Source organism: Centroberyx gerrardi, chromosome 8, assembly GCF_048128805.1.
Source record: "Centroberyx gerrardi isolate f3 chromosome 8, fCenGer3.hap1.cur.20231027, whole genome shotgun sequence".
Taxonomy (NCBI): domain Eukaryota; kingdom Metazoa; phylum Chordata; class Actinopteri; order Beryciformes; family Berycidae; genus Centroberyx; species Centroberyx gerrardi.
In genome coordinates this window covers 9,481,397-9,551,882 of record NC_136004.1, presented here as the reverse complement: position 1 = coordinate 9,551,882, position 70,486 = coordinate 9,481,397, and the positions used below count along the sequence as shown (strand labels likewise).

Below are 70,486 nucleotides of genomic sequence, written 5' to 3'. Positions count from 1 at the left end.
GAGGATCTTGGTGGACTATGACGACAACGGCTATTTACTCCAGATCTTCACCAAGCCGGTCCAGGATCGCCCCACTGTGTTCTTGGAAGTCATTCAGAGACATAACCACCAGGTGAGGGAGCCACAGGATATTAAACATGTTTTACAGGAGAAAAGATCTAGTCTACTGGTGTCTTAATGTGGCAAAAAATCTGTTTTATGTAAAGGTTTCAATTAGCTATCTATAGCATAACTGGATGTATTATGCTTGTGTTTTTGTACGCAGGGCTTTGGTGCAGGAAATTTCAAGTCTCTTTTCGAAGCCATTGAGGCAGACCAGAACGCTAGAGGAAATTTGACTATCCTGACACCAAATGGAGTGTCGAAGAGCATGTGAATCCAGCATCATAACACATGTGCTTTTCCCCTCTAAGATGCCTCAGCAACTATCACTCTGAGCTCTATTATTTTATTCTGAAAGGACATTGTCTCTGGAGGGTCATGTTTACTTGTTACAGTATACGCAGCATACTAAGTCAATACTCTGATGATGTGAGACGCACAATAAAAATGCACAAAACATCAGTTTATTGATGCTAAAAAAACAAAATCCATGGTTATATTGTATTATTTGTTATTCCCTACTCCATTTTTTGTGACTTATATTGTTTACTTCAATTTAGCATTTATTCTAAGTGCATGTGTTAAAAAGTGCTGCATTGTACCTGTGTGTCTGTATGAAAGAGCAACTGTAATTTGTAATTTGTATCAGTTATCAAGAGGGGGACATATTCAACATTTATCAATAAAATCAACCATTTCTTTTCTCAATGTAAACAAGAAAAAAAAATGTAAAAAGCTTGACACAAGCAAAACATTATTTTAGCTCTCATAAACGAAAACATTTTACTATACATGTATGTATTCATTTGGACAATGAATTACTTGTTGAGGTCAATAGAAACTTACTATACATCATATTATCATTATCAAAATGCAGTTCCAGGTGCTTAGTCCCATCCCTGGTGTAAGTGATGTGTGGGTCAGTTTATTAAAGGTGTAATCCGTATTCACAGAGCAGCACCAGTCTCCATCCCTCCTCTGAAACTGGACTCCATGATATCATGAAGCAGTGCGTCTGTGAGCTCCTGTATGACCTGCAGACTGTTATTGACTGCTCTTGGAACAGTATTAAAATTGCTCTTCTTGCCACATCTCAAGTTTCTGCGTTTTTGTAGTAGAGTACTTCAAGCAAATGTCAGACTTACAGTGTCTCTTGACTGGGTATGAAAAACACAATCCGTAACAAAGGCATAAGCGGGGCTGGAGATGACGCACCGCATTAGCGGTTAGTTCAGGGAGCCTCGGCAGCTATCTGCTCCACACAAACAAGGGATCTTCTCATCTTCAATGGGAAACTTGTAGTCGTATGTGATCTCCTCATTGATGTGGATTGGCTGCCGGGAGTAGATGACAATCTTCTTCTGAGATTCCACAGTGATGATCTTTGCATAGCAGTTAGGCTGAAAGACAAAAAAAAGAGCCAAGTATGGAAAGTCTGTAACAAAACTGTAACTACAACAACATTCTTACAAAGGCTCATAATACATATTGACACATATGGTAGAAAAACAACGGGAAAGCAAGCACAGGGCAAGTGGACAGTGAAAGACATGTTATGAACAGTAGACTAGACAGCAGCCAGTACATCTTCAGGTCTTCAGGTTAATATTTTTAATGTTCTGTATTGCCTACCAGCTCTTACTCACATTGCAGCTGTGGTTGATGAACCTGGCTAAGTTCCCATATTTAGTGGCATCAATGATGGTATCCTGATCAACCCGGAACAAATAGCTACTCCCAATGCCCTTGTCCTCATAACGCTTCTCCCGCATGTCGGCAATGACCTGAGGAGGAAGAGAACAGATAAGCCCATTCATGGGAGATGTATATATCCAGTCTAGCAGTGACCATTTTTATAAAAAAAAAAAAACTTTATTTATCCAGGGAAGGTTTGCTTAGCACTTACACTCTTCATCAGCACCACCCTGCTCGCATTCATACAATTAAACACTTGGAAACTACCCAGTACAACCACAGGGTCCCACTGGGCCACAGGAGCAATTGGGGGACAAGCACCTTGCTCAAGAGCATCTCAGTGGTGATTGTTGGGGGTTTTTCACTCATTTTCCCCGCCCCATGTAAGATCTGCCATTCAGCATAAGTTTGTGTTTGTCTCACCTGTCTGATGGTCTGGCCCACATACTCAATCACCATCTCATCTGCTGCTATGGGCTCCATGGCAAACAGGCCCCAGTCATGGATGTGGCTTCGGCAGAAACGGATCCTCTTCTTGCGGAACTGAGGCATAAAGATATGAAGAGTTTAATTCCAAAATGAGACATGGGTCCAGGTGAAGAATTGCTCTTGGAGCACATCGCTATTTCAAACAAGCTTTACAGGTGCTCATGGGCCGGGAGGAACTGAATAGAAAACAAACAATGGGGAAAAAATACATCCTAATACAAAAACATAGTACACCTTGAGGAAGGCGTAGGTAGTACTTTCTATATCTATTTTTCCTCCAAATAAAGGCAATTTATATTGAACTGATAGCTGTGCCTGGACCTGGATTTATATACTTTGTTGACCAAAGGAAGATATTTTTTTCCATTGTTTTGTTTTCTATTCAAAACCATATGTGGTTTTGAAATATTGACCAGTGAACGTAAGGTAAAATTTATTTGATCTCATTATTTTGGAATGAAAGCTAATTTATTATTATCAGTGAATATCTTCACTCATAACTTGCCTTGAGCTGGTTGAACTTGACCAGGTCACTATCACAGCTGAAAGAGGACAGCAGGCGGCGCTGTTCAGACCTGAAGTCAGATCCAGCACGCAAAGAGGTCGGAGGCTGGGCTGGGATGCACTTTCCCTGCTGAAAAAACACAACCTTCATCCAGTCTGTTCATATCAAGCATTGCATATAATTAACTGGTCAGAGAGATCACCACATTTTGCCCCCTTAATACCTGAGGGCTGGTAGATGGAAGCTCTGTGGCCGGCCTTGTGTTGAGGTATTTCATTTTATCCTCCCTGCTGATTTTGTAGAAACCCTCGCTGCGGGCAGATCCAGTCATGTGGCTGTGCTGCCAGGAGTTGTGTTCCTCTTTCTTCTCTGTCAGGACTCCCGTCAGTGAGGAGGGGTTAAGGAGGTCATACACAGATTCATGACTGGCCCAATCTGGTAATACAACTGAATGTTGTGTATCTATCAAATTATGATTTATTCACTTCAAGCAGTAACCTTTTCCAGAGGTTTCTCAATGGCTGCACATTATTAACAAAGTCATGAAAATCATGACGGCTACATGAATTGCGTTTGCCCACATTTGAAGAGTTTCATTTCAAAATGAGATATCCACAATCTGAAAAATGTGACGTGACCACACTGTGACAAAATGACTGCTGGCATGAAACTAAAACTCGTTATTAAATATTACTGAAGCCCTCTCTTGAACCCTTTACTTACAACACCCCAGTTATGCAATGAACATCAGGTTGTTTTTTTGCCAAAATAAGTTAGGAAATGAAACTTCATTTGGGCATGACAGAACTGATTTATTCTAATTTAGATTTTTTTCTAAATTTATTGTGCAGACCTTTAATTATTGTCAAAAATATGACCTGAACCAAGAAACAACCTATAAGATAGTCATGCCCTCTGACCTTGTCATGCTCTCTTCATACATCATCACTGACTTAGCTGTGACTGTAAGTCTTCCTTGCTCTGATTTTAATTCATCACCTGTGTGTTTAAAAGGATATGAGGATGAGCTATCCACACGGTGTCACTGATCCAACCAAAACCATTATCCTGTTGTTGCAGCCTCTCATATGTAACCTGCAGCAGCCTTGTATCTTCTTCATCAAGGCCCTCCCTCCAAACACTGTGGAGGATTCTCATCTCCTCCCAGAGTGAGCGGCACCTGTGAGGCCGACTGGGGGAGGAGAGTGAAGCCGTGACTCTTTTTAGTGATCTCTGTCGTTGCCATTGTCGCATTTTCCTCCTCCTCATCTTCTGCCACCTCCATTGTTTTCTCCTCAATAAGCACTTCTCTGTCTCTCTCCTATTCTCCTCGTCCAGAAGGCCCGGCATATTCTCCAGCCCCTGCAGCGGCTTCATCCTCGCACCAGAACCGATCCGCACACTCTTCCCATCAGGAGTCTCTGCTGACGAGTCGGAGAGGCTGCAGGGAGAGGACAGTACGATGGGAGAGGCTCTGACGGACTCATCACACAAAAGGGGCGAGAAGGCATTTCTTCCCTGTGAGGCGGTCACCGTTCTTGTCTTCCTCCTGTGGACTACGGCTCTTCGGGGGAGGATAATGTCTCTTCCAGGCGTCTGTGGCGTCCTGATGTAGAGACTGTTGGACAGGGAAGGAACAGGGAGTGGGCTGCTGAGAGGTGGACTCCTCGCTGTGCTTCCCTCTGACAGAGTTATCTCTCTGCCTGGCGTGGCTGGAACTCTCCCAGACCTGTATGGAGTCCATCCACTCCTCTCCTCTGTGCCGGGGGTTTGGGGCATGTCCTGGTATGCTGCGTATGAAGCCTGGGGCTCAGAGGGAGACAGATCAGGCTCACTGCTTGTTGGAGACAGAGAGAGGAGTTCGTCCGTAGAGTCCTCACTCTCCAGTTGAGCCGCTACTCCCTTGCCAGGTGTGTGTGGTGGTTCCACCTCCTCCACAGCGGGGGGCGATGGTTTGGTCCTTATCAGCAGGTCAGGGTCACAGTCTACCAGGCAGCCAGTAGGAGTGAGGGGCCTCAGGTTTTCTATGCTCTCCAGAGACTCCACCCTCCATTCAGGACTCTGCATCTCCACATCAAAGTTGGGCTCCATTGTTACTAAATAAATCACATGAAAATATTATAAATCATCTGTTGCATTTTCATCATATCCTCAATCATTTTGCATCTAATACATCTTTTTCTAAATTATGAAGATAATTAAGGATGATCAAGTTATTAGAGAAATCTTTGAACATGATAATCTGACACTTACCCCCCAGAGTTAATATGTATGAAGCAGACCTAGGTCAAATAATATTTGGAAATACTTTCCATGGTTTATTTTATAGAAGAAAGTTGAAACAATCACAGGAAAGTACTTGAAAGTAAATTTAGCATATTTTTCTTTGATTGACACCTTAGCTGACACTATCTGACCTGTCCTGATGCTGTGAATTATTTCCAACTCCTGGGATACAGCACACCTGGAAGTCCTATAGTTGATGAGGGCTGGAGGTCCTGGTCCTGGTGTTCGCTGGTTCGGAACTCCATCATAGCATCCAGATCACGGGGGTCATGTTGACAAGATGTGTACCAGTCCTCCTCTGGTTCTTCACTATGAGCCCCCTCTGACCAGTCCTGCAGGCCGAGCTCCAGCTCCAGCTGAGCTCCGGGGGTGAGGGGGGCTGAGGGGGTGACGGGGGACTCGATCTCCATCGACTCCTCGTCTGACGATATCACTACACACTCCACACTTCTGGCCTCCTTGCCATCGTCCGTGTCTTCCTCCTCTTCAGAACTGAGGTCAGAGTAGGACGAGTCGGTAGTGTCTGAGGAGTAGGAGTCAGACGAGTCGAAGTCTGAAGAGCATTCGCTTTCTTCTAAGGAGCTGGTCTCTGAAAGACTCACTTCAATTGAAAACAAAAGAACATGTCAAATTTACTCATAGCTAAGTGTTTATTACATTATTTACATAGCTCACAGTTACAACACTAGAATTGTCTGATCTTTTAACATACCGTTATCTGAGAACTGCACTCCATCAGTAGGTCTGCAGATGATGCCACCGTCACCCTTGGTGTGTTTTTGTACTGCCTCCTCTTCCTCCTCATGATCATCATCATCATCATTATCACCATCATCATGATCACCTATGTCACACTAATCAAAGTAATAGAGTGACCAGTTACACTATGCAATATGTTATACTTTATTTAATCCAGAATTTATTTGGCCATATAAATATTATTATATATTTACATAGATTGTGAAAGAACTTGACTTGTATGTGGGAAATCAACTTTTTAGTTTTTTTTGTAACCCATCATAACCCATCATGAGTTACATACTGTACATCTGAAAGTAAACATTTTTTAATTTTCATTAGATTAGATTTTTAGTTTTCACATATTATTAGTTCTTGGATCAAGACCACAGTTAATGAAGTTTTCGGTAACACTTTACTTTAAAAATAAAATCAACCTGCTTATTAACCGATGGAAAAGTATTAAAGTAGTAAACAATATTACCGTGTAGGTGCTTGATGAAAATCTCCCTAATCCATAATGTTCTTACAACGGTGTAACACACCATTCAAATGACTTCACTTAAATGGTGTTGTTACACTGATTTAATTCTGAATTGGGGCATTATTAGTAATTCTACTATTAGCCAACTTTTCATGCAAAATCCCTATTTACCTGGACTTTAGGAGCATCATCAACTGGCACAGTATTCTCCTCTTTGCCTAATATAATTTCTTCGTCTCTCAGTGTGTTGTCCTCTTCTTCCTCTTCACCAGCATCACTGTCAAGCTCAAGCGGTCTTGCATGCCTGCGTTTCAGAGATGGACAGCCAGCTCCAACTGGTTTAGCTCTTTCAGATGTAGGTCTCGCAAATTCATCCCCCGGTTTCACTTCTAAAGCCACATGGAAAGACAGTAACACATTTGAGTAAGCTAGTCTACAGCAGATGATCAGTGAGGGTCATATAAATACAGGCTAACTGAATAAAAAGCACTTACCAGAATTTTTAAGATGACTCTCATTGTCATGAGCAGAAGACGACACATTATCTAACTCTTCTGATGTAGTAGGATCATGGACTCTTTTCCTTTTTACCTGCATAACAAGGTTAGCGAACATTATGTGAAGTTATGGCATAATTCAAAAGCCAAATTCTGCTATGAAGCCGAATGGTTTTAGTGCTACCTTGAAGGAAGGCAGTTGAATTTTTTTGCGCTGGCCAATGATGTGACTGAGGGGATTTATTGGTTTGGTCCTCTCTTCCACTGTTTCCGCCCCAGATTTCAAAGGAGCCACAGCAAACTTAGGAATGAAACAACACCACAATAGCAATAATACTGAACCTACTGGTTTCAAAAGTGCATTGTCATTGAAGAATGGCAAAGAACACAGAACAGTTCATTTACTCAACCAATCAATCATGTATGTACGTATGTATTTTACAGTATTTGCCATTACAGGGATACTGCTATGACAGTCTGGTGAACTTACCTTTGCTTTCCTCTCCTGACAGTCCCACCACTCCTCAAATGCCTTGAAAGCAACCCCCTCAATCATTCTACGTGTAATGTCCTTTTTAATGATTGACTTCAGTTCCTCCATGATAACTCCCAAAACCTTTTCCACTGTGACCTTATGAGGGTTTTCCCTCACAGGCTCGTACCCCGGTGGTGGCACAAAGGGGTTGAACCTGGGAAAAGGTAAACTGGGCCAGGGTAGCCCACAGAATGATAAGGGTGCACTGCCATGCCTTGGGGGATTTCCCTTGTCCAAATGCTCAGCAGGTTTCATGTGTACAGGGTAGGGGTGCACAGGGTGTGCAACAGAGGGCGGGGCTATCAAAGGTGGAGGGGGCCCAAGCAAAACGGGAGGGCGGGGAATAGGAGGAGGTGGCACGGGGATGCCGGTGTGATGGCCTGGAGGCGGGATCCAGCCTGGAGGCGGAAAGGGAATAGTGCCGTTTGGCAGGCGAACTGGGAAAGGTGGAATAGAGGGGGGAACGGAAGGGATGGGGAAAAGGAAAGGGGTGACTGGCGGGTGAGAGTGTCTAGACGAGGTGGCAGGGGGAGGCTTGGAGGAAAGGCGTTGAGTGGTGAGACTGCAAGAGGAAAAGGGAGGAGGCTGAGGCAGGGAGGAGAGCTCTTTGCTGGGTACAGACTGTTTGTTATTAGAGCGCTCCTTGTCCTCATTTGGTGCATGAAGTTCCTGTGGGTAAGACAGAAAAAAATCATGACTGATTCATGAATGAAGCACAGCAGCATATAATGACAACTAGAAGTCCTTACCCGTATCCATTAACTTAAATACTGTTAAATAGATTTTAGAAAGTACTATCATTATATCAGTATTATGTATTTGCGTAGAAGATATGTCAGGGTTCTATTTATATTACCTGGAGATATAACAATGACTGGAGCCTTTTTGCATCTTTGTCTGAGGGAGTCTTGTTTGCATTAGCCCTTCTTTCTATTTGTGTGAGATGAGAGTAAGTGGGAGACTGGGAGTTTCTCAAAAGGGAGGCAACAGCTTGGATAGTCTCATCCTCTTCATTGTCAGTGAGGGGTGTTGGACTGACATCCTCTAGAGCATTGTGGGAGGGTTGTGGGCTGGTTGTGGGGGACCTGCAAAGAGCTGGAGTGCAATCAAGTGAGTAATCTGAGGCAGGAGAGTATTTAGCTAAGCAAGGTGAAGTGGGGCTGTCCTGAGTTTCTACAGCAGCCTCCAAAGCCCCTCCATCAAAGTACGAGGCGTCGGAGCTCTGGCTCTTTTTCAGCAACATTTCAATGCGGGAGTCCAAGCTGTCCGTCTCTGGATGGGGGCTTCCAGGAGATGCGTTAACAGCAGTCAGGGACGACTCTGTTACGCACGCATGGTAGTCAGGTGGGGAGGATGCTGCTGCCTGCCTCTCATCTATGACATTAATGCTTAAGATGCTGAGAGAGTTGCAGTTCAGAGGTAAAGCCTTAGAGGTGGAAGAGACCACCTCCCTGGACTCGTGACCAGGCAGGGCGAGGTGAAAGGAAGGCTCTGTACTGTTGTGAGCAGAGGATTGTGCATTCTGACCCCACAAGGCAGGCTGCTGGTTGTTACCTGTGGCTTGTATTTGGGCAGGGAGGGGGAACAGCGGCTGGAAATGCTTAAAAATGGAGTTGAAGTCTGAGCTTTTGCGGGATCTCCCATGATACCTTACAGGTTTGCGATAGCAGACCTCTCGTCTTAGTGGTTTGTGAACACTGTAGGCGGAGGGCTCCCCCTGGAGGACTGGAGTCGCCTGAAGACTGGAGTAGCAAGAGTCCTGGGAGAGGGGAGTTCCAGACAGGTAAGGAGTATGGGGGGTTCCCTGAGAACATGGCGTCAGCCCAAAGCTGCAGGGCGTATCCTGCCAAATACTGGAGTAGGCTGTGTCCAGAGAGAGAGGTGTAGCGATGCTGGTGGGGCTGGAGACGCTCCCCTGCCTCTGGGTGGATGTGCTGCCCTGGAGGAGGTGGACAATGGTTCAGATCAACCAGATGAGAGAACATGAGATTTATTGAGAAAGCTTAATCTTACAAATACTTATTAACTTAACAGCTGGTCTGGTCTGGTATGATAATTATCATAGCAATAAGTTACTTCAGTGTTCAAACTGTAAAAAGCAGCTTTAAGAAATCTTAAACAGCTACAGCAAATTACCGGCAAATTGTCAATAAGGCTTTGAAGAGTTTGTTCATTGCTGCCCACTGGCAATGTCCAAGGGGTATAGAGCCCACTTAACAGGAGCTGGAGATATCGCGTCCTGTTTTCACCTGCAGAGGGTTGCATGTTATGGTAAATCAAAGGTAATCATAAGTAAGGCTGACAACAACTAATACCAATTCATGAAAATTAATATTAAAGTGTTCCTATCAAGAGTGTGCCTGTCTTACCTTTTGGATCAATTTCCACATGAATAATGTTCCCCATCACTGAAGTCTGATGGAGGTGCTGAACAGCGTCTTTTGCAGCCTTGACAGAGTCAAAAATCACTCTGGCAATTCCTAAATGCTTCTTGTTCTTGGGATTGTAAAATATTTCTACTTCTTCAGTGTACCCATATTTCTTGCACATGTCAGTCAGGAAGCCCTCCCTTACATTGTCATTCAACCTGGAAAATGTCACTTCTTTGGGAGGAATAGGGCCAACGTAACTTTGATCAATCTGGAATGAAATACAGGTAAACAAATGATACTAATACTAATAATAGTAATATTAATAATAACACTAATAATACTAATACTACTAATACTAATAACACTTGTAATACTACTACAACGTATCATCATCATTGTCATTATTATTATTATTATTATTATTATTATTATTATTATTATTATTATTATCATAGTGACCATAATCATGGTTAAATTCCACACCTTAAATTTAGGAACCAAAAGGTCAGTCCTATCACATTTGCTCCACAGGCGACAGATGCGGGGATCTCTGACTGTACCCACAGGAAACACTCCTAAGTCCTCAACCTGAGGTGAACAGCAAGTATTATTTTAATGGAAAACATCCATGCCCGTGGGAATAGTATACCACCATATGGTAGAACTTGTTAATATTATCTGTTTAAGACTGGAAGGTCTGTGAAGCAACAATAAATTGACTTGAAAAATGCTCACGGGTATGTTGAAATGCTGTCCATCATAACGGTACACTTTGTAGAGTCCATTTGTCAACGAAGGGTCTATAATCAACTTGCAACTTCTCCAATACTGGGGCGCTGTCTCTCTCTCGGTAGTTTGTTGTTGTTGTTCGCTTTCCATTACATTCACCAAAACCTGAAGATATAACAAATACACGCTGATAATCTAATCATCTTCACCAGGATTAATCTACCTGCTAGCTTGTTATATAGCCGTTGGTCCTCCATTGTAGGTTAACACGCCCCGACAGGTGATGGAGAGCATCACCTGTATCCTTCTCTTCTAAAAGATAACACCGCGTATTTAAGGCTGTAAAATAAAACATAAATAACCACAATAAATTTTAACAAAGACATATTTTTTATCTCACTTACCTGCACCAAAATGTCATCCTTTAATGGACCTACATTGTGCACCTGTTGACGTTGTGATTTTCGGTGTTTACAGAAGGTCGTCCAGGTTTGTTTATGGATCCTTCCGCCAAGTGAGGGTGACGAAATACAGATCCTTCGGTGAGATTGAGAAAAACAAAATGGGGGGTTAAGAGGTGACAGCATCGACAGGAATTTAATGTTGATTTTTATGCACCCTAATAATACGTTTGTTGGTAAGCAATCTAATAAAAATAGGGTCTATTGAAAATTCACAAAAATATTCCTTGAGACTTGAAGTGCGTCTGATCCTCTGAAAATGTATTATAGAAAAACTATAGTTATTTTTCGCTGCACTGAATAGTGAAATTTGCTGTTAAATTCCTAATTCATAGCCCCGTCACAATAATAATAATAATTCTCAAATGAAATGATCATATATATTACCATATAGGCTACATACTGTTAATGGCTGTGGAATTTTTTTTTTTTTGGTTTGTTTTTTTCCATAGATTACAACAAAGAGCTGTGTTCAAGTTAGGATTGTTTTCCATCTGCAAACGCTAAAAAGACTTACATTTGGTGCTGAACCTTTAGGTCTATTTAAAGCAAATATAATTTTAGGCTACCTGCATTGGGATTTTAATTCAAGGCATACATGTGTCCATTAGGTGTCGCAATACTGCTTGAGCATCTTTAATTAGACTATAACGATAGCCCTGTTCCATTTGGGAAATAATTACAGTCCTTACTGAGAATCAAAACAGCACATCAATTTGCATTGTAAATGAAAATGAAATAAAAAGCTCTCTAATTGAGTTTTTTCAAATTCAGTTATAATGACTGGGATTACATTTCATTCATTCCATAGTAATGATAGAGAGCTGTAGATGATGACAATCATTTTTGTGGCTGTCTAAATAGCTGAGCTGCCCAGGTAGGAGGTGGGACGTCCTATTAGGAGAAGGCGGGACTATCAACAGGTTTAAAGGGTGTGGGTACTCCTGTTTCCTAATAAGCATTTCCAAACCTCTCATCTGGTCATGCAGCCTCCTCCATCATGTTGTTTATGAAGTGGAGGTGGAGGGAAGTCCATCTCTGTTCTGCCATCTGTATAATGTAAGTAACTTTACCTTCCTGCAGCGCTACAGGGTTTCTACTGCAGTCCGCAGCCTCTGTTTATCTCTGGTTTATCTCCACACAGTCTGCTGGGGCTTGCAGTAAGTGGAGGCATCCTTCCCCATCTGTCTCTCCAGAAAACATGACCCAGAAAGGATCAGGGGAAAGCAAAGGATATGCCAGGCAGCAAGAGGAATTCAAGGTTGTTATTGTAGGAGACAGAGGTTGTGGCAAAACCTCGCTCCTCACGGTTTACACTAAAGGAGACTTTCCAGAGGTAAGGCAACACAGTTCATTAAACTTGGCTATTGTGTTTTCAGCATTTTCATCTCAATGTTTGAATTAAAACATGATAGAAACTCCCTTTTAACATGGAAGAAAATAGGCCAAGATGTTTTTAATTCAAATGAACATGTGCAGTAAAGTATAGAGAGACAAAAAGGGGTTTTCTTTCAGGAACATGTCCCGTCGGTGTTTGAGAAGAGTGTTGCCAGTGTGAGGTACAGAGGGCAACAGTTTGGCCTAAATCTCTATGATACTGCAGGTAAAGCTTGTCTCTATACACACTTTTGAAAACACCTTGCTAAACAGGTATCCCAGGTCGGTGGTGGGTGTGTCATGTCGTTCCTCAAAAGCATCACAGCACCACAGGCCCACAGGCCCTTTAAGTCTTTGGTCCCTCTGAAAGTCAAAAGTATTGTTCACAAAGGCAATAATTTATAATTGTAACTTCTTAATTACATTTGTTCCCTAACTCAGCATTACTCACACCTTCCGTAAGACTACCTGCACCGAACCAAATGAAAGTGCATGGTTTTTAAATGTGGCTGAATCATACATTTTGTTTTATTTTGATTTATTATGGAGCGTTGGATTTGTGAATTTAGTAAAGGTGGAGTTTGGCAGTCAGGATGCTGGTATTGACAGCGGTGGACTTTGTGATTTCAAATGCAGGAATTGATGTTGTTAATGTCAGGTCAAGAGGATTATGATCGGCTGCGGCCTCTCTCCTACCAGAATGCCAACGCGGTGCTGATCTGCTACGATGTCATGTGTCCTTCGAGCTTTGATAATGTCTTCATAAAGGTATTCCTCTGTTGTGCCAGTAGTGTCTGTTCCTGTAGGGAACACTGATATCAGGATTGGGGCAAATTCACTTTCAACTCACTTACTTCAAATTGAAACTGCCATTTAGTAGCTGAAGACTTCATTCTCACTTATTTCATTACAGATTGGATGACATTTTTTTCACTTTACAAATATGAGAAAACACACTTCCTCAGTTGACTGAGCAGAGAATACATTGACCCCCACTCTGACTTATGCAATATCATGTTGTGTTTTGTGCTGCTCATTAATATTACAATGTAAATGTGTTTAATATCTCTTAGTGGTACCCTGAGGTGCAGCATTTCTGCCAAGGGGTGCCCATCATCCTCGTAGGGTGCAAGGCAGACCTACGGAAAGACAAGATCTTGACCAAGAAACTCTGGTCCTCAGGCCAGAACCAGGTCACATATATCCAGGTATCAGGCCTACTGAACTCTTCTGGGTCCAATTTAGAAACACGGCAACTGTAGTGACTGATTGACCGGGTGGCCGGATTGAGATTAGCCATGCACTGTTTCCACTGTTCACTGCTGATACCCATTCGTTGTACTAAGCTATCGCCCTATACAGACTACCAACATGATTGCATTTTAGCATTGGGGAAATTCTCTGACACAATATCTTATTTGAGCCTGGTATCAGCTATGTACCAGACAGTATGTGTGCACTCATACTTGGGAGTGGGACCTGTGTTACAGCACATTAGCACATTCATAATGCACAACTAAATGACATTTTTACCAACTATATGAAGTACTTCTTGCAAACGTGTGTTGTAACTTTCCTGTCCTGGCAGGGAGAAGAGGGCAGACAGAAAATCAATGCTGAGCTGTATATAGAGTGCTCTGCCAAGTTAAGGGAGAATGTGGAGGACATATTCAGAGAAGCTACCAAACGAGCCCTGGCTGCAACAAGAACAAGAACATCTGAAGAAGTCAGAGAGAGGAGGAGTTTCTGTGTCCTCTTCTGATGCCTGACCATGGGCCTTACTGGCTACTGACTGACACTACGCTCAAACTTTCAAATGTGCTCCATGTTTTTTGCTGCTACAGCCTGACACATTTCCTGTGTGGTTTTCCTTCTGACTTCCTTAACAATTTGAAAGAGTCCATCATAAATGCATTTGTATGACACTAGTGTTTTGTAATAATAATAATAAAAAAATGAAAATCACAATTCATCCAAAAGATGTGTTTATTCACCAAACTGGCAACATAAATCCTGCTTAATCTTAGTGGGTCAAAAAGTTGCAACTTATTGACCTGCTAAAAGAACACAGATAAGCAAACAAATTGCAACACCATCAAACATGTAAACACTTCATGTAATACAAGATTGAAAACCTGCTTAAAAGGCGTGTGTTCACACAAGCAGTGAAACTTCTATATATAATTTACACTGGGTAAAATATATAAACCGCACACAGAACAAAGGAACATGTCACTGTTTCCCTTGATCTGTCAATATCATATTATCATATTGTCTGGCCTGACAAAATATCAAAAATCACCAAGGAAAGCAGTGGCTCCAACACTTTCATGATGTCCTTTGCATTATATAACTTAGATTTCATTAAAAAGTGAATAATCTTTGACATAAAACAGCACAAGTGAGCCAGAAATTGCTGAAAAGGTGTGTGCATTCAACGTTCAGTGACTGTAGTTGTTTGCATCAGTAACTATCTTCATTTCACCCCCTTTGAAAGTCTCCAAGAAGCAGCATCTTGTATGTTTACATACATAAACAACCAGTGCTTTGGAGAGGTGTAACAGGCATTTTGGAGATGGAAACTTAATAAACAACAGTCTGCAAGGTGGAAAAATATTGGTCTTCTACAGCTCCTCCTTCTCCGCTTTATGTAACAGTTACAGTTATGATAAACTACTTTGTACCAGTTTGAATGACACATCACCATGAGAGTATATAAGCTGTGTGCACGTTTCCTCATTTCAGCCTGTTCTCCCTCAATTCTCAAATAAAGCTTTTGTACCAACTGACAGACTTCTGAAGTGGTTATTTTTCCACAACTCCATTACACTGAGGGCCTTGAAACAAAATGGGGAACTGCATGGTGAAACCACGCTGAAGCAAGTCCACAATGTGCCACAGGACAATCACAAAAAGATCACACTGTATAATCCACACTAACATCATCTATAAACATACAGGATGCATAAACATGCTCAAGCTTGTGATCTACAAAAAGTAAAAAAGTAACAAACTTCAAAACATTTCCAAGAAATGCATGCTTTGGAATACATTTTCACCAATACTTCTTTCATCAAAACCAGTAATCAGATTCATGGGTTGCAGTATATTCTTGAGTTGGAAGAGCAATGCTAAACCAAGCAAATGTCTCCACACAGTTTTACATGAGACAGATTGAATGAGAGGATGAGTTCTCTGAAAGTAGAAAAAGTCTTAGTCACAGACTCCCTCATCATGCTCAACATGCAGTCCTTTGTAACTCAGTTTGATTCCCACTGAACCCATGCAATGAAAATGTTTGCACTCACTACAGTAAGGCACTTTGGATTAAAGCACTTCCTGACCAGCATTTATTTTTAAGATGTTGCCTCAAACAGTAGATAGGAGAAAAATACTGCTGGCTGTTAACATACACATATGTTGTTTGTTTCCTTGTACAGCATTATTGTCCTACTAGAGCACTAAATTCTGAGTAACTGAAAATATGAATCTACTGTATATCATATGCCTTGAGGACAGATTTCATACAGTCTGTTAGAGCTCCTCAGATACGGGGGTCATGCAAACAGTAAAATGTAAACTGTTCAGCGAACTGAAAAATCTTGAATACTGGCCTTCTGGGTAAGGGAAAGGAAAAGGGCATTTTAACTATGAGATTACAAACACAAACATTTCACACAACCTGAAATAATGGCTAATTACGGTTACAGAGGCTAACAACAAAGCCAATATAAAAACCTATTACAATTTCAAAGCAACCTTCCCAGTCCAGTGAGTTTGGGTATCTGTGTATCAAATAGACTAGAGTTGTACTGTGGCCTGATATATTTTCAAAAAGGAACCAACTCCTTCCATAATTTTGGTATTCAAGCTGCCAAAGACAAAGTTTCAAAGCACCCAGGTCAGACAGCGACCCTAATGTAACTGATTCAGTCACACAACTCGTGGACTGAATATGAGCATTTTTATAAAGAATAAAGAAAATATAGATTGTATTTTGGCATCAAGGCTGTTTCGTTTCACTCCCTGCCACGTGTAATTTAAAGCCGGCCAAAAGCGAGAGCAGGGAGAGATCAATGCAACCCCCACATGGGGAACCATGAAGCACCAGATCCCACAGGTGGATGCTGGGGTGGTGGCAGGGTGACAAATGCAGAGGCAACAGCAACAGCAGCAGAGAATGAGAAGTGAGTTTAACAGTTTAAAAAGACTGCACAATTTGTGATGGCAGTACGCAACCTCAACTGACACACCAGCTGATCAATCGAGAGCAGCGCCACTTAAGTTGTCTGCCTGAACTAGCTTCACAAGCTTGGCTTAATTCAAATGTACATCAGCATGAAGTGCTGCGCTGGCTAAGACTCACTAGAAAGGAGTAAAGTCATTTTTACACCTTTTATGAACTGACAGTGTTTTAATCGGTGTGGATCTTCCTCAGGTCAACATTTTGACCTATGAACAGAGTTTCTAGAGTGGGAGATGAGGCTTTCCTTCCACGGGTGTTTTCAGTTCAACAATAACATAATACTTTGGCAAAATGTGTTAGTAAGAGCAAATAATTTATCAACTATGCCCACTTACATGATGGCATAAGTAGCACTCTCCTTTAAAACTCCAATGGTACCTGAAAGTGACCCACTGCTGATACTGTTGCTTATTGCTTATTCTAAATTTAAACTCAGCTTGCAAGTAAAGCTGTTTAACTGTACTGTGCATCTGGGTCATGTGTACTATGCAGGTAGCTATTTACTTCCATAAATACGCATAACAAATTGCCACCAGTCAGATTTCTATGACATTGCACACAAGTGCCTGTCAGGTTTGAAGAGGTTCCGGCTTTGGCCTTACAGTAAAAATATTCTTATGTTGATAAACAAGCCACTGAAACGTTACCGCCCAGACTGGGGGCAAAGGCTTTACCTTGACAAGAGTCAAGCTAAAACTATTTCCATAATACATAAAGTGCGGAAGACAATGAACATGCAGTCTCCAAATTGTGGATCGAGTCAAAATGTGTAACGTATGACGAAAGAAACTTGCAATTAAACTAAAAGCGTTTCAGCGCAGTTCATAACCTATTCAAACAAACTTTTACCAGAGGTTTCACAATAAAACTACTGCTGAGAGTCCACCGCTCTGTCTCAGTACAATCAGGGGAAATGGACGGAGGCCTGCAGGTCGTCGTTCTCAGCCCTGTGGTCCAGCTGGTTCTGCAGCCGAATAACCTGCTCCAGCTCCCGGATCTGCCGGTCCGTTTTGTGACTGACGAGCGTACGGTAGAAGTGAACGGCAAACACGATGAATACGAGTCCGAACGGCACCATGATGGAGGTGGACGCGATGGCCGCTGCCTCGCCAGAACTGATGGTGTTGTTTCCCAGGTGGTTGGGGCCTTTGAGGGGTAAGAACTTGACCCAGCACAAGAGCACCACCTCAGTCAGGAAAAGGAGGGTGCCGATGACTGTGGAAAAAGCCCAAGCCAGCTCTATGTGGCGGTGCATGCGCTCATGGGGAGATTCGTTCACAGAGTTGAGATTGTGAACGTTGCTGACGGCCTCCAGATTAGGCAGGATACAGGTGCTGATCATCAGGGCGAAGAGGTGTACTGCAACCAGAATCGTGGTGCAGGCACTAAAGGCTATGAGCAGTCCTGGGGGATAGTCATGATCTTCCTCCAGTTGTACCTCCACCATGGCAACCTGAGAAAAACAAAACAAGAAAACTGTTAATATTTGCAACGGGCTCTATAACCCTACTGTTAAAAGGAAGGGAGTGCCTAACATTCATTTGAAAATGCAGAAAACTACAGCACATTCACAACTACTAACGCCTTAAGAAAGCTTATGAAGATTAACCTAAGTGTTTTTGTGGTTTTACTTCCATGGCAAAAATGATTTTGTAAAACCAGCTCTCACTCTTTCTTAAAAGGTGCATAGTTCATTTTGAAATGAGCAAGATGTAATCTCTTTTAATTTAAACCTGTATCCCTTTTACACCAGACTGCATCAACAACATAATTAGCATGACTGTTGTATATCTCTAAGTCTCCTAATGCAGTGACTCCCACAGGGGGATCAGGGGACACCCAAGGGTCCTTGAGGGGATTTCAGGGGGTCCCCCAGCAAAATGAGGAATAGTTTAATTTCACTACAGGTGCACTCAGAGAATGTTTAAGAATGACTATATCGATTACAGTCTTCACTCTTACTGTTAGTATCTCCCCACCTACCTAACCTTATCAAAAAGGGGTTGGTGGTCTAATGTGTATATCTGGGGGACCTTGCTATGAAAAAGTTTAGGAAACCCTGTCTTATCGCGCTGACTGGTGAGTGATAATGAGATGTACTTGAGAGGATCAATCTGCGTCACAAACTGATATCCGGTTTAAGTCGACGGCGTTATTGAGTGTGCATTCATGCGGTTGTCGGTAACGGGGCGTAATTGTAACTCTAACTGTACCGGGATCAGTGAAGTCAAAGCCAACTTACCATTGCGAATCCCGATAAAAGAGCTGAGGTGCGACTGGTGGCTTTTAATTTGGCTCGGCTCAAGTACAGTTTTCTCCATGACAGAGCCTGCAAGGAGTGCTCGTTCAAACTCATTCCGAAAGCTGCTCTACCAAGTTTTAAAAAAAATATAAATACAGTTTTTAACCTGGCCGGTTCCCAGAACAATATTCGATTAAGTAGATGTAGATTAACACCGCACGTCGGGTATGAGGTTTTAGTGCGGTGTAGCATGTAATAAACACAAGATATGAGAATCAAACTATGGCAAAACTTTCCTGCAACAGCTGACTGTCAGAGCCTATCAGGAAACACAAGATACCCACAATCCAATGCTCCGCTCAGACACAGTAGTAGCAGTTCGCCTCCTCGAGCCAGCAACCCAGATTCGATACGTTCTCTCTTGTATGGAGTGAACGGCACGCCAAATCCAATTCAAAACTCTCGCAATTTTAGCAATACTTTGCTTATTGGCAAACTTGTACACTTAGAAGTACTTCGTTGAGATATTTTGCAAATCATTAGGCTCTTCTGGTAAACTCGGCATACATTTAATCCACCAAGCAGCACGATATTTCAGTTAATTCAACTTTTAGTACTTCACACGGCTCGCTAGCGCCCTCCACGGTGTATTTGGGTGGGCGACGATTGTGGGAGTAACAGGCGAAACAGGTATAGATACAACTTTATTGAATGAAATAAAATGTTGCTTGGTCTATTGGACGTATGCCGACTTGAAGAGTGGTTCCCAACGACGTGTAAAAGGTCTTTAGCCATGTGCTTTTCTGAAAAGCAAGGAAATAAGTGCATACAAGCTATAGGCTTACAGCCAAGAATTTGACATGCTTGGTAGTGTTGGGTGCATGACTTCCTTTTCCAAAAACAGCTGCAGTAAACCTTAAATACATTTTAGAAGGATCGTGTACGATTATCACAGTAAAATTATAAGGCCCTAGGAAATAATAGGATATATAAAACATATATTTATGTATTTAGTTCTTATACTTTCTTGTAGTGTTGTTTTTTTCTTTTTCGTGCAGTATAGATAGATAAATAGATATCAATAGCCCTAACGAAACGTCATTCCTATAATATTCCTATAGGGATTTATAATGTGTCTGTGGTACTCAATAGTGAGTTAACAGTGGCATTATTGTTCTTGATCTGTCCAATAGTATCACTACAATATTTCTATAGGCTAATATTCCAAAAGGATATTATGTAGGCCTATAGTTTATGGGTTTGCTGTTATATTAGTATAGTATCCCTACAATATTCATTATATGATTGCTATTGTTATTTTTCCTATGGGCAAATGAATAACTAAATAGGTTTGGCTAAAAACAGTCTACCTAAATGGAATTTAATCAATATATTTAGGTCTATATGTGCCACAACATAGTAGGCAATAGCTGCTTTTGTAATATTTCAGTCAACCATCCTGCTCCCTCAAAGCAAATACAATGGCCTATGACACAGACCAGCCAACAACTAACTATAGGCACATCGAAAGTAGGTGCTGGGTTGTGGTGGTTACTGCACCGCCGGCAGGTCTACATTAGAAATGTTAGTGATCACACTCGTCCAATCACTGATGAAGCCGCACACAGCTGTACGTCCATCCAATGGCTTTTGACCGTCATACTGATTAACTGACTTTATAATAAATTACTTTAATTGGCTTTTTGATTCTCTGATCTTCTGTAATTTAGGCTAAGATAAAGCCATGCTTATTTCACATATGGCTAATCTTGCAATACTATTTTGTCATGTTTTGTGTATCAGCCAAATACTCACCCTGCAATCCACTAAGCTTCTTAAATTAGCTAAGAGGCAGAAAGCAGCTGACGACTATATTTGAACGTGTTGTGACTTTTAAGGTTATTCAAGTAGGCCTATATTTCTAGTAAGTAAAAGTACAAGTAAGATACTATTCTCAGCACCTTTTGCAAAAGAGTAAAGAAGTATTCAACAAGTCTAAGTAGCATCAACATCCTCAAGTGTACCTTTTGCAAGTAGGCTACAACAAGAGTAAAAGTACAGTAGGCTCCTCTCTTATTTTTTTTTTATTTTTAAAGAGGTACACTAACAAACTTATTTTTTATAATATCAGTTTCAACCCATAGAGAGCAGTGCAGCAGCAGTTTTCTGGCCCATGTGATTTAGTAGGCTTGTTATATTTGTTAATGGAGAGCACTACAAAGTTCTATAACTTTATAGTGACTGGTTCTTCATCTAGTGATTAGCACTGTCTGTAAGCTGCACACTACTTCTCCCTTTAGTTAGTTTCTCCTCAATAAACCCATAACGGGAGTTTGGCTTGTAAAGCATCAGCCTCTCATGTGGACGATTGTGGGTTCAAATCCAGGCTTGATCCTTTCCGAAGTCATAAATCGTCAAAAACAAGGTGCATATTCTCCAATAGAATGTTTGGCCATTGCAATCACTAACTTGATAGAGGTCACATAGGCCAACACAAAATTAGTCATAACTACTGTATGTTTGATCTTTATAACTTGGCTGTTTTTGTGTGTGTCTGTCTACCTTCTGTAATGTCTTGTCTATCTGTCATTCTTTTCAAATTGTGCTTGGACCCCGCAATTGACGCTTGCGGCTATATTCTTTATAACTTTCTTGGACTTTCAGATAACATTGCCAGAAGGTATGAATTGGTATGAATATCAATCCATCCAGATAGTCTCTTCAAGTGCTCTGAATCCACCAACAGTCAGAGGCAATGAAGTGGACAGGACACATGATGTTCAGTGTGCTGTCATTGAAAGTAACTTGCGAGCAATATCAGTTTATGACCTAAACGAATTCTACTGACACTAACAAAATCAACCTCATTCCAGGTTTCTAAAGTAGGAATTGGTACCATAGAGCTTGAGTACATAAAACATGTACTCTCTACTCAGGTGTTACTTGGTCTATGGTAAGAGTCAGGGCTCGACTAGCACGGTGTGCCAGGTTCCACAAGCCCACAAACTACACAAACGTAGTAGACCTCCTGTCCCGTCCCACGGGTATCGCGCGAGATTCGTATTCCCGTGGGACTGGACCGATTACTTTTTACACAGGATCCGATTCGAGCGCTCGCGGCAGGGCTACCGTGCTTTGGCTACTGCTGCCATGTTTTTAAAACCCCCTGCTCCTGGGGCCTATACTACGAAGCAAGTTCAACAAAGTCAGGGTATGTTTGAGTTAGCCGGCTTCACTAAACCTAACATTGGCGATCCTGATAACCGGTCTCACGTAGCTGGTTATCAACTGGCTCTGTCAACCCAGGATTTACCTATCCAGCTATGAGCGCGTTCACATGAAAGAGGGTTTGTAACAAATAGCCAATCACATGCAACAGACAGATCCAGATCAGACAATTCGGATAAGATAAGATGAAACTACTGATCCCCGTGGGGAAATTAGATAGTTGTGCAGCAAAAGTAATATGATTCAGTGGGGAAAAGGACATAGAATATAAGCGCAAAACTATAAAAATAAGTAATAGCCTAAAAATAGGCGAAAATACTAAAATAGGCTAATCAAACAATAAAAGCCATAAACAATAGACCTAATTATAGGATGATATAAGCCCTAATATTTCCTGCTGACATTTTCAACATGGGTATCGGAAAGAAATGGATAGCTACTAACATTGGGTTCTTCTCTCAAGAAGGAACAAATTCTTATAATGAATAACTCAGCATTACAAAACATAACCGCGAAAAGTAAAAGTTGTTTCTGCTTCCAAGGCTAGAGAGGATTACTGGAGGAACTGCCCTGTCATTAGGACACATTGGGCATAGTTTCATTGATAAAATAGTTTGTGGACACATTGAGGCTGTAAAAAGATTTTCTATTCATAAAGTCGGTCTCTTGTTCTTCAGGGCTGCGGTAATGGAAAATGAATAGCCGACATTGAACCAAACACTGTCGGGAATCCAATTAAATAAAGTCAGCGCAATTAATATATGCAACAGTAACTTTAATCCATTAATAATATGGTCAATTAAGTAGCCTACCTGCTATATCTCCGATATAATAAGTTATCATGGAAAACAACGTGATTCTACTGGTCTGTAAACACGTCGCCCTGCAAACAGCACTTCTTACTGTCTGTTCATTCAAAAATAACAAGTTTCAGTTTTTTATTGGGATTTTCATTTGTATATTTGTCCATATCGGGATCCTGTAGGAATGGTGACTCCCTGTTTCCAGAGAGCTGATTGGTCAGAAGGCGGGCCTTTCATACGTTTTGATCCGATACCCTGAACTTAACCTGCTCCGGAGCAGGTTAGCCGTGCAGCATAAGTTACCATGGTGATCTACCCCGGTTAGAAGTGAACCACCTTCGTGAGACCGAAAAGCCAGGGTTAAACCTGAAGTTACCTCGCTAACCCCAAATCCTGCTTCGTAGTATAGGCCCCTGGTCAGACGCCAGGCAAGAAAACAACACCTGAAGAAAAAAATAACAGGGTGCAGAGGAGAAAAAAGAGGAAAAGCGACTTCTTACCTCATTGGTTAGAGCGGTGGCCGTGGCTAGGCTATGATAAAGAAAACGGCCAAGTCTACTGCAGACTATGCAGATCCATGCCCGCATACGATAAGAAGTGAGTCAAGGTGGAAAAGTTGTGACAGTAAGGTTGAATACAAAGTTTGTAGCGAGCTAGCCAAACGGAGGGTGATGCTGTAGCTAACACGTAGCTTTCCTTGCAGAGTTGCCACAGTGAGCCCAAGGTAACGTTACCCTGTAAACGGGTAATCTTGGTAAACAGTGCCACCTAGCGATGTTGTAGGGTAATGTTACATAGCGCCAGACTGCTAGTGAACAGGGAACCTAATTATCTACTAGGCTAAATACATCTCTCCAAAATAGTTATACAATAGTTACAAATATATAGATATGCAAGTAAGTAAATATTTATTTTAATCAGTCATTGTAAGCATATCATGCATGTATTTTTAGGGATTCAGCTCTCTTCAAAGTGCAGCCTGTAGACAGGTGCACAGGTTTTGACCCCCACGCCCAAAGTGCCCTCCACATATGTGAGCAGAGGAAGAATGCCCATATTATTATTTTGGTCTATTTTCTTAGAGTTTATAATAGTTCTAACAATCATTGAACACATATACGCAGCGATAAGAACCCTTACATAAAGAGAAAATAAAGTTGATGTTAAAATAATGCCGAAACAACAAATTATTTCAGGGCCAGTGGCTTTAATGGCAGGGCCAGTGAATTTGGAAAGTTACTGGCCCGGAGAGCCAGTGGAAAATTTTGCTCTTTGTCAACCCCTGCAGAGTCCTAGCCAAATAGTTAACAGACTAGAATAAGTAATTTACTTATAAGTAAGTCTTGTTAAATTATAAATGCAATTAAGCTTAATTAACCTGACCCATCCACCAGATCCAGAATCAATACTAATACTGTATCATCTACCAAAATATCAATATGTAGGCTATATCCATTAAACTTAGCGTAGTGGTGAGTTAGGCGAAGGCTTTTGCTGTACATTACTAGGGATGCAATTCTATTGATCTGTTAGTGAGCCTTTAGGAAGATCTTAGTTGTGCGACTTACTGGGCTATGGATACAATTCTATCAATCTCCACCAATGTTATTAACTATGCCTTGTCCCACCTTCTATAACAGACACATTTTCATAACATATAGTAGCTGAGCCACCTGAAACCTTTTATGGTTAAGAAGCACCTTTACGACAAAATGTGTGTAAAAAGACTTTTATTTGGGAAACAAAAAGTGCCAGAATGTTCTACCCCATTAACACACAATTAACATAACAAGGACAATATGTATACCCTTACATCTTCACATATACTGGCATAAACAGCTATAGTAATTTACTTTAACAATCAGAAATCAACCATCATAAACAATAATATACATAGGCCTATAATATCGGTGACAGTTTGAGCCTGATGTTACATAATATATTTCCCCACCCATAAACATGTTTACAGGCATTTGTGTCTAATTTAAAATGCAATTACAATGACAGCATATTTAATGTCTAAAAACAAAGATTTCCACGTTTTAGCTATATTTTGGACCACACAAACTTTATCCAGAGCAGTAGTAAAGGCTGATTTACCATGACACAAATGTTGTAATTAATGCAATATTGTTTAGTTGTAAACATTTTGTTATAAACAACTGTTTATAAACACTTAAACAACAATATCATCTGAATGAGACTATGTTTAAAAACTATAGTGAAAAAGAAGCCCCAAACAATTCACAAACAGTTTTTTTCTTTTATAATGTTACTGGATCAACATGAGTGTAATCACATAAAAAAACAATCATCAAAAATGTTACTGGATCAACATGAGTGTAATCACATAAAAAAACAATCATCAAAAATGTTACTGGATCAACATAAGTGTAATCACATAAAAAAACAATCATCAAAAAAGTATGCATTTTGTCATTTCACTTTACAGCATATTCAGTAATGATTAAAATTAAAATGTCCATGTTTCATGTAATTTGGACTGAAAACAATAACATTAACTTTTTAGTAAATTATTAGTGAATTGCTGATTTGCCATCATATTGAAACTATTCAAACAAGATCTAACTGAACATTTATATATGTACTTTCAATTAGGTTTAATGATATTCCTGCTGAGTGTTAAAACTGGATGTTTAACACATCTATAGGTATATGCATCACTTGATATCTTGTCCCTGCAGAAACCTGGTCCTCATTTATCAACAATGCATGCATACAAATATGTGCATAAACCATGCGTATGACCACTTCTAAGCAAAGAGTAGGATTTATTAATTTGTACTTATGCTTGAGAATGTGCGTAAATTTAAGCACAGCTCTGACCATGTGTACGCACAGCACCAAGTGGTTGAAAAGGAAATGGCACCAAGAAAGAAAGGAACAGTGCATATTGTCCAACTATATTATCTACCATTTAAGCATACTGACTTACAATGACTAACTGACAATCATTAGTAAAATAGACAAATATTAGTATGGGTGTTGAAATTCAGAGTATAGGCAATCATTCAAGGCAACAATAAGACATTGATTGTTGTGCGCATAAAAGTTACCAAAAATTCAATTCTTCCTCCTGCTTTCTTTGTCTGAGCTATGTTTAGCATAGGGAAGACATCAATGACATTTCCTGCAGCATTTAAAGGGATGGTTGTTACCATATATGGTCAATTGGGGGCATATATTTATGTTTATGAGTGGTTATGTATGAACATGATGGTGGTTTAGAAAGTGTGGTAATTATCAAGCCAGATTACTTACAGGTGTGCGTACGCACGTTTGATAAATACCAATTTTTTGTAGAGAAGTAGAACCTCTAAGCAATGTTGATAAACAAGTGGATTCTTATAAAGTTTCCTTTTATCAAGTCACATAGGCAGAATTTGTTCTTTTTGACTGGGGTCATATATGACCCCTAAAGATATGTCATCCCCTAAAGTCCAAATTAAGGCAGAAAGCACAAGCAATGTTATGCAAAAAAGTCACAAAATTTGGGAAGGATCAAATAAATTACCTTTAAGTTATAATACAATTACATGCCTGGGGTCATATCCAATCCCTGTCGATTGCAATGTAATTATTCTTAACTGCATGCATTAGGCACCTCTGTGAAATGCAGTTGTTTTATAAATATTGGTGTCTTTGCTCTCCCATGACAGATGACATACAGTCATGAAAGAAAGACACAAACGCAAGGATTACCAGAATCCACTGGTGGTGACATCATGGGGGCCAACTCAACAGAGTTCTGAGGCGGTCTACACAGACCCTCTCCCTAAACTCAAGAAGCGCCCAAAATGTTATGGAGTATCCCACCCAAAACTCCCACGGAGGCAGAAGCTTCTGCCTCTCTTCATCACCAGCACCGATGTTGGTGAAAAGGTGGTGGAGGCAGGGAAACCGGCTATGAAGGTCGAGCTTCCAACCCTCATGGTGACTTCTTTGACACCCTCAAAAGGTACAAAGACATCACGTGAGAAGGAGCCTATGGGTCCCATCAAGCCTCAAAAGAGGTTGAAGAACCCTGTACAAGATCTTACAGCAGTCCCTGGGATACCATGGCCTCCAAGGAGCAGGGTGAGCCGAGCTGCGACAGAGCAAAGCAGCTCATGTGTCAATGAACCAGCTGGACCGGTTCCTACACAACACCCCTCTCGACTGGCAGCTCCAACAGCCAATAAGGTGCCTCTTCCACCAATCAAACGTGTGGCAGTGGGATTCATCACTCAGCATTTCACCAATGCTGCCACCTCTGACTATTGCTTCAGTGCCAATTCACACTGTCCCTGCTGCTCCTGCCGCACCTGTGTCAGTGGAGCTCAACTCACAGAAAAAACTGATGGCTTCATGTGCTGGTCTAGCTGACACCACACCTGTGTCAGTTTCACCATGTGTTGCCAGGTCTTCTTTGCAGACTGCAAGTGTGGTTTTCACAGCCCAGAGCCTCACTTCTGTGCCAGGTGACTTATTCAGGGTCGTTTTGCACCCACTCCACCTGCCAAGCCCAAGACTGGCAGGTCTGTCAACCACAGAAGACAAAGGCCTGTGAAACCTGAGTCAGGGTTTTCTGCAAGACCTGCACCCTGTCATAATACCAAAGGACAGGTCAGACATTTTGCCCTCAGACTCTCTGACCATCAGCAGCATCAAGTCGGCTAATCTCTACAGCCAACTCACATGATCCTGTCCTTCAAAGGAGAATGATGGTGAAATGCCGAAATGCAGGACAATGGGGAAAACCAGCAAGTCTTCTTCACAAAGCAAGGCCAAGCTCCATCCACGCTAATAGGATTATCTTTTTTCCACTGTGTGTGTGGGTACTACTACAGCTATCTGCTACACACATACACACCTACACACATGCCTCAATGTCAAACGCGCTCAGATCAAACATGGACAGTAGTCTACACTCGGTTGTGGAGGAATATTCTCTGCCTCCACTGACCCCGTCTGGGAAGAATTTTAGGTGAAGCGCAGCCAAAAACATCCCTTCGTTCCATGTTGCTAGCGGGACTGAGCTTACTTGCTAGAAAAAAATAGCAGGGGTGGGGGAAATAATTCAAATGGTTATTAAAATTTCATCGAATGACATTTTTGAGTACACGATGGGTCATCAACAAAAATGTGCTGTTTACCAGAAAGAGACAGTCTGTTAAAAAAATCTTGATTACTGATTATTGATTGGTAATTTTTTTGGCCAAAAGAAAAAAAAGTTATTTTTCATTTCATGAGGTCTTTAATCAATGACCTGTTTGCAATTTTTGGTGCTTAAAATCATCTTTTACGGAACTGGACCTTTGAAGTTTCAGCAGTTCCAACAACAAAACATATCGCATTGATCCAAGATTGCGAAACTGGCAAGTTGTCAAAAAACGTTGAAATGTTGTGTTAGGGTTAGGTGGGTGTCCATTATTATGTACTGGCAACACATAATAAATCTAAGTTTGCTTGAGCACACTTATTGTGTGGGTGATATGAGTGCCCATGCCAAGGGATTTCAAGGGTTTTGTTCATCAAGAAAGACACACTGGACACACTGTGACTTAGTGCCATTACTATTAGTGAGGAAATAGGTCAGCTTCTCACAGATCTGTGTCTTGTGTGTCTTGTTTACTTCCCTTACCTATATTTTCTTGGCTGGGACTCAAACCAACAACCCTCCAGTTAGAAGCTTGCTGCTTTAATCGGTACGCTACAATACCCTGCATGCATTCATAAAGAGACTCAGACAGAATAAGACATTTACTTTGTGCCAGTTCACGATTAGGTTGTACCTGGGTTGAAGCCAAGTCAGAGTTAATAGTAGTCCCAGCCTAAATACAGCTTGAGGAAAACAATTACAAGTATGCCTGTTTAGGAAACTTGAGTTTTATGTTGCTCACAAACCAAAGCCAAACCTTGTCAGCTACCTGTCAGGCACCTTCGTTGTTGACAGGAAATCAACAGAACAGAATGGTTCAACAGACCCATTGTCTTGTCCAGGTTGGAGACCCCTGCTCTACATATAGCATATTATCCACGTTGTTTAATAAATTGTTTCGAATAAATTGTTCAATAAATAAGTTAGATTTAAGACATTGAATAAAACCTTTAATGGATTTATCTTGTGATTAATGGTTCTTATCTTGTGACTAAGGTGTTCCTGACTGAACTGTATATTGTGACACCTCCAGGGGAGAGTTTAGGGGTGTAGTGGTGGATAGCTACTACCTACCAGCACTTTGGCTTCCCCAGTGAGCAGGCTGGCAGCCACACCTGGGGCTGATTACCCTGCTCCTAAAAAGGGCAGCTCAGTCAGTTGGGGAGAGAGAAGCAGGAGGAGAGGAGCAATCAGCAAACCACCCCAGAGGAGAAGGGGTTTAGAAAAGACTGAAAGCCTTGAACAAAGTAAGGCAAAGTAAGACTGTTTTAGTTTGAAGATTCTCAAAAAGGTTTTTGTTTTGTGACCCCTCTCCTTCAAGGCAAATTTTTTCCTCCCTTGAGATTTCCCTTAGTTTTGTTTTTGGTTGACAATAAACGGGACCATTGCTCTGGCCAGCAGTAATCTTTGCTTGTTGTGTCATTTCTGTTGCCTCCCCTGATTGTGCCACAATATATAAACTATATTTGTAAAATCTGTGTGCTAAATTGCAAACTTCAACCTATCCAAATGCAGATTACGCATTACACACATTCGCTGAATGACGGCCTTCATGAGGAAAAAAAACAAAAACACAGAAGGACCACTTACGCTATTGCGGTAGCTTAACTGCCAAAGATCTTTCTGTGCAAAGTGTCAGCTTTTTAACGCGAGCTGTAAAAATAGTAAGCTTCAATGCTGCAGCAGAACAGGACAGTATCTGTCTGTGCAATCTTTTGCAACTAGCCTAGAGTCTGGGGGTAATCGATAAAGCTCACCAGTAGAGTGGATTGGGCCAAAACCTTGCCACTCTGCAAGTAGGTCTGAATAATTGCGCACCATCCCCTGCACTTCCATTCATGTTGTGCCCAGGAGAGGAGACCATAGGTGGTGGTGGAAGAGAAACCTGCGGGGCCACAGATGACAGTGGGGGTAGAGGAATCTGAGGGCCCTGGATCTGCACAGAAGTCGATGGCTGTGGGGTTTGGGTCTCAGGACGACAGACCATGACAAGCTGGTCCTTGAACTTGATATTTTTTCCTCTGAGAAAAAGGCTCATCTTGGTCACTCTCGTCAAAGTCTGTGTCACCAAAGAAGTGGCTGCAAACGCAGAAAACAACAGAAATTGCAAAATACAATCTACAGTACATGATCTACATTGTATTATATCGATTCCTATTTGCATTTAAAATTATCATTTTATAATACAGAAACTAACATTGGCTTAGGTCTTCTCCAGATATGACCCAATTTGGTCCTGACACACAAGGTGGAATTTTTTTTTTAGCCATGTTCAGGGGGGAAAGCGCAAAACCTTTCCACACATTTTGGTTTGAAAAAAGCTCAGCTCTTAATGTCAATCAATCAGAGCAGAAAAGCATATGATTTTTTGCTGGGCCCATGGGACCCGGCCTAGAAGAGTGAAAGTAGCTAAGTGACTGACTGACTGCCCATTGCTGAAAGTTACGCGAGAAGTGGCGTTAAGAGCTACACAGTTATGGTGGTATACGTGATATCGCGTTGTTTGCACAGTTCAGTCGCATTCACACTGATACACACAATGATATCGTCTGCGCCGAATATTCAGAAAAGAAAAGGAGCATGATTACTTTACCTACGTGCTTTTATTTTACTCACCCTTGAAAGTAAATAACAACATAGCCGAAGGATTTGGGTTCATGAATTGCAGCAAAAGCGAGAGGAGCTGGCAGAATCAATAATGCTCTCTTATGGCGCTTTCATGACATTATTGTGCTTTTTTTATATAAGAGCTAGTGGTAGTCACCAAGTGAAGTTGTTAATTTCTTTACCAGTAGGTGACTGAACACCACATCTACTATGGATCAAAGAGGATAGTCTCCATGTTGAGAGAAATACCTGTAACTTCACCATGGCTAAACAGCCATTAAAAAGATAGGATAATAACGCATTTGCCCTCGGCAGATCAGGTTCACCAAGACATGATGCTATTTTGTTAGTTAGCAAGATAACTAGCAAATACCTTACCACTAATCCCAAGAGCTCTTCCGATCCCGACCGGTATATCAAGTTTCTTTTCAACATTTTTAGAGGCGGTAGTCTTTGTTAAATAGTGCCGGGTTCCTCTGGACTTCTGTAATCAGTTCCTCAGCAGCAGCACCATCACTGCAGTGAACTACCGAATTCTCCCACCCCTTCCTTTGTAGAACTTTATTTTGATTGGTCGAAAATGTTTTATCATTGTCTCTACATCCAAAAAAATCGCTCTGAGATGGAACCAACAATATAGTTATAGTTATAGTAACAACAGAAATCGCAAAATACAATCTACCGTACATGATCTAGGCTACATTGTGTTGTATCGATTCCAATTTGCATTTAAATGTCAAATGACATTAATACAGAAACTAACATTGGCTCAGTAGGTGGACACTTTTTTTTTGCCATGTTAAGGGGTGAAGCACAAAACCTTTCCACACAGTGTTAATTGTTCAAATATTTTGGTTTGTGAAAATGTCAGCTTTTAATGTCAATCAAACAGAGCACAAAAACATATGATTTTTAGCCCCGGGATAGCAGGGGCTCTGTGGATTGCATTATCAGTCAGTCGCTCTGCTCACCACTTTTGGTCAGTGTGCCACAGGGAGTTAGATTGCAGACGCTCAATCGGGAGACTGTTAGGCTGTTAGACTCTTAGACTTATTTAAAGAGAAGAAGCCTAATGAGTACAGAATTCAATCCACCACGACACACTTTTCAGTATAATCAATATACAGTATCAGATGAAAGACTGATTCAATGATGATTCAAACATACCACATCTTTAGGACCATGCAATCACGCCGGTCCCAGTCCTTGCCAGGCATCTGTCATTGTTGGACTGCTTTATCCAGACGTTTGTCGGCTGTATAGTTTGGCCAAAATGATGCTCCATCTTCATACCACTCGGATAGCACAACTCCAACAGCATCAGTATGAAAGAATTTCACCAAATGATACACTAAAATAAATAACAGGACAGAGTTGTATTAGTTCCAGACACTAAACAGAGTACTCCCCATCAGGGGATAGATGATGGAGAAAGGCAGCAGAGCAAATAGTCTGTGTATGGAAAAACAACAAGCACATACAGTCTGTTTCGACCATGCATAAACTTCTACTGTAGAATGGAATTGACTATTTTTGGCAATTTTTGTCTGCCTAAATCAGTAGCAGTCAATGTGCAGTAAATTTGCTTCACTCCCATCAGCCAAAGCTTCTCTGCAATTAGGCCTATTACTCAAAGACACCCAGCAAACATTTCAATGTTAATCGGAGGTCCAATCCACATGGGTCGGGAGGTTATGACGTCTACTGGAGGGGCTGACATGAAAGTTTATATGACGTTGGTCTTTCAAACCCACGTTGTTTCAACAGCTTCTAGAAGACATTATTTGAATCTATAGGAAATTTACTTTTAAGCAACTCCCAACCCTCACACACTTATTAAAGAAAATAAAATGAAGCTAAATTCCACATCTATGTTACCTTGTAGTTTGCCCCAAATTGCAGCTTTCTTTAGTAGGCGCCCACATGTCCACTGCCCAAGGTGAAGCAGCCCAGGTCTGACAAGTGGTAATTTACCAGTCAGCCTTAAATGTGCTAGGCCTATATACATTTGGACTTGATACACACACAAAATCTCTAACATGCCTTTAAATAATCTCTTACAATTTTATATGGTTGTTAAATTGTTCAGATTATATGTTGTCATATCGGCAAAGGTACAAATAATATTAGGTTATGGCTCAACGTCTATTAGCCTTGTTGGCCTTGACGCAGGTTGAGCAAATGTTTGCTGGGCATTAGAAGAAATAACCTTCAGGCTGTCGGTGTCCCATGCCATATTGCCTTGTTAGCTAACTTGAGCCAGCGAACACCCCATGTCCCATGGCCAATAAGTCATTGACATCTGTACAGTTGGTGCCATATACTAAATTATGTTAGCCAGCAAACATTAATCATAGCTGTGATTTTCTGGCAAATAGGGTATTTCTCTCATTTTAGACCTGAAATTGAGACCTATGTGATTTTGATGCAAATCTGAAAAAATAAATAAATAAATAAAAATGTGGGAGTGGGTGGGTCTCAAGTTGGGTGTGTGTTTTTTGCGTATAAGGTTTAGAATTTATCAAGTTTGCCCAGAGGGCGCTCTCTCTCCAGTGTAGAGTGAACTTCGCTTGACCAAGGTTTGTGTGTTTGTAACCGCAATGACTAATCTATGCATGCTCTCCGGTGTAGAGTGAACCTTGCTCGACCAACATTTGTATCAAAATGTCTGTTTATAACCACAACGACTAATCTATGCTGACAAAAAATATTTTTGCTGGCAATTTTTTTAGTAACAACAACTAGGGCTGGGTGATATGGTTGAAATTAACATCACAATAATCCTAAAAAAAAAATTATGTTGATATACATCATGATATGGCTCACGTATGCAAACTCACTTGTCAAATAATCAAATTAATGTGCATTGAATTGAATGGTAATGTTAGGTATGATGTCAAACAAAACTGAAATTTTCTAATAATATTTCTACCATACCTCATTTTAAATATGTGCTTATCATCAATTTAGACAGCAGAATTGTGTCACGATATCCCAAAATCACCATATCATGACGATATGATTCCACTGAGACGATAAATGATAATATTGAATTATCGCCTAGCCCTAGTAACAACTAGATTGAGCTGTGTTGTGCATAAAAGATTTGAATTTATTAAGTTTGCCCCTCTCAATTGACAGGCATGCACATGCACTAGGACGGGGAGATGAGGGAGGGAGCAGAGAAGCAAGGGGTGGATTCCGTTGTTGTATACTTTCAGATTCTTGCTCATTTCTCCAAAGTTGCCTACCCCAACTTTAACACTTCTGACTGTGCATTGAGCGTAGGGCGGGACATCTAACTATGTGTGGCAGGTGGCACCGAGTAAAAAAGGGGAGGTGCACCAATTAGAGAGGCTTGCTGATATAGGGCTACCTGCAGGAGGAACGCCAGGTTGCGGCTGTTGGTTCAGGCCGGTGGAGTGAGGCAGGTGCATACCTCATTCCATGCTGGCGTGCGGGGAAGACGAGAGGGCAGGAACAATTGGTAGGCCTCAGGCTGTTTTCTTTGTATAGCGTTTTGTGCTGTCAGGTTTGAATGTGTGTGACATTTATTGTTTTCATTTATTTCAGACCTGCTTCCCTGTTGGGTTGAAGGCGGCTGGTAGTCAGTAGCGAAGTAGACCGACGTACCAGGTATTTTGAAGTTTAGGCATGTAGTTTTTAACATTTAATCGGTATGTATTTTAATATTGATGTAATAAAGTGTTTTTAAGATTGTTAATATTTGTTTCCCTGCAGAGCATCAGTGGTCCATTAGCTGCTCTTGCCGTGGGACTATTTTCGTTGTTTGCCAGTTTGTTTTTGGTATTGCTTTTTCTGTCTAGTCCGCCCTGGCAAGTGTGCTGGTAGTGGGCAAAAATATCTGGGTATTGCCCTTGGGGCGGACTAGTTTTCTTTTCTTTTTTCTTTTCGTTTGTTTGTTCTGTTTTATTATCCATCTGTTTGCTTCCCCCATCAATACCTTTACTCAGGTCAAATCCCAGTCAGACAGTCAGGGCAGGCTTAAGGTGTGACGGAGTTATTAATTGTTTGCAGTGACATTAATCACGTGTGTTAAACTTTGGAATGTGTTAACCAACCTAGCGTGCAAGACTTATTAATTATAGTGTGCACTGGTGTGATTTAGTGTAACTCAGCCCCTGTCCTGTCAGTGATAGCTGGGAAGTAAACTGTAAGGAGGTTAAGGTGGGCGGATGTAAATTGTCAAGCTTAACTTTTGTAATAAACATGTTACTCTTTACCTCCTTGATTGTCATTCCTTATGCTAGTGATTTGTAGCGGGTGTAACATATGTGATGGTGACCACTCATGCCACCTGCTAATTTGGATAAATCTCATCTCAGCAACATCAATCATCACCTGTGAGTGCCCACCCATGGGCTTACTTTTTTTCTCTCTCAGCCTCTGTCAGACTAAATGTAGCTCTAGCAATATTTGACATTTCTTCCAACGTTGAGTGTTGGTTTCTCTCATTTGTTAGTCTATACTATAAGTTTAACTCACAATGTTGGTCTAAGAGCTAGCTAGACTAACGTTTGTAGTTTTGGGAAGAGCATTGCCCGTTGAATTTATGTTATGTGGATGAGTGCTGCTTGAGTCTGATGAGCTTGGGTTATTTTCCGTCTTCTTTTTTTCTGTCAAGACCCAATCAATCCATGGTACATTAGCTAAATTAACCCCTTAGCCACACTCCACATGAAAAGCAACAGGCAAGAGAGATACCGGTAACGTTAGCCCGCTAACATTACCTAACATTACACTGCAGCACATAACGCTAGCTAACGTTAAGTCACAGAAAAAACTATCCTGCATAACACTGCATGCCACAAAACTGTAAATCCAGTCTGATACACCCAAAAAATAACTTATCGGTAAGAACAGGTCTGAAAATACCCATAACACATAACGTTAAATTAGTTAACGTTACATCCTTGGAAAGGGGCTAACATAACACACACTAACATTAGCTAGCTAAAATCCATTAGTTGTATGCTAACGTTAACGATTAATTGCGTAAACAAGTTTTCCATAACCAAATAAGCCAACAGTGAATAACTATCATTTATTTTATATATAATATAATATAGAGACGTGTATAGAGACGTTATCATAATTGTATTGTGTACTCACCAACCACAAGTTTGTACAGCTCAAGTTCCTCTTATGAACTAACGTTAGCTACACAGGCTGAATGTTTGGATTGACGGTTGAAATTCTAATTTTAGCTTGCAGTGCCCGCTTATCCGAGTATCCCGCCCGGCTCTGGCCTTGCTGAGGATGCAGTAATTAAACCCACTGTAGTCGGTGGGCCTCCAGCTTAATACATCCATGGCCTCCAGTCTATTACACTGTTTGTCACAGAATCGGAAACACTGTCGATTAAAATTTGAACAGTGCTGTGATAAATGTAGTTTTTTTCCTCAGCCATTACACGCCCCTAAGTGGCTAAGGAGTCAGTGTGTTTATTTAAACTCCAGTGAAACCACATGACTGTTCCTGACAGTTTACCTGCCCCAGTCTTAATTCCACCCAGTCTCAGCCTTTCTCCCTTTGTAGGCCAGCCTCTAACGGCATACCATCCAAAGAAATTCACTTTAAAATACTCCATGCTCTCCCTGTACTGTGACATTATGATATGTTCCTTTTGTGGAAATAATGATGAAAATCTGATACACTTATTCCTACTTCTGGGGAAAAAAACTGTTTCTAATTTTCTGAACGTTTCATTTGTGCTGAAAGACATAGGCTACCTATTATAATTACAATGCAAATAAGTCCATATTATTCTTTCTGCTACCAAATTGTTTTTTTCTGATTGATTTTGAATACTTACTCACAAATTGTCAACAATAATAAAAAATAACCTAGTTAAACTCATATTATGAAATTATTTGGAAAATAATTGGAATAATTATTGGAAAATAAAACATTTCTGTATTTATTTTGTTTACTTTCTTGCAGTGTTGTTTTTTTTCTTTTTTGTTCTAGACAGAGATAAAAAGATAGATACATCAATAGCCTATAATGTGTAGCCTACTCGTAGTGAGTTAACAGTGGCATTATCGTTCTTGATCTTATTTTTATGTCCTGTGGTAGGCCTACCACTATAATATTTCTATAATATTCCGACAGGATATTGTGTATAGTTCATGGTTTGCGGTGATAGTAGTAGGCCTATAATAGGCTATCCCTCCAAACATTATTATAGGATTAATATTGTCGCGACATTACACTGTAGCCTACTGTAGTCTCAGTTTCAATCGACATGTTATAGGACATTCACAAACGCAGAGTAAACAAAGACTTTCCGTTATAAGAAAACTTTGGCCCTCTCAGTCAAACGACACTTACGGCTGCTACTGTATTGCAACATTATTGAACCACTTCTGATGTATGACTCCATCTGTTTCTACACTATGCTCACCATCTCCACACACAGAAACTGTTAAAGATCACACACACAGCAGCAAAGATTATTGGCTTGTCCACACCTACCCCGTCTAACCCGGTCCCTCCGTTGCAAAAAAGGCACGCTTTGCCAAGAGCTTTGTACGCACTGCAATGTGGAACACATGGTCCCTCCCTCCATCTCTCTCCATCTCTCTCTCTCTCTCTCTCTCTCTCTCTCTCTCTCTCTCTCTCTCTCTCTCTCTCTCTCTCAAATTCAAATCTGCTTTATTGGCATGACACAAATGATCTATGTTGCCAAAGCATTTACAAAGGATAAAGTCAAATAAATAATGGATAATAGACAAACAATTCTACAGATTCTACACATATCAACAATAGCATGTAAACGCATAGTGGCATGTTAAAGTAATTCAATAAATTCAATATAACAAAACAAAAAAATCAATATAATAGACAACATTTACAAAATCATTTTCAATATTTACATTTTCTAGTACAAAATGGCGAACACACTATATAGTCCACTATTTCTTTTATAGGGGACGGTTTCGAACAGAGCTGTCACTCTCTCGCTCTCTCTCCCAGTCAACCAATCAGCGAGTCATAACGCACACATACGTCACTATGTGTGCTATGTGCTACTACTGTCTGTGACGTCACAGTAGTGTTGGCGCCTGCATAAATTCTGATGCATGCAATTGAGGTTTGTGCTGGATTGCTTTAAATTTACAGCATTACAGCATTTATTCTCAACAAAAGACAGTCACATTGACCAACATAAATATTTGTGTCTTTACTCTCATGACTGGTGACATACAGTCATGAGCGAAAGACACAAATACAAGGATTACCAGAATCCACTGGTGGTGACATCATGGGGGCCAACTCAACAGAGTTCTGAGGCGGTCTACACAGACCCTCTCCCTAAACTCATGCAGCGCCGAAAATGGTATGGAATATCCCACCCAAAATTCCCACGGAGGGGGAGGCTTCTGCCTCTCTTCATCACCAGCACCGATGTTGGTGAAAAGGTGGTGGAGGCAGGGAAACCGGCTACGAAGGTCGAGCTTCCAACCCTCACGGTGACTTCTTTGACACCCTCAAAAGGTACAAAGACATCACGTGAGAAGGAGCCTATGGGTCCCATCAAGCCTCAAAGGAGGTTGAAGAACCCTGTACAAGATCTTACAGCAGTCCCTGGGATACCATGTCCTCCAAGGAGCAGGGTGAGCCGAGCTGCGACAGAGCAAAGCAGCTCATGTGTCAATGAACCAGCTGGACCGTTTCCTACACAACACCCCTCTCGACTGGCAGCTCCAACAGCCAATAAGGTGCTTCTTCCACCAATCAAACGTGTGGCAGTGGGATTCATCACTCAGCATCTCACCAATGCTGCCAGCCAAGGCCCAGAGCTGCCCCCTATTGCTTCAGTGCCTAGTCACACTGAAGACGGAGTCCCTGCTGCTCCTGCTGCACCTGTGTCAGTGGAGTCACAGAAAAAAATGATGGCTTCATGTGCTGATCTAGCTGACACCACAAATGTGTCAGTTTCACCATGTGTTGACAAGTCTTCTTTGCTGACTGCAAGTGTGGTTTTCACAGACCAGGACCCCAGTTCTGTGCCAGACGACAGTCTCATTGAGGGTGATTTTGTACCCACTCCACCTGGCCAGCCCAAGACTGGCAGGTCTGTCAACCACAGAAGACAAAGGCCTATGCGTCCGGGTCGTCTGCAAGAGATGCACCCTGTCATAATGCCAAAGGACAGGTCAGACATTTTTCTCTCAGACGCTCTAACCATCAGCGGCATCAAGAGGGTTAATCTCTACAGCCTAGTGCCACTCTCCTGTCTTTCAGAGGAGAACAATGATGGAATGCTGAAATGCAGGAACTCCATGGAGAAAACCAGCAAGTTTCCTCTGGCCAGGCTCCATCCACGCTCATAGGATTATTTTGTGTGTGTGTGTGTGTGTCTACTACTACAACTATCAATACACACACAATTTTCCAATGCGTAGACTTTAATCAATGGCTTGCGTGCAATTTATTTGAATTTGGAATTTTTGGAACTGGACCTTTGAATTTTCTGCAATATTTTCTGCAACTGTTTACGGAAGTATTGTCATGGCTGCAGTAGCAGAGCCTTAAGCGCCAACAAGATGTCCAAATCATGACAAAAGACGGACAAAAGAGAGCCAGAGTTCTGCTTTTGAAAGTAACGAATGACTACAAGACCGTCAAAGCCACGGAGAATACGGACTGAGAGCCTTTTGGGAGTGTGACTACCGCCTGAGCGAGATCACATGAAAAATCCCACGTCAGCGTTTTGGACACGCTCCGTTTTTCCCGTCCACACTACAACACGAAGCCGGCGTTTTCAAATGTATACACTTTGGAGAGCGTTTTCGGAAAACGCGTTAAAGTGTGGATGGAAGGCCAAAACGGAGAAATAAAGATGCGTTTTCAAATTTACCCGCGGATTGTGGATGGATTTGATAACCAGAGTCAACGAGACACACCTGCCAGTCATCAGGGCTCAGTAGTGGCCTGGTAAAAGGAGGCGGCCCGCAGCCAAGGCAGGTCAGTCCTGACGTGCGTAAGTCTCACGTTTCTCTTGTCCCCCAACCTCAGACAGAGAAGACTGACCGGCCGCTTCCTTCCTGGAATGAAAACTGACTACAGTCGGTCCTCCATGGCACACGGTTGAATGCCCCTGCCTATGCTCTGCAGAGTGCACAATTGGAGATTTCTTCTTGGTCCAAAAGTTCTGCAAAAAATTTCAAACATAATAAAACCTACCTAACCCAAATCTAACTTAAGTGTAATAATGTCTTTCTTTTCAACAGTGGCCAAGGAGTCAGTGTGTTTATTTAAACTCCAGTGAAACCACAGGACTGTTCCTGACAGTTTACCTGCCCCAGTCTTAATTCCATCCAGTCACAGCCTTTCTCCCTTTGTAGGCCAGCCTGTAACGGCATACCATCCAAAGAAATTCACTTTAAAATACTCCATGCTCTCCCTGTACTATGACATTGTGATATGTTCCTTTTGTGGAAATAATGATGAAAATCTGATACACTTATTTACGGAGCCCCTCTGGTGACATCTCATGTTAATAATATAATGCGTGGCCACGACTTATTAACGCGTGGGAACGAGATCCTTATGTCGTGGCCACGACTTATTAAGGCGTAGGAACGAGATAATTATGTCGTGGCCAGCGCCGTGCGCCCTTTCAGCACCATGGAGGCCTGGAGAGCGAGACACAGAAACTGGGGGCAAGAGCGGGGCACTGTGTAATCCAATAATAATACTAGTAAACTATATTTCTGATAGAAAATATGTGCAAGGACCATTTTACTAATCGAAAGTCCTGCCTGGAATAACCTTCCTATTCCTGCTGCAATAGCTCTAACAAGTTAATCTTCCTCCTTATCCTTTTTTCTCCAAGCAGGATTTTTATTCTAGCGCGAGTAAACAGGTTTACATAATGTCACCAAATTGTACAGTAATGTGGAAATAAGAATAACGCATATCGGATCATAAATTAGACCTAATCATGTGTGATCAATCAATAAGCTATTATGGCTCACAAGATATAGCGGTGCGTAATGGCTGTGCGTAATGATACAGTGGCTGCTGTGGCCCTGTTAGTAAGCAGAGAACTAGTCTGATTTTTCTGGCCCATGATGATGCTTGTTGTTTGTGTCCAAACCAGGTTAAACGGGTGTGCGTGCAATAAACATGGACATAAACACCAATCATCATAACTGTACGAGAGGCTATAGGAAATATAAGATGAGTGTGTGCGTGAAAGCGCATTCCAGGAATTCCATGCAGTAAATTCACGATAATTGAACAATCCTGCCATGTTTATGAAATACCTTATAGTTCGTTACTGTTAATCATTTAATTGCAGTTCTTTTTGCCGTTTTACTACTCAAGAACTTTGGGCGATGTGCCTGTAATATTTAGTATAATAGTGTAATGACTGCGCCTCCGTTTCCTCTGTATATATTGTTTTTTAGAAATAAATACACATACACTGATTTGGTTGTGTTGTTTTTATTCCAAAGATGACGTTTTGAAGTATGGCGTTTTCAGGCTACATTAGTTATTAGATTTGCTGCGGATGCAGGCTTCAGCTGTAATGCTGATGGTCTGTTGGCGTCTGGACTCACAGCTATAGTCCAGACAATAGCTGTGACTGATCTCATCTCTCCATGGTCACCTTCTGAAAAATGGTGTCTTTTCTATATTCCTTTTGTTTCAATTATGAATATGCATCAGGGACTGATGAGCAGTCCTAAACATCCCTATGCTATTTTTCTGTCTATTTTAATGTAATGTGCACCAATTGGCTGAATTAACATAAATAAATCGCTTGATCTGTGTGTGTGTGTGTGCGTGTGTTTGTGTGTGTGTGTGTGTGTGTGTGTGTGTGTGTGTGTGTGTGTGTGTTTAAAATTAAAGAAATTATGAATTAATTCGCCTACTATGGCTTTAGATAAAAACAAACAGTGCACATTATAGCTCACAGTCCTGAAGAACACTCATATTAACACTAGTAGTTGGTGACCAACCAACATCTGTTATTGCCCCCTAATCAAAGCAGTCTAACACCGGGCCAGCTCCGCGGTGCTGAAAGGGCGCACGGCGTTGTATGCGGACTTGTAGCGCAGCGGCTACTTCCCAGTACCAAACATAAGGATCTCGTTCCCACGCGTACTAAGTCGTGGCCACGCATTATTTTATTAACATGAGATGTCACCAGAGGGGCTCCGTACCTGCCACTATAATATTTCTATAATATTCCGACAGGATATTGTGTATAGTTCATGGTTTGCGGTGATAGTAGTAGGCCTATAATAGGCTATCCCTCCAAACATTATTATAGGATTAATATTGTCGCGACATTACACTGTAGCCTACTGTAGTCTCAGTTTCAATCGACATGTTATAGGACATTCACAAACGCAGAGTAAACAAAGACTTTCCGTTATAAGAAAACTTTGGCCCTCTCAGTCAAACGACACTTACGGCTGCTACTGTATTGCAACATTATTGAACCACTTCTGATGTATGACTCCATCTGTTTCTACACTATGCTCACCATCTCCACACACAGAAACTGTTAAAGATCACACACACAGCAGCAAAGATTATTGGCTTGTCCACACCTACCCCGTCTAACCCGGTCCCTCCGTTGCAAATTTTTTTAAAAGTAATTCAATACATTCAATATAATAAAAAAGAAAAGAAAAGCAATATAATAGACAACATTTACAAAATCATTTTCAATATTTACATTTTCTAGTACAAAATGGCGAACACACTATATAGTCCACTATTTCTTTTATAGGGAACGGTTTCGAACAGAGCTGTGGCTCTCGCTCTCTCTCCCAGTCAACCAATCAGCGAGTCATAACGCACACATATGTCACTATTGTCTGTGACGTCACAGTAGTGTTGGCGCCTGAGAGCATAAATTATAGGGAACTGTTTCAAACAGAGCTGTTGCTCTCTCGCTCTCTCTCCCAGTCAACCAATCAGCGAGTCATAACGCACACATACGTCACTATTGTCTGTGACATCACAGTAGTGTTGGCACCTACATAAAACTGATGCATGCAATTGAGGTTTTGTTTGTGCTTTAAATTTACAGCATTACAGCATTTATTCTCAACAAAAGACAGTCACATTTGAATCTTCAAGTGACCAACATAAATATTTGTGTCTTTACTCTCATGACTGGTGACATACAGTCATGAGCGAAAGACACAAATACAAGGATTACCAGAATCCACTGGTGGTGACATCACGGGGGCCAACTCAACAGAGTTCTGAGGCGGTCTACACAGACCCTCTCCCTAAACTCATGCAGTGCCGAAAATGGTATGGAATATCCCACCCAAAATTCCCACGGAGGGGGAGGCTTCTGCCTCTCTTCATCACCAGCACTGATGTTGGTGAAAAGGTTGTGGAGGCAGGGAAACTGGCTACGAAGGTCGAGCTTCCAACCCTCACGGTGACTTCTTTGACACCCTCAAAAGGTACAAAGACATTGTCACGTGAGAAGGAGCCTATGGGTCCCATCAAGCCTCAAAGGAGGTTGAAGAACCCTGTACAAGACCTTACAGCAGTCCCTGGGATACCACGTCCTCCAAGGAGCAGGGTGAGCCGAGCTGCGACAGAGCAAAGCAGCTCATGTGTCAATGAACCAGCTGGACCGGTTCCTACACAACACCCCTCTCGACTGGCAGCTCCAACAGCCAATAAGGTGCCTCTTCCACCAATCAAACGTGTGGCAGTGGGATTCATCACTCAGCATCCCACCAATGCTGCCAGCCAAGGCCCAGAGCTGCCCCCTATTGCTTCAGTGCCTAGTCACACTGAAGACGGAGTCCCTGCTGCTCCTGCTGCACCTGTGTCAGTGGAGTCACAGAAAAAAATGATGGCTTCATGTGCTGATCTAGCTGACACCACAAATGTGTCAGTTTCACCATGTGTTGACAGGTCTTCTTTGCTGACTGCAAGTGTGGTTTTCACAGACCAGGACCCCACTTCTGTGCTAGATGACAGTCTCATTGAGGGTGATTTTGTACCCACTCCACCTGGCCAGCCCAAGACTGGCAGGTCTGTCAACCACAGAAGACAAAGGCCTATGCGTCCGGGTCGTCTGCAAGAGATGCACCCTGTCATAATGCCAAAGGACAGGTCAGACATTTTTCTCTCAGACGCTCTAACCATCAGCGGCATCAAGAGGGTTAATCTCTACAGCCTAGTGCCACTCTCCTGTCTTTCAGAGGAGAACAATGATGGAATGCTGAAATGCAGGAACTCCATGGAGAAAACCAGCAAGTTTCCTCTGGCCAGGCTCCATCCACGCTCATAGGATTATTTTGTGTGTGTGTGTGTGTGTCTACTACTACAACTATCAATACACACACAATTTTCCAATGCGTAGACTTTAATCAATGGCTTGCGTGCAATTTATTTGAATTTGGAATTTTTGGAACTGGACCTTTGAATTTTCTGCAATATTTTCTGCAACTGTTTACGGAAGTGTTGTCATGGCTGCAGTAGCAGAGCCTTAAGCGCCAACAAGATGTCCAAATCATGACAAAAGACGGACAAAAGAGAGCCAGAGTTCTGCTTTTGAAAGTAACGAATGACTACAAGACCGTCAAAGCCACGGAGAATACGGACTGAGAACCTTTTGGGAGTGTGACTACCGCCTGAGCGAGATCACATGAAAAATCCCACGTCAGCGTTTTGGACACGCTCCGTTTTCCCCGTCCACACTACAACACGAAGCCGGCGTTTTCAAATGTATACACTTTGGAGAGCGTTTTCGGAAAACGCGTTAAAGTGTGGATGGAACGCCAAAACGGAGAAATAAAGATGCGTTTTCAAATTTACCCGCGGATTGTGGACGGATTTGATAACCAGAGTCAACGAGACACACCTGCCAGTCATCAGGGCTCAGTAGTGGCCTGGTAAAAGGAGGCGGCCCGCAGCCAAGGCAGGTCAGTCCTGACGTGCGTAAGTCTCACGTTTCTCTTGTCCCCCAACTTCAGACAGAGAAGATTGACCGGCCGCTTCCTTCCTGGAATGAAAACTGACTACAGTCGGTCCTCCATGGCACACGGTTGAATGCCCCTGCCTATGCTCTTCAGAGTGCACAATTGCAGATTTCTTCTTGGTCCAAAAGTTCCGCAAAAAAAAATCAAACATAATAAAACCTACCTAACCCAAATCTAACTTAAGTGTGATAATGTCTTTCTTTTCAACAGCCATAGAATTTTCTTATAATTTTCACTCCCTCATGGAAAGACAAGGTTACAAAGAGTCTCGTAAGTTTGTTATACCAAAATTAGTAGAGTAATCATTTGTCTATATTGTTTTGATTGTTATGTATTTAAATGAATGTAGGGTAATTTGAATTCAGACACGGAAAGAGTCCTTTGGTCACTCGGGGGTCTGTAGTGACGAGGATAAAACTGTCAGACGGAACTTTAAGCTCCATGTACTCCAGGCCCCATGTTTGGAGATGCATGTTCTCACTTTCGACCACTAGATGGCAGAGAATGAACACAGTAACTACTCGACTACAGCAGGGCCAAATGGAGCTCAATCTCATCAGAGCTGCACTATGAGATCATATGACACCAGCGCCAAATAATCATTGGCAACTAATTAGATAGATCTACATATTTGTTTTTATGGATAGTGACATAGCGTTGGCAACAGCCATGTTTGGCTGTAAACCAGCCTAAATTCCTAAATGTCTGTTTGTTACAGTTACATCCTAACTTTATTTCCTTGCTTTTGATGACTGGATTAGAATGCATTTATCAAAATAGAATACATTGCGACATAAAGGATGTTAAAAAGTAATTATTTGTTATTTAGAAAGAAAATAATGCTTTGGTATTTGGTATAAATGTTGTCTCATTAAGAACAGCTATATGTCAGAGCTGTGTGTCACACATAATGGCCAAAGATCTTTCTGTGCAAAGTTAATGTCAGATCCATAACTAGTCTTTTGACACAGGAAGGTTCAGTGCTGCATCAGAGTAGGACAGCATCTGTCTGTGACATGATTTGAGAGTAAGTATGAGGGAAGGTCTCGAGAAGACACACACACACACACACACACACAGGAACATACCCACAGTGGACCACCTAGAGTGCCAGTCATAACACTGCTTAATTTATTAATATTATGACTTTGAAGTTAACAGCATTAATTAAATAATAGCCTAGTAAACATGGTGGTGAGACTACAGGAGAGTAAAAGGGACAATAAGGCCAAGGTCTCATCAAACCTACCACAACTGAAACCATAATGGACACTAGAGCACTTTTGCACTTCTTAGTGTTGACATTTCTATAACTTTGTATCTTACAATAATAAGAATGCTAATAAGAAGAAGACTGAATGCCATCCATGGAAATATTATATTATCAGTAGGCTATGCCATCTGCCACCCTCTCAAAGATCTTTGACTTAACTATCAAGATGGTTCACTTCAAATTCGAGCCTACGGAAACCGTTGTCCGCTAGACCGGAACAGTATAGGGGCGGGAAATCATCTTGCGCATGCGTATAAATGTGTACTATTACAGTTGAATAGTCAACTAGCAGGATAGATGGCTACTACATGCCGCAGCTGCTTTATGAATATTCATAACTGACATAAAATACCATACTACTACTTAAACAAATGTTAAGATGTGACTAGGTCTCACGACGCCATCACTAGCTTACTAGCTCTTAGAACCTCTAACAAAGCATACCGAACCGAAGACGGACATAAGCAGGAGTGAACCCTCTTGCTTTGTTGGTTATCTTCTCGCCCCTCTTCGCCGACCTTCCCGACGTATAATGCTGCATTCAGGTCGTATGGGTATAACTGTCGCAATGACCTGGAAGTGGTTAACGCGTCAAACTCGTTTGAAATCGTCAACCGCCATGATTGAAGTTTATACAGACTTTAATTTCTCCATGTCAGCTTTTTCACACTCAACACACATGCACTACAGTGAGTGATTTGAGTATTTGAGTTCAGCGCAATGTCAACCACCAGGTAGGTAATCCACCAGGTTGTTTCCTGCCATGGCATTTGAAGAGTGGTGATCACAAAATTACTTATGTGATGATAGACGTTAATTTTGTTCGTTCCTACACTTGACTGCAGGTATCTCCTTCTTGGTGATGTTGAGAGGTCATACCCATACCCAAATCCACTGACGCCCATGAGCATTTACCACCTGAGAGATGTCGAGGGTATCATATCTGCCGTCTTTCCCATGGGACCTGAACGCAGCATGGTATTCATGAGGCTTGCCTGACGCCCTTTTGTATGGCTGTAGCAGCTGCCTGTTCCTGTGTGAGGAGAAGGGAGGGGGGGTAACGTTACGGCAGAACAGCAGTGAGCTGAGCTGGAGGCTTCAGCCATGTTAGTTTTCTCTACTGTGGACAAACGATGAGAGAGAGGAGCCATGGCCTTGTCACTGAGCGGAGACGATGAGGACTATGATTCAGAGTCTGAGCAGGTCAGAGCTCTAACATTTCTTTATGTGTCCTCTGCATGCCGTTGTGGTTTTGTCAAAGTGTGCTGTGAAACACTAATCCTTTTCCGAGAAGAATGCCGTTTTCCCCCAGTCGCCGTAGGTTAGGTTTTTTCCCTCTTCTGCCCAATATCTACTCGAGTTGAAAAGAGAAGGGTGTCTGTCCTGTGAAAACCCTCTACTACTATATCCCCGTTTTTAGTTAACAATACGACATATTATTGTTCTCTGTGTATAAATAAATGGGCTCGAGCTGCCCGTCCGGATTGATTCCCTGACCTTTTATACATCTCCTGTCCTTTCCTTCGTGGACATCAGGATTGTATAATCTATCATTTTTGCCACCATTGACCCATTTTTAATGAGCACCTCTAAACAGTCAGTGCAGTTGGACTCAGCAACGTTACACACACAAATACCTCGGCTCTGACCATAACCTCGAGTGTCTTCACCAGAAGGTTACACTCTTTCACTTCATTGTAAAAGCTGTGATTCACACACATGTCCAAACCGGCCATATCTTCCTGTTTTTAATTTTCTCCCACTTCTCAAACTTGCCGTACTCTGCGCCTTTAAGAGGGCTTTAGGCAATGTTATTTAAGCAGGAACTGGGGAGGGGGATGGGGAGAGGGAACAATGAGGTGGCTCTACTTTTGCTTGTTAGACCAGTGATTACCAAACTGGGGTCCAGGGACCCCCAGAGGTCTTGGAGGGCGTCCCCAGCAAACTGAGGATTAGTTTGATTTCAGTATTATTGCATTCACTTTAAGTTTGCACCAGGAGGAGGAATGTACAAGGATGAGTGTTGTGGTCAGTACAGACACACTACAAAAATCTGCTCAGATGGGGGGGATCCCCGAGGACGAAATCTTGATCAGATGGGGGTCTGTGGTCTAAAGCCCATCAATATTGGGGTCCATATCATGAACACTTGGGGTCCCATATCAGGGACTCTTGTGTTCAAGTGCTTTGACAGGCTACTCTGCAAGTCTCCAATACCCACTTGATCTGTGTAGTTCAAGATAAATATGAGCTGTGTTGACACGAGAGACAGGTTATAACATACAGTTTATAGCCACTCCTCCTGGATAAACAGTTGTGAAATCTGCTCCGCATGCTCACACAATGATTACACCTACAACAACACCCACTAACGGTCATTGTTCATCAGTAGCGGGGTTATTTTGACCTCTTCTGTTTTGACACACTGATGGAGATGTAAACCCCCCCCCCCCCCCCTCTTGTTTTTGTGTGGTAAGGACCACTGTAGTTGGGCTGCAGATGATGAGCCTTGTGACTTCCTCCCACTGAAATCCACACTGAAACTGAGTCAGAGCAGCGCGCTCAGATATAGGCCATGTTTTTGTTCATAGGCCTCGGCAAACCGATCCCAAATTCCTGGCATATTACTCCTCCAAGTTACAGTAAAGGCTGGTCAGCTGATCTTTGCTTTGTGGACCACCTGCTCCAAAGAGGCCAGGACTGCTCTGTTTCTGTATGCAACCATTTTTTATACTGTTATTTATTGTAATCAGATTAAGGCAGCATATGAAATTAAGTATCAGTCAAACCAGCAACAGAGACTGATGCTCTTCAGGGAATGAGAAATGCATAAATTAGAAAATACTTAACTGCTGTCATGTTGAAGACAATATTTTTCTTTTTCAGGAGAGTGTGCGATAAGCCTCGATCCAAATATAAAATACTTTGTTCAGTCTGAGACTCTGCAAAACCTGATAACAGATATTAGAAAGAGAGCAGTGTCAGACAAGGTTGGGAAAATGATGCCACAGTCGTGCTTGAACATTGTGCGACGTTGACAGTCGTAGTCCCTGCAGCCTCAGCCCTTCCTCTGATGTCTCCCTCCCATATTTCCATGGTAGTCAATCGAATTTTATGGAAAGCTGTCAGATTCATTTTGCCCTATCTCTGCTGAATGCTCCATCAGCAACAGCAGGCAAAGCACATCCTATTATGGTAGAATAGTGTATAAATAAATGGGCTTGAACATAGCCAAAGATGAGACAAAGGTAAAGATTATCAAAACATCTCTCTCTCTCTCTCTGCAAAGCGTCCTGATGGAAAAACGCTAGGAAGAAGGTATTCTGGTAAACATGAAGGAACATGTTGTTCCTACTCGCCCAGCAGTGGTTCTAAGCCTTCTGCAAAAATCCCATTGCATTTAGAGCATTAAGAGGTTTTGTTCTTATTAGAAATAAAAGTTCTTCATGAAAGATTGATTAAGGAATGCAACAAGATGCTTGGTATTTGTTTTGAGGAAGAGGGCTATTGCTGTATTTTGACATACTTGTGATGGACCTTTCCTTGTTTGATTTTGTTACAAATCTTTTTAGGAAGTCTTAAATGAGATATAGCCAGCAATAGATGATGCAAACCTACAGTTACAGTCCTGCTGCGGCATAGCAGACCCATATTGCTAGTAAAATTGTGTGTCTTGTCTTGGATTTATATGCACTATGAAAATAAGGACAGAATTGGCTTTGCACCTGCAGTAAATTCTCTGAAATGTTAGTGTATTGCAGACAAAAGGAATTTTGTTTCCTCAGCCTTCCAGTATTGGAATGAGACGTATAAAGTACCTAGATCTCATTGCTGAGGAGCAGAAGATGACATCGGGACAACACATTAATGATGGACTGAGATAGCTCTTTGTCAAAGTCAACAGATTCAGGACTGGTTTCTCTCTCTCTCTATCCAGGTCCTGTGACTCCATAATGATTAGTCTAGATTTTCATTTGGCCTGGAATGTATTTCCATCTTGTTTTCTTATTTTTCCTGCAGGACCTGCAGGACCTGTCCATAGTGCTCCAGAGAATAGCCGTTCACTTGGAGTGCCATTTAACTAATTGGTAGAGTGTTTTATAATTTTGAAATGAAGTGAAAAAACTGGTATTTTGGATCAAGGAACGACAGTCAGCTTTTATTTCAGTGTGGAGTGCAGGACTGTCTGTTCTCTGTAGTGAGAGAATAAGAATAAATGACATTATGAAAATGCTCACAGCCTCTTCGGTAAGCTTATTTTTTCCCATCTCTCCGTTCCCCTCTTCAAACAGTTGCCACAAGCAAGGCAAATGTGTTGCCAAGGTAACCTTCCTCTCTGCAGCAAGAATCACAGTAATGGCTTGTGATATGTCTTATTTTCATGGTGTTGTTATTCAGTCCTTGCATGGCAGCAGTGACGAGAATTAAAACAAAATTGAAAAATTCACTCGTGGATTTTGTGGCTGTATTGTCATTGATCCAAAGCTGTGGGTAATAAAAGACTTCAGTGATCTGTGGCGGTGAAGGTTTACTTTCAGGGGAAATGTGTCTAAGAAGCTGCGATTCAGTCAAGTTTAATTGCCATGTTACAACCAGTTTAGTTTGGAATTAGTTTTTTTGTTTGTTTATCCCTCTGTGGCATACATACAGTATATGTATGCATTTCACCAGAGAAGTCTGAACACAGGGATCAGCCAGGAGTGGCACCCTGGGGTGCATTATGTTGCTCAAGGACCCTTTGATAGTGATGGAAGCGTTTGCTATAGCCGGGATCAAACCCGGTTCCCTCCGGTGACAGGACGTCTCTCTGACCTTTCTGGCCTGCATTGCCATTTACCAAGCCACACTCGCTGTCTCTCCTACAGCAGCGGGCAGCCAACCGGCCAAAGCCCAAGATGGGGACGTCGGCGGCCGTCAAGCTGCCCTCCAATCGCAGCTCGTCTGGCGCCAGGCGGAGGCGGACGCGCTGCCGAAAGTGTGAGGCGTGTCTTCGGACGGAGTGTGGCGAGTGTCACTTCTGCAAGGACATGAAGAAGTTTGGAGGGCCGGGGCGCATGAAGCAGTCCTGCATCATGAGACAGTGCATCGCGGTGAGTCAGCCATGGTAGCTTTACAGAGATAACAAATGTTCATAAGGTTTAGCAGAGTTCACAGTTACTGCCAAGTACTGTATTAATAAAAACCATTTGTCATTCAAACAGGATTAGAGTATTCAGAATAAAAAGTTGTAAACAAGAACCAGGGTTCCCATGGGCTTAGAAAATCCTCGAAAGTTTGTGGATTTGAGAAAAATAAAGTAAGGCCTTTTAACGTTTATGAATGTATGGCCTTATATAAATAAATAAATAATAGCACCCAAATTCATCAATATGCCTCAGCTCTCTGGACCTCTGTCTGTCCTAGGAGCAACGCTTAACATCCTGAGGAAAACCCTGTGATGGATATTTGTGTTGCTATAGTAGTTTTAAAATGAATGATTTCACCATGATTTCTTGACCTGACAACATCATGTGTAATAAATGAGGCCTCTGTACTGTCTAATTTTCACCAATATAATGTCTTACCCCTAAACATGCCAATTTTGAGTCCTTGAATTTTACCAAACCAAAAAAGTCTTTGAAATTCCTTGAATTTGATGTCCAAGTGAGTGTGGGAACCCTGAAGAACAGGAACTCAAATGAAGCGCCAGCATTTAAACAACAAATCTGTACAATCTTACAATTCCTCTTATGAAAAAGGAGTATGGCTAATTTATTTTGCATGTTTTCCTGCTTATCGGTGTGTATTTGCTCCTTGCAGCCAGTTCTGCCCCACACGGCGGTGTGTGTGGTGTGTAAGGAGGCAGGGAAGGAGGACACACTAGAGGAAGAGGAGGACAAGTTCAACTTCATGCTCATGGAGTGCTCCATCTGCAATGAGATCGTCCATCCCAACTGCCTTAAGGTAAGGAGGGCCAAGCTAGGGGGAGTGGAGCCAACTCCACCTAACTCAGGTCATTCACGTGGTGACTCATGTGTTGCCGTAGTGTGCCAGGAATGCCAGGTCATTTTAATGTAATGTGAATGATTCAGGGGGTTGGACTGTAGTCCTGAAAGGCAGTTTGATGAGGAACTGTTGTTGACTTCCTGTTTATATAACACTGAACCAACTCATCGCTCTCCCTTCATTCAGAATTCGTTCTGGGTGGAGCATGGCACTAACACTGCCAGAGTTCAGGGGTTTGACTCTCACTGGGACCACACATGCTTAAGAATATATGCACTCAGGCACTTTGGATAAAAACATCCACCAAATGGCAAATGTTGAATGAATTATATTGCCTAGGAAGGATGTGTGCCGATGAAATCGCATGATGCAAAGCAGGCCTTAGCCGTTGCAGTGCTAAAGACATTTCATGAACTGATTGCAAAACAAAATGTAAAGCAGCACACACCCTGTTAGTTCTATTCTGCCAAAAACACAGCAAGTCATTGCTAGCAAAGGCTTGGTCAAACCAGTTTTTTTTAGACATGCACTGTCTAGTGTTTCACAGCACACAACAGCTTAGGTATATTAGATTATTAGGATTTTTTTCTTCGCAGTTTTATAGGTGTTATGCAGCAGTATTAGATGCTGCCATTTAGAAGTGGATACCGGAGGACTTGCAGTGGGTACTGAGTGGGTATTTAATTTTACTTCCCTTTTCTACTTAATGCGTGAAGCAAGAGTCTGCACATTAAGCGTGGTTGAGGTTAAACTGTGTTAAACTGCCAAACAGAAGCAGGCAACAACAGTCACTTTCACTTCCCTTTTCATCATTGTCTGTGGTAAAGAAACTGTACATACGACTCTGTTAAGACACTTCTTTTCTGAAGTCTGTCTCATTTTCTTGTTGATTTATCAGGTGAGCGATGCCTCAGGAGTGGTGAATGATGAGCTCCCTAACTGTTGGGAATGTCCTAAGTGCAACCATGCTGGGAAAACTGGAAAAGTGAGTACCAAAATAAGTGTGTGAGTCATAGGATTAAGATTATGTAACAGCTTAATAAATGTGTGTTGGATTTGCATGTCTTGGTTAAAGTATTTTTTCGCTCTGAAAATAGCAGCAGGATTGGTGGTCTAATATCAGATTTGCTAAGATCAAGGCAACAAGCTACATGTTTTGAAATTACAGATACATAGTTGCTTTGTTTTATCTGTGTACTATTTCATCAAACAATTTGTCAGCTTGCCACTTCCTGTTTACCTTCTAGTTTGTGAATCACATGATTCTGTACTCTGTCTGTCACAGAGGCACAAAACTGTTTACTACGCAGCAGTGTTTTTGGCACAGAGGCGGCATGTTTAGTTTATCAAACCTTAGGTATCTTTGTAGCAGTTGGTTTTCCTAGTTGTGATAGGCAAAAGGTATAAAGTTGTCTTGTTCTATTTTTGTCCCTTTTGGTATGTAAGCAAAAAAGAGGTCCAGGGTTCAAGTATGCCTCCAACCTCCCTGGCTCCCTGCTGAGGGAGCAGAAGCCTGTGAAGGAGGAGGGAGACGTTCCGTCTACGGCCAAGAGGAGACCCGACAGAGAGGAGACGCCCAGGTACAGACCCGAGGAGTGTCTCCACCGACAGCCGCCGCTGCTCTCCCCCAGCAGCCTGCCCAGGCCCAGGCCTGAGGACAAGCTGAGGAAGAAGAGGAAGCTTTTCGAGGATGACGAGGAAGAGGATCTCTGCATGAGGAAGAAGGTACATGTTACACCTATCTTTTACACACTGACTGAATTGTCATATTGTAACAAGTGTTGAGGGGTAATTCCACTCGCACCAAACTCTGTAAGTAATACAGCTGGAGAAATGTCATGCTCTCATACCATCTTTGCCCGCAGGAAAAGTCAGACGATCCTTTCTTTCCCAAACTCCTGCACCAAATCAAGACGGAAGAGGAGTACGAAGAGGAGGAGGAGGAGGAAGATGAAGAGGAAAGGGAGTCTCTCTTCCGGAGTGGTGTAGAGAGGAGAGGGCGCTTGGGAGAGGCTGAGGAAGAAACGGATGACAAGGACTCCAGGAATGAACTTTTAAGTCCTGCCATCAAAACGCCTGTTGCAGACAGCGACCAGTCTCACTGCAGCTCTCCGCAGGCCGGGCCCAGCAGCGAGGGCGGGAGCGAGACCCAGGAAAAAGGTCCGCGTCCCAAAGCTCGCCGCAAGCGCCGTTTACCCAACAGGGAGCTGAGCAGAGAGCTGAGCAAAGCACTGAACCAGGAAATCCAGAAGACGGAGGACTGCCTGGCCAATGAGAACCGCCAACCCCTCAAGGTGGAGCCGGAGAGCGAGAACGAGGAACCCAAGAGGTCGTTCCGCAACGGCGGTGAACTGGGGGATCCGAGGCCCCACCTCAGGACCAAAGAGATGAACGGAACGCCCTGGGAACTGCGCCACTTCTACCCGAGTCAGATCACTCCACTGGGCTTCAACAGGAGCACCCCCACCACCCGGCCGGTGCCCCCTCGCTCCCCACCCAAGTGCGTCCAAATGGAGCGTCACGTCATTCGGCCCCCTCCGATAAGCCCTCCCCCCGACAGACTGCCTCTGAAAGATGGGAAAACCCACAGTATGCAGCGCGAGGTCTGGATGAAGGTCTTTGGCTATCTCACGCACAAGGAGCTGTGTGTCTGCATGAGAGTTTGCAAGACTTGGAACAGATGGTAAATGCACAGCACACAAGTGAAATAGTTGTTTGCATTTTTTGTACTGTACAGACATTTCGGAAAATGAAAAACTTACACTGTCAATGTGAGGTAATAATACAAGTGTGCAGGAGTCTTTATTTTTTGAGATTGTTCTGCTGTGAGACCCTTCAATAATTAATGTTCAACATCAACTGTGTAAAACACAGTATGCAAAATAGAAGAATAAGGCATTATAAGACGCTAACGCTGACACTTACATGAGGACAGAACACACACACACACATACTCTACATGACAAACTGTGTGTTTGGTGGCTAGGTGCTGTGATAAGAGACTTTGGACAAAGATTGATCTGAACCGCTGCACCTCCATCACTCCGCTCATGCTCAGCGGCATCATCCGCAGACAGCCAGTCTCCCTGGACCTCAGCTGGACCAACATTTCCAAGAAACAACTAAGCTGGCTTATTAACAGACTGCCAGGTATGTGTGCCAGCTACCTAACTATGAAGTGCTATTTATTTGTAAATAAATAAATACTAAATATATTAGATATTGGCACTGTGTGTATTTGGTAGCAATGGAACTCTTTTTTTCTATTGATCTTGTGACAAGAGATATGGAGCTCTTTGTGTATTTTTTTTTCTTACTTTTGTCCGTGTTTGGTTTCGACATACAGTCTACAGATGCGTATATATCAGTGTGCTGTTTTGGATTTCAGGTCTGCGAGTGTTAAAGCTCTCAGGGTGTTCCTGGGTGGCTGTATCTGCCCTCTGCACCTCCAGCTGCCCTCTGCTGCGCACCCTGGATGTCCAGTGGGTGGAGGGACTCAAAGACGCCCAGATGAGGGACCTGCTCTCACCCCCTACAGACAACAGACCAGGTAGCTCAGTGGGTCGAGCGTGGCACTAACACTGATAGGCTTGGAGGTTTGATTCCCACTCCCATGCTAAAAAACATTTATACATGCATTGTACTGCATGGCTCTTTGGATGAAAGTGAACAATGTTTCAATCAGCCAGATCTTCACCAGGTCATTCAAGCTGCTGATCACATAACCTGAGGATTAAAGTCTGTATGTATAAAAATTATGAGACGGTTTGCTAAACTTGGTCTCAAACTATGTAAAAAACACTTTTATAAACTTTCTCAAAGTCATAGGATGTTAAAGCGCAGGATATCAACAATATTGCACCATCTTTTCACAAATGTATAATATAGATCGATTTAGATGCATGGATGCATCTTGCAATTGATGCAATTTGATTCACAAACCACTCTACATTAATTGCTTGGACATTCTGCTGCCTCACTAACACCTGTTGCTTCAGGCATAGTAGCCCAGAATGACCTTTTAACATGTTAATGTGGGAGATTTTTTTTTTTTTGTGAGATCTCTGGTGATGAGTGGTCTGTGCTGGTGTTTTCTTTAAACTGCATTTCCCAGAGATCAGTGTGTCCAGTACTGTGACGTCTTTTTCCTTAGATTTTCTGTTGTTGTAGTTTGAGTTTTTGTAGGTGCCGCTCTTTTCTTTGTCTGTTCAGCCATGGTGGCTATCACTGCTCATGCTAACTACCCAGTTCTTCTTCTATTGATTCTAAATAAATTGCTGTTGCTACTGCCAGAAACTTAAAACGCATCACTTCCTGTGCACCAGGGGGTTTTTCTCAGGAAAGACTTACCAACAGGTGTTTAGAACAACAAATGGAAAAGCTTTCATGAACTGGATATAGGTTGAATCACTCATGTTATGTCATGACATTTATATTAAAATGTTGGGAATTAGTTAAAGGTCTCACAGTGCAAGCCAAACTGGACAGCAGTGCAAATCTGAGGCGGTTTAGGAGTAAAATAACATTATTAGGCAAATTTTGCCCAACCCTAACTAGTAGCCAAAAGAAATGGGGGTAGAAAGACACTGCCGACTGCATCAGCGCTGCTTTTCCCCAGTGCATCCACACACCGGATGAGGGTGAAAAGAAACTGCATAAGGCTCTGTTCAAAGCGAGGAGGAGATCATTGTGTACAATAAAAAGCTCAGAGTTATATGAAAATATGGAAGGTCTAAGGGTAATATTTTACCATCATTTGTTTATCAGTTGAATGCAGTACTCTGCAGGGTGGAGGCCCAGCTGCTCAGCCTCTCATTGAGGTGTCTAAGGTAGTGCAGAGAGTACCGGGACCCTCCCATGCTGCAGTCACCCTCGCTTGAAAGGTGCAGGGTCTCTGCCTCTCTGCCTGCGTCTCCGCAACACTGCAATCTGCTGGCAACTCCTGACGGAGTTAGGGGACCTCTCCAGCTCTTAAATAATTTAGAAGTTGAGAGTATTCTCAAGACTAAAACACATTTATGCGTCAGTCCTAGTCTTACTGCTAAAAGTCTGATTAAATTTGCATCACTGTCAGAATTTCTTTGCAGTTAAGACCAAATTTTATATAATGACTTTTTATATAATGACTTTATAAACACAAGTACAGATGAATTAAGGATAAACTAGAGCCATTCACCTCCAATGGGTATAATGAAATATTCCATATTGCCCTTATTTCAGATGGGATTAATAGGTGGCTAAAGCAAGTGAATAGATTTAAGTGATCATCAGTGTTGCTGATTTGATTGAAGAGGTCTTGAATCTGTTCTCTGTCTGACCGACCTCAGGTCAACTGGACAACCGCTGTAAGCTGCGGAACGTGGTGGACCTGCGGCTGGCGGGGCTGGACATCACCGACACGTCGCTACGGCTCATCAGCCGGCAGATGCCGTCGCTGTCCAGGCTGGACCTGAGCTACTGCAACCATATCAACGACCAGTCAGTCAACCTGCTGACGGCAGCAGGGACCACGACCAGGGACTCTCTCACAGAGATCAACCTGTCAGGTGAGAGGCCTCGCAGCTTGTTCCTGTGACCAGGGGGACCGTAGCAACACTTTCTGTAATCTGAATCTTGTCAGGGGCCCAGAAATTCTACGGCTGCCCCAGCCCGGGACCAGTAACTGTTCAGGGATTTTTATGGACCAGGTAGTGGATGTTACAACCTCGGTAACCCATGGCTCAAAAACATGTGAAGAGTTTTGAGACAAAATAAACATGTTTTGCAGAAAAGCAGTGAAAAACATGATGCCAAATATGGGGAAAAAAACTTTAGGGTCAAGGAGGTTCCGGTCAGACAGAACAAAAGGAGAAGCGCCTGGGCCAAACGCACAGTGGGATGTCAGACCCAACTTCGACCTCAACTACCAAATTAGTGAGGATAAACTGAACCAAACAAAGCCACAAGACCAGGACTAGGTAAGGGAAAGGGAAAAGAACTACACAAAATAACCATAAAACATGAAAAGCAAAGGCTTCCACTGCTCCAGAGCTCCTTCAGGGCTGCCACAGGTGCAAACGGGTAACTAATTAATTAATTTGAGACACCTGGAGAGGGAGGAATTTGCATAATCATAATTACATTATTTACATAATCTGCATGTACTCATGATGTGATACATGTAGGACTAACCTTCTACTTCATATGCCAGTGTGAAAGTCATACAGTGTCACTGGTACAAAGCATAGCTCCTGTAATCCTGCTTTGTGTTTACTTTTGATCAAATTTGCCTGCAAACTGAAAGAAAACCCCTTTGATAGCCTGGAAAAGTTATGCATCAAGAATGAGGAGAAAGGGAAATAAAATAATGATATTTGCAGTGAATATGAATATCCTGCGTGAGATACCGTTTTTGAAATGTCAAGCTCATGATTGATTCTCGCTTCTCTCCGTTTCCCTTTAGTTTGTAACCGGGTCACAGACCATTCCCTTACCTTTTTCAAGCGCTGTGGGAGCATCTGTCAGATTGACCTGCGCTACTGCAAGCAGGTGACCAGGATGGCCTGTGAGCGGTTCATTGCCGAGATGTCGGTGAGCGTGCAGTTCGGATTGAAAGAAGACAAATTGCTCCAGAAGATCAGCTAGTTCCCAAAAGGACAAAATGCATTGAAAGACTACCTTTGCACTAAATGGAACAACACAAGTTTCTGTTTTGTTTTTTTCTAAACTGCTCCTGTGATAAGTCTCTGAATCAATGTCGCATCAAATGAATTGAAACGAGAGACTGGAGATTTCTGGACGCTGCAATCTAAGCTCTAAGACGGACTCTTCTACTGAAAGGGGACGATGTGCGTTCACTGGACAGAGAAAGAGGGGGGGAAAGCATGCATGTATTTGTGTTAAGATTGTACTTTTATAAAGACTTGTGCTTGTAATTTACTTTGTTGGGTTGTTTATTATTTTTATTCTTTAAATATTTGGAAAAATATTTTTATACAAGCATCATTTCATGAGTTTACAGTGTCTTTCACACCTGCTCGGGAGCAAAATTTGTTGAGCATCTTCCCAGATACACTATACAGCATGTGTTGGAACTGAATATTGTACTTCTGTTTTTTCAGTATGCCTTGATACAACTATGTCTCTTATGTGCCAAAATCTGTATTTGACATTAATGTAACTTCAGTTACAGGCAAAAAATAACATGTACAGTAATGGATATCTGAATAAATTATAAATACTTATTGAATATCTAGAATGTATTTCAAGAATGATAATAAAATGGAGTAAAATAAATTTCATATTCCTCAGTTACACCCTCATTTGTATTCAATTACCTGACATCTTTGTGCACAATGAGTGGTGTGTTTCAGACCTTTTTCTATCAACTCCAACATTAATTTATTGATTTTTCATTTTGTATTTATTCATTTATTTAGCAACTCATACTTGACATAGATATCTCACGGAGCTGGGTCAAATAATGTTTGCAAATTATTTATCTGGTTTGTTTCAGCCTGCTGAGCTACCAGATGGGCGGGGTTCACCACATAATGTAGAGAGTGCCAGAAGGTTGTCACGTATCAGTCAGTGTCAGTCACAGTGGAGTATCTTAAAGTCAATTAAGGATAGATTTCTGTGACTGACTTCTTGATGCAGTCGACCCCACCCATCCAGTTCTCCATACAGGTTTAAACAAGTACTAAGAACTGCAAATAACTTTGCTTCTGTTTAAATATTGCCACAATAGGTGTCATTTGTGTGTATTTTGGCCCTTTTGGGATGCGTGTTGTGCTGTAATAGATCTGATATCACCTCAGGTGAATGTGATAACAATGTTTATATTTGTAAATCTAAAAACTAAGTGCTGATATGTCATTAAAAGTATTTCATTTGTACCATATAGTATTTTATGAGAGTTTTGATTCTTGAATGCCATATTTTGATGGTTTGTGGTTAGTCTTGGCAGCAGGGATTATGCATCTTGTGTTTGGATTTTCACAATGTCATGTGGAAACTGTAACTTATGTACAATGACAGAACTTGGCATACATGCAATGCCACTGAAGAGGGTAGTGCTACCTTGCCAAAAAATATTCTATGGTCCAATATAATCAATATGACTGCAACAAGTTTCTAGTAGAGTGGTCAAATACTTCCCTTAATCCAAGATAATACAGACACTGCTTATGTTAAGTATGCAAGAACATACATGACTTTGATTAAAATCTTTAATTACCAAAATAAAAAGTTCAACATTCCCAAATACAAAGACTAGACCTTGCACACAATTACACCCTTTCTGAAGGAAAAGTGCAACCTGCTCAGCTACTGTTGTTGATTGTATGGGACATCTTTTCTGTAATAGCAGCAATGTTGACTTTGTGTGAGTACAGTACAGAGCTGGGTATCTTTAAATGAGCAGGACGGGGAGGAGGAAAACCAGGGAATTGGTAGGGAGGGTGAGGGTGGGGGTGGGGGGTTACATTTCAAATCCAGTGCCATACAGGCTTATGTTGTCATGCTCTGGTTCTCCCAAGAGGGTCAGACACTTCAAGCAAATCTATGCAGATATAACACATTTCAAACCACTTGACAGTAAAACGTAACTCTGTAGTAATAAACTAACCCAATCCCAGGGACATTTCAATAATCTGATATTACACAATTTAAATCAAATGGAAAAAAATATAGATATGTACATCTCATAGTGATATGGATCAATATATGCAACTGTACAGCAAGTCATTTTTTCTATATACTTTCTATACCACAGGTGTCAGTAAACTTGTAGCTATATCTTTGAATAGTTAGGTCGATACTTTACAACTACATGAAATAAATCAACGAAAAGCATTAAGACACTTCATTCCACTCCCGACAATATACGACGACAACGAAAAGAAACACATTCGGAAAAAAGTCACATCCACAGTTAAGTTGGAAAACAGGGAAGATAGCTGAATGAATTAGCACCGGTTCTCTTCTTTCGTCTCAACAATCGAGCGCTGAGACAGGACAGAGGTGACAGCGGAGATGAGATATTGCTGTAATGACAGACTTTGCATGATCGCTTACCACCTATCTGTGTAATGCAGGACCTGATCAGTATGGACTAGAGGATTCATCAGGGCTGATTAGAGCTTTTAGAAACAATTGCCATCAGTGGATATGAGTTCTGATCAGTCGCAGACATGGTAAAATTAGTTTAAGCAAATGAATAATGCACCTACTTTATAGTAAATCACCAATATCCTTGACTTAAATGACAATGGCAGTACACCTGCTCATTTGTGGGCTAAATAACGCTGTATACAATGTAAGCCTATGACTGGAAAAAGAAGGGGGCAAAAAGCCAGTTATTTGCGAATGGCTTTTTTCCGCTCGCCTAAATTAAGGTAGTGGCCTTCACAGATCCATAATCAGTCAAGCTCTAGTTTGGACAGATATTAATGAATTAGGACACATGCTACCTCAGACACTCTTACTGGTCATAGTTTGCAGTGGATTGTGAGCAGTGGTGCATTAACACACAGTGTGTACAATCTGAAAGTGCTTTCTGGTTTAACATGCTAAACAATCAACAGCCACACACCGGCACACACAGAGCAGAGAAAAAAGGGTGAGAAGCAAGAGGGCATGACCCGTTATTTGGCACCTAGTTCACTCACCCCCGCTCTTCTGCGGTGAAGCTCAGTGTGTTTCCATCTTCCATTTTACTAAGACTAGTGCAGCGCCCGTTCAAAACATGCCTGTTCGGAACGGGCCGATTGCTTGGCCTCCGGTATTGCTGCTTGCAGCTTTCTCGAGAACCGCTCATCCAAACAACTTCACACTCGACACTGCACGTCCTTGGGTCCCCAGCAATACACCCGCCAAGTGTGAAGTAGATCGGACGAACGGTTCTCAAGATATGCGAAGGACACACATACAGACAGAGATTCCTTGCTTTATAGTATGATATGTAGTCACTTGCAGCAGGTGTAGAGAAGTGCTCTGCTGAGTATTCTCAGTAGAATGCTAGCTACAGTTTATAGGCAGATCTGAGGGTGACAGGTTGTGTTAGACAAGATTGCACGTGGCTGAATACCACACATTCTTCTTCATGTTCAACATTTGTAAGAAAAGCAAAACAGACATTTAGGAATGAACACAGATAACACATATGTAGTTGTTTAGTTGAGGAATGACTCAAAGGAGGGTAGAAACCTACATCCCCGTCCATTGGTCAAACTGGAGAGTCAAACACATGTCTCATAATACTTCAATGTGCAAATAATGTGATAATTTGGGGAAATACAAACATTTTATTCTTCTAAGGTCATGAGCTGCATGGTTGACTTAAGGTACAGTCTCAGTCGGAGCGTCCCCTCGGCGGTGCGGTGCTGCTGTGGTGCGTTAGGACTTGAAGACGTGCACGGCCCTCACGACGTACTGCCTGCAGATGGGGCACTCGCTCATCCTCTTGCCACACTTGGTGCAGGTGACCATGTGACCGCACTCCAGGAGGACGCAGTCGATCACGGCGTCCATGCAGATCCTGCACAGGTTGTCGTCGTGGTTCGTCAGCGGGCCCCTGTCGGCGTCTGCGAGGGAACACGAGACACAGAGGGATCTGACTGGAGAGCGCTGGGATACGGCGCGAAGCGCAGCGCGCCGCCAAACAAAGCCGTGATGTCATGCGCCGAGGAGGAACGAGGGAGTTGCACAACGCTCAGCAGCTCAATAAAACATCTCATCTTATCCAGAGCGCCTTATCTTGGTAAGGTCATGCTTGGAGCAAACCAACTCCTGAACAACATCCATGTCTGATTATAGTTTTTGTGACAGGGTGTTTCCATGACAACCAGACAATCTTTATCACTGGCAGCGTGCTGGTGAGAGACTGAATTAAAATGGCCAAAATATTGCAATATTTAGCTTTACACATTGAAAAACATGAATAGATGAACTTGGAGAGAGAGATCTCATGATGGCTCAGGTCGTGAAGCGATGTCGTCTGTGCATGACAAAGGAGAAGTGGAAATGAAATGTTCACACTGAGGATTTTCAGCGGAATGGATGACTAACATATCAATTCACATTTTCAATAAAACAGCCAGAGTCTGTCTCCTGTTTTCCTGATATGAATGCCGTTCCAATAGAGGCACGGTACATACCAGAGGAGAGGCTGTGTGTATTAAAAGAAAAATCTCTAAACACAGAATCAACAAAGCAACTTTACAAAGAAGAGGCTTGGATCACAAATGAGAACCGGATCACAGCGAGGACAGAGGCGCTGGCAGGCAGAGGTGGGAAGGTGACACCAGTTAGACAATGGAGAGGCGAGCCACAGATGGTATGCGTGACCAGGGCAACAGTGGCAAGAATTTATAAGCCTTACCTCCAATGGCACCGTTGCAGATAGGAGGGGGAAAGGCCACCACTTTTGTGTGGGAGGAGTAAAGCAAGAGACATTTAATCATGATTCTGAATAGAATGAGAAAACTCATTTGAATGAACCCCATTCATGTTCAGATGGGATCAGTGCAGCTACTGCATATCCTATTACCTATATAATAATGTCAGGAGAAGCAGAGGCGGTACATTGCTACGGTTAAAAACAGGATGTGATATCCAATCCTGACTCCTAGACACACTGCGCGCACACACACACACACACACACACACACACACACACACGCACACGCACACGCACACGCACACAGAGGGGCGATCTCTCACCTGCAGTTATAGCGGTGCTCACGTTTTCCACTGAAAGAAAAGAGAAAATAAAATCACTGAGTGCACAACAACTAGGATTGAGGGTTTGATATCCACTGGGGAAAGACATATTAAAATATATGCACTCAAGTAATGAATATATAATACATATTAAACTAAAATTAAATTCACCAATCTGCAGGTTCAGTTTTAGTTACTTTTAGTTAAAGAATACGCTGCTATGAAAATGACATCTAACAAGATTTTTTATGGCACCTTTCCTAGTCCCTGTAAACACACCACCCTCCTCCTCACTATGCAAGCGTAACCGGTCTGTTGTGACTGCAAGCTAAATAGTTACTTTTGAGAAGGTAATGATTTTGCGCACGGCCAAAATCACTAATCAAACATGGCAGATAGTTATTGTTGTGTAATACCTGGGTGTGAACCTGCACAAAGCCCAAGAGGAACATTTACAGTGAGCTTGGCTATTTCATTGGCAAGTATCAGACTGCTCTGTTTATATTCAGCATTCCTCTGCAGTAGACCGAATTCTGAATTTGACTCAACACTTTGCCAAGTTTGCTACAGTAAGCTGAGACATGATGCCATTGCTTCAATCAGATAAGCAACAATCTGCAAGAAGCCGCCGCTTTTTATTCACAGGTAATGTTAGCTTTCATATGCACTGTTTACAATTTACACACATGGTCACCTCCAGTGTGTGACTGGCTGTTAACTTGTCAATCAAAGCTCTTTTGTTAACAGATAGGATACACCCACAGTTATCAAAACAGACACTAGATGTAGTGAAAATGTGGGAGTATAAAACCAGTATTTTTTTGTGAAAATGAAGGCAAAGATGATTTGCCAACAGCACAAACTGAATTTAAAGTCACTGACATGAGTCTTTAATGCAATGAGAAGCTCAGTGACAGCAACGCCTCTGAGCATTAAGTAGCCTATATAATTTGCGACATTGCTTCTGAGATAGTGCAAGGCTGCAAGGCTACAATCATAAAAGACTTGAAACAACATGACGACAGAATGAATACCCACATGACTTCCTGTTCTGCTCCGTCTCTCTGTACAGTCTGCTGACGCGCTCCACCAGCTCCCACTTCTCGCAGCACCCTGAATAGTTGACGAAGTTCCTGGCCAGGATCTCCTTCAGCTGCCGGACGGACAGGCCCTCGATGTCCCTCAGGCTGGAGATGTCCGAGAGTGAGGCTCTGGCCCGCCGCCGCGTCTGAGGGCTCACCTGAGGGAGCAGGGACCAAGAGATGGGGTTTGGGAGATTGGACGAATACATTAGGATCGGCGATGGAACTGAAGCAGCGGTGGAAATTCCCTTGCGGACGTTTTGCCGATTTAAAATACCTTGACATTTGGTCATTTAATTTGATTATAAATATATGTAGAGCCAGCACAGAAGGCAGCCTAAACACAGCTGACATTTCCCAGAGAGTTTGCTGGTTCTGTCCCATTTGAGTGTGTTGTGGTACCGTTTCCTACTGGGAACAATGCCCCTTCCTTGTGCATTTAAAAGCTACGTTACATGCCAACACCAAGCACAGTGTGTGTGTGTGTGTGTGTGTGTGTGTGTGTGTGTTTTTGTGTTTGTCTGTCTGTAACCCCGCCTCCCTGGCATGGACGAATACACCGGGGACTGAGGATATAAGTGATTACAATTGGCTCACGGGAGCATGTACTCCTCCACCCAAGCCTATGAAGAAATAATTAAAACTGGCTTTTATATCATTTGTTTCTATTGATTTTATTCTCATTATATTTGTTTTATTCTAATGTAAATCCTGTTCATGTCTGCCATTTTTATTGCATATCACAGTGCCTTTCATTTCTTGTTGTTTTATTGTGTGTAAAGCACTTTAGAACTTTAATTTGAAAGTTTAAAGTTTATTTCAGTTTGTTAGAATATTGAGTACTGCAATTTCCATATTGCAAGAGGCTGCAATTTTTACCACAGGGAGAAAGGTGTTTCAGACGGCCTGCTTAACGACAATTCTTGGTGTCGTGCAGAATTCCTGGCCAACAAATCATGTTGCACTGAGTACATTTTTCATTGCATTCAAACCGGGCAAACCTAAGCATTAGCATCTCATTTTCAACCCCCATATTGCTTTTTTTTTTCCCTCAAGAGCTGGAACACAAAATTATATATTAAAACGCTGTGTCACCAAGTATTGCCATTCGTATTGCAATCGCAATATTCAGCAAAAGAGTTGCAATATATTTGTCAATATTGTGTAACCCCGCATACTAATGATATTCTTTTAATATAGATCAGATCAAGGGACAAGAAGATATTAATACTGTCCTGTGCACATTGGGAAAGGGAAGTTCAGACTATAAATACAGACATGTATTTTGTCAAGACATTGTGTAGCAGGTAATCTGAGGATAGGAAATAGAAATGACTGAGAATTTGTTTAGACTAAAGTAAATTACTGGGATGCATTTTGTCGGGACATTATGTAGCAGGTAATCTGACAATAAGACATAGATCACCTCAGGAGTGTGTTCACTGGGGTCCAAGTTGAGGAGAGACACTGACGTGGCATCACCTATATCCTGCAACACAACGACAGCAAAAACAAACATTACTGTGCGCTGCATGAAAACAACGCCATTCCCTTGGCCAAGACGAGCCAGTTAACCGAGGATTAGGATTAGTCACTCTTCGGCTAGGCCATTGATACCCTGGGAACAACAATGCTTCTCACCTTCCATTCAGAGAAAAGCTTACAGCTCCCTAAGCGGGGCAAGTACAAGTACAAAGTATTTATAGTGGATCCAGGCTGCTTAGAGTTGAGCTCCCTTTTCAGTGCCAGTTCTTACACTCTCCCTTTCATTTTCTTTTTGCCTCACTGCTTTCTAGAAACATGACCAGTTACTTCTTAGCTTGTTGACAATTTGTATTAAAGCCAGGCAGAGGGAAAGGTTGGGACAGTAAACCTCACTTCAACACTTACTCTAGTTTATCAATCTATAGTGATATGATATTACGTGCAGTGGTTCCCATAGACTTATTTGTGGCAGGCTACAAGATAGATTCCATAAACTGATGAAATAACATATTAAGAGCACCTACTGTGTTCGATGCACACACGTTGTTCTGCTATTCAACTCTGCATCTTTGCCCATCCTGGCCTGCCATTAGCACAAATAACCTCAAGACCTGTGGAAAACACTAATGTGAACAGTGCAGGAACTAACCTTGGCCACTGTGGTTTGTAAATCCAAACTTTCACCAGCTACTTTAACTATTTTACCAACCAACTAGATTTTTACAAAAGAATAGGACCTCCAAGTGATGACTGGTTACCTGCCCAAGAGGCTAGTGGACATAAATATCACAGCAAACATTTACCAGCATTTGGCTGATGGCTGGTGTTTAGTTTCCACTTTAGATGTGGGTCTCCAAATTAAGACCACACATGGTTTAAAGCGGGCCGTTGAATGCCATGGGTGCTGTACCTGGTTGGTATCAGAGCTATCGCTTCTGCTGAGCGGCTCCTCCTGAGAGGTGGCGAGAGCAGACAGCTCCGAGGCAGACTGGGCGGCAGAAGAGGGCGGCGTATATAGGGGGCGGGAGTTGAGGCTGGCCGTGTCTGCGTCCTCTTCTTCCTCGGTGCCTTGGTGACAGAGCACCAGGTCCACCAGGTCTTCCTTCTCCCTGCAGGTATCGGTGGGGATGTTGCGCAGCAGCAGGTACTGCCGCAGGTCTTTGACCCGTAGACGCATGAGCAGCGGCCGCTGGAAGGCTGTTGCCTTCAGCAAGTGACATGTGGCACAAATGCGCAGATTCTCCTGAAGCACGGAGCATAGAGAGCAGAAGCTCTTCTTACAGTCGCAGCAGATATGCTGTAGGAGAAATAGAGTGTGAAAGATAAAAAAAAATGTAAGATGATGGAAGCTGAGGCAATCTGTGATTTAACAGAGTTTGTAAGCAGACACTTTCCACCACGTGTTACTGCCATAAATCCTTCATAAGAGAATTCTATAACAGATAAAAATGTGATAAAATGTTTCTATATTCTGCTCATTTAGCAGGTAGAAATTGTGATATGAGGGGCTCAACCGGTAGAACGCATCCCATTAAGGCCAAGTCCTAATTGCAGTGGCATGGGTTTGAATCCAGCCCATGCCTTTGCTACCTGTCATCCCCTCTCTCTGCACTGTCTTTCCTGTCTCTATCTACTGTAACTATAGAATAAAGCAGAAATGCCAGAAAAATGATTGTAAAAAAAATAAATTGTGATATGAAAGTAGAGAAATGACACTCAAACCAGTCCTGGGGAATCATATCAATGCCAGTAGACCTTCACTGCATTTTTCAATCATCCACATCTGCTCTACCTCTCCAGACACACAAACAGGAGGCAGCTCATTTCTTTTAAGTGACAAACATCAAACAGTAATACATGCAAGATGTGGGATTAGACTCTCCGTTGGCATGGTGAGCAAGTGAAGCACAAGGTTCAGACAGCAGTAGTAGAATGAGACGCTGTGCCATCTGAACATGAGCACTCCTTCCACTAACACGATATTACAGAAATCAGTATGCTGTCCATCTGTCTCTGCAATCAGCTAGAACAGCACCGTTCTCACCATAAATTAGTGGCTCCAGGGTTTAGGTTAAATTAATCCTTTTTTAGCCTGTTTTTTTGCACACAACCTGATATTTTCTTAACTCTATGAAAACCAGCGGTCAGTGTTGCTCCACTGCAGCACCCCTGGCCAGTAGAAGCTGTAGCAGTCTCGTCATGTAACTCACCACATTAAGAGCGTCTCAAAGGACACATCAGATTACACATAAGGGTGTAACACAACTCTGGACTCTGGATAGCACTATACAGAACAATTTGCACATGCACTTTGGAATAATGAATTAGATTTAGAGCTATTCTACAATAGAAAATGATGATGGAAAGATGGAATTGCTTATTATAAGAAATATTAGGCAACCTTATTTTCCAGATTGAGTCCTTTGAAACTATTTTGTTAATCATATTCATAAGGAACAGGAAGTTTGGCCTATTCCACTGACTATCATAAAATGAGGTAACTGACAAACCAATACGTTTAAAAATAGAAAGACCCCCAAAACAAACGTAACAGAACTCCCACCAAGTACAGTAAATGTGAAATATATTAAGTTTGATTTATATTGAGCTATGAAAATGTAATGCTTTGTTCTGGTATTATGTATGTATATTTAGTTAGCCAACTAGTATTTCTGTTTTCAACACATATCATCACTTTAATAGACTTGTCACTTAATATTCCCATCCCCACTATTCACATTCATGTCTTTCTTCTCCCCCGGTCAGCAGACACCTTAACATCCAACGTACCTTCCTCCTGAAGACTGAGAAGGCCTGGCCACAGGCCTTGCATACAAGACTGGGACTCCCTGAGGTTGTGGGCGGGTATGTGGAGTATCCCGCACTGGGGGCAAAGCGGAAGGGTCCAGCACCAGCTCCAAACCCTGGCTGCTGGCCTCGAACTGCCCCAGTGCCCATGACTTCATTCAGCAGACCACAGCATGAAGCCCACATGGATGAGGCCCCTGCCTGACATTGACATAACATGCATAGGATTAGACCTGTTGGTTTGCTTTTTGCACCTAGGTATTTCCTTACTGAGCACTCAGAGGTCACAACAACAGGAATGTCTTCAAGCCTGCTTTGAGCAGAGTCCCATCTGTGTAAGCCAAAATAGCACCAGTAGCTAAAATATGAATAGGTGTTTGTGCTTTGATGTTGCACAGGTTATCTAAATGGCATCTTCTAAAAATAGGGTGACCATGGAAACAGATAATCGTGTCCTTTATATGGGAGACGCATGAAGTCATATGGAAGCTGATTATGGCTAAGGAAATTGAAAGCATTTGCCCAGAGATCAGGATAACACAACACAGCGCAAACCATGCAGACAGGCAGAGTAAGCATCCCAAAACCTCCAAACATGACACAACACATGCAGCCAATGACATTAATGTATGACCTGTGCTAAATAGTTGTTTTTGTTTAGTATCTGGCGTTATGAGAAGGAGGAAACATAACTTAACAAATCCTCAATGAGAAGGGAAATGTACCTCATTCTGTTTCAGTCCATACTTAACGTTACTGTCCAACCCATGTCTAGTAACAGCTGTCAGAATTGCTGCCTAACCAGCCGTTTTCCCAACTAGCTAGCAAAGGCTAGCTGGCTACCAAAGGCTAACCATAACGTCAGCTGCCCGATACAACAAAATGAATCTTGGTTAGCAACGCTAGCTAACGTTAGCTTGCTGGCGGCTGCAATAGGCTTAACAGTGCTAAAATTATGAACAGAAAAATGCACCTTCATTGCAACTCCGGCGTGTGTGATGTAAAGGAATAGGCTGATAGTGTAACCATTGCAACAAGGAGCCTCGCTTCTTTAGCTGAATTGCCTGGCTGTCTCTTCTTCGTTTACTAACGAACGGATGAGAGAAGAACTGCTGCTGGGTGCGTGTACAGTGATGCTGCATTCACGTCCTATGGGAATAACCGTCACATAGATTTGACAGTTAAAAGCAACGAGTTGGCAGTGATCACGCGTTCAAACTCTTTTGAAGCCGTAAGACGCTTTGATTGAAGTTTTCTGTAGACTGTGTTGCTCCTGGTCATCTTTTTCAAAGTTAACATACAAATATTTTGTGAGTGATACGTTTGACTTCATGTTTTGCATGCCAAACATTGCAATGTCAACTACAAACTAAAAATGCATCAAATAATAATAATACTAATTATTATTATTATTATTATTAATAATAATAATAATAATAGTTGTGTCCTGCTATAGCATTTTAAGTTGTGATCACAAAATGTCTCGTGATGAAAATGGTTCATTATGGTCGTTTTATTTTAAATAAATATATCATTTCCTACACTTGACAACAGGTATTTCCAAAGTAGTATTTATGACCTGAAAGCTAAAGT

General features: G+C 42.1%; 6 protein-coding genes across 9 annotated transcripts in view; 3 read left to right on the top strand and 3 right to left on the bottom strand.

The window, feature by feature from the left end:
- Window positions 1-1,183, top strand: part of LOC139919699 (4-hydroxyphenylpyruvate dioxygenase-like) — a 5,249-nt gene extending 4,066 nt beyond the window's left edge. The window contains exons 13-14 of the mRNA XM_071909505.2: window positions 1-112; window positions 266-1,183. The exon at window positions 1-112 is cut by the window's left edge and continues 5 nt beyond it. Of these exons, the coding sequence (XP_071765606.1) occupies window positions 1-112; window positions 266-376 (223 nt within the window). The 3' untranslated portion in view covers window positions 377-1,183. The remainder of the gene's footprint in view (window positions 113-265) is intronic.
- Window positions 1,184-1,328: 145 nt separating this feature from the next.
- LOC139919714 (histone-lysine N-methyltransferase SETD1B-A-like) lies at window positions 1,329-10,582 on the bottom strand. The gene is made up of 14 exons (XM_071909528.2): window positions 10,439-10,582; window positions 10,187-10,291; window positions 9,701-9,971; window positions 9,469-9,580; window positions 8,509-9,286; window positions 7,262-8,000; window positions 5,256-5,678; window positions 4,098-4,887; window positions 3,811-3,983; window positions 3,015-3,178; window positions 2,792-2,917; window positions 2,221-2,340; window positions 1,749-1,886; window positions 1,329-1,502 (listed from the first exon to the last, which is right to left on the bottom strand). The coding sequence occupies exons 1-14, from the start codon at window positions 10,580-10,582 to the stop codon at window positions 1,329-1,331; spliced, it is 4,257 nt and encodes a 1,418-aa protein (XP_071765629.2).
- Window positions 10,583-11,864: 1,282 nt separating this feature from the next.
- Window positions 11,865-14,433, top strand: LOC139919704 (rho-related GTP-binding protein RhoF-like). Its single transcript, XM_071909515.2, has 6 exons — window positions 11,865-11,952; window positions 12,038-12,229; window positions 12,409-12,496; window positions 12,929-13,038; window positions 13,344-13,478; window positions 13,859-14,433. The coding sequence occupies exons 2-6, from the start codon at window positions 12,095-12,097 to the stop codon at window positions 14,030-14,032; spliced, it is 642 nt and encodes a 213-aa protein (XP_071765616.1). The 5' UTR covers window positions 11,865-11,952; window positions 12,038-12,094; the 3' UTR covers window positions 14,033-14,433.
- A 2,403-nt stretch (window positions 14,434-16,836) lies between these two features.
- Window positions 16,837-19,071, bottom strand: orai1a (ORAI calcium release-activated calcium modulator 1a). Its single transcript, XM_071909516.2, has 2 exons — window positions 18,759-19,071; window positions 16,837-17,969 (listed from the first exon to the last, which is right to left on the bottom strand). The coding sequence occupies exons 1-2, from the start codon at window positions 19,008-19,010 to the stop codon at window positions 17,421-17,423; spliced, it is 801 nt and encodes a 266-aa protein (XP_071765617.2). The 5' UTR covers window positions 19,011-19,071; the 3' UTR covers window positions 16,837-17,420.
- Window positions 19,072-46,873: 27,802 nt separating this feature from the next.
- kdm2ba (lysine (K)-specific demethylase 2Ba) lies at window positions 46,874-59,697 on the top strand. Of its 3 annotated transcripts, XM_071909500.2 has the most exons (11): window positions 46,900-47,033; window positions 49,851-49,918; window positions 50,696-50,920; window positions 51,630-51,773; window positions 52,714-52,800; window positions 53,262-53,540; window positions 53,681-54,498; window positions 54,802-54,965; window positions 55,204-55,365; window positions 57,143-57,361; window positions 58,258-59,697. In XM_071909500.2, exons 3-11 carry the CDS (start codon window positions 50,726-50,728, stop codon window positions 58,437-58,439), a joined length of 2,250 nt encoding a protein of 749 aa, XP_071765601.1. In that variant the 5' UTR covers window positions 46,900-47,033; window positions 49,851-49,918; window positions 50,696-50,725; the 3' UTR covers window positions 58,440-59,697. The 3 variants fall into 3 exon arrangements, with proteins under 3 accessions (XP_078141212.1, XP_071765600.1, XP_071765601.1); XM_078285086.1 differs by lacking the exon at window positions 49,851-49,918 and having other exon boundaries at window positions 46,874-47,033; window positions 50,699-50,920; XM_071909499.2 differs by lacking the exon at window positions 49,851-49,918 and having other exon boundaries at window positions 46,874-47,033.
- Window positions 59,698-60,017: 320 nt separating this feature from the next.
- Window positions 60,018-70,003, bottom strand: rnf34a (ring finger protein 34a). Of its 2 annotated transcripts, XR_013505062.1 has the most exons (8): window positions 69,867-70,003; window positions 68,876-69,094; window positions 66,996-67,382; window positions 66,027-66,089; window positions 64,557-64,758; window positions 63,519-63,548; window positions 62,099-62,380; window positions 60,018-61,837 (listed from the first exon to the last, which is right to left on the bottom strand). XR_013505062.1 is itself a non-coding variant. In XM_078285360.1 (7 exons), the coding sequence occupies exons 1-7, from the start codon at window positions 69,870-69,872 to the stop codon at window positions 62,193-62,195; spliced, it is 1,095 nt and encodes a 364-aa protein (XP_078141486.1). In that variant the 5' UTR covers window positions 69,873-70,003; the 3' UTR covers window positions 60,018-62,192. The 2 variants fall into 2 exon arrangements, 1 of the variants encoding a protein (XP_078141486.1); XM_078285360.1 differs by having other exon boundaries at window positions 60,018-62,380.
- Between the last annotated feature and the right edge of the window lie 483 nt (window positions 70,004-70,486).

Coding starts and splice junctions, on each gene's coding strand:
- LOC139919714 (XM_071909528.2), bottom strand. CDS start 10,582: ATGGAAAGCGAACAACAACAACAAACTACCGAGAGAGAGACAGCGCCC. Junction 9,287..9,468: donor AGCCTTATTGACAATTTGCC/GGTAATTTGCTG, acceptor GATCTGAACCAT/TGTCCACCTCCTCCAGGGCA. Junction 1,503..1,748: donor TCATCAACCACAGCTGCAAT/GTGAGTAAGAGC, acceptor TTTGTCTTTCAG/CCTAACTGCTATGCAAAGAT.
- LOC139919704 (XM_071909515.2), top strand. CDS start 12,095: ATGACCCAGAAAGGATCAGGGGAAAGCAAAGGATATGCCAGGCAGCAA. Junction 12,497..12,928: donor AAATCTCTATGATACTGCAG/GTAAAGCTTGTC, acceptor TGTTAATGTCAG/GTCAAGAGGATTATGATCGG. Junction 13,039..13,343: donor TTGATAATGTCTTCATAAAG/GTATTCCTCTGT, acceptor AATATCTCTTAG/TGGTACCCTGAGGTGCAGCA.
- kdm2ba (XM_071909499.2), top strand. CDS start 46,980: ATGGCCTTGTCACTGAGCGGAGACGATGAGGACTATGATTCAGAGTCT. Junction 54,499..54,801: donor TGCAAGACTTGGAACAGATG/GTAAATGCACAG, acceptor TTTGGTGGCTAG/GTGCTGTGATAAGAGACTTT. Junction 57,362..58,257: donor CACAGAGATCAACCTGTCAG/GTGAGAGGCCTC, acceptor GTTTCCCTTTAG/TTTGTAACCGGGTCACAGAC.
- orai1a (XM_071909516.2), bottom strand. CDS start 19,010: ATGCTACACCGCACTAAAACCTCATACCCGACGTGCGGTGTTAATCTA. Junction 17,970..18,758: donor TTTTATCGGGATTCGCAATG/GTAAGTTGGCTT, acceptor TGTTTTTCTCAG/GTTGCCATGGTGGAGGTACA.
- rnf34a (XM_078285360.1), bottom strand. Junction 64,759..66,026: donor CCAGTGAACACACTCCTGAG/GTGATCTATGTC, acceptor CTGCTCCCTCAG/GTGAGCCCTCAGACGCGGCG. Junction 62,381..63,518: donor GAGCACCGCTATAACTGCAG/GTGAGAGATCGC, acceptor GTTCCCTCGCAG/ACGCCGACAGGGGCCCGCTG.